Here is a 72,089-nt window from a genome sequence, read left to right on the forward strand (position 1 = left end):
TCTCCCCAATGTCTGATGTCAACATCAGATGTCAACCTTAGCAACAGCCGCAGCAGCCGCTGTGACAGTAAAAGGCAAACAGTGGAAGACATAGCCAAAATGTTGAAGTCCCTGCTTCCCTCCTCAGGGCTAACAAAGCACACAGAGACCTACATTCTGAACTTGGGATGCAGCTGTTAAAAGCACTTTAGTTTTCCAACCTGTGTGTCTGGAAAACTTTGTGATTGCAAGTGATTTGGACAAGTTTGGTTTTTGAAACAAAGCAAAAACTGGATTCTGAATGTTTGAAATTGTAACAACTGAGTAAGAATGGCAGAATTTCACACCTCTTATTTTAGATTTTCAGAAGAGGAAAAATAATGTGCCTAGTGTTTTAACTCAGCTTTGTTTTCAATAAAATAAAATATATGACAGTATAAAACTATATGGATGGAATTAAATTAGCCATACAATGTACCCCAGAAACCATAACAAATTGCACTGCATAGAAATCTAAGGGGCAGTTTAAAAAGTATCCACTTCACATAAAAGCTATTTATTAGTCTCATCACATTTCCTGGTACAATGGAACTATTAGTAATATATAGCAGTATTGGAAAACACTTTAAAATTATTGTATCCAAGGACTGGAGTGAGTTGCCTTACAGTAGGTTGTCATGCTGTTTCTTTTTCTTCTTTTTTTTTTCAACTGCCATCTGTGCTCCAGAATTTAGGTTTTCATTAAAGCAAAAATCAGCTGTAAGGATTTCAGTCTCATTCACATTAAAACCCCTTGGAACAACTGAGTACTTGATTGTATAGTTACAAAGAAAAACTGAAATTCCATCCTCTTCTTTTCCAGTGTTTGTGATCCTCATCATTTTAAAATCTGGGCAGTTCTAGAGCTGCATGGAGTCATCTGGAGACACAAACAAAAACCACATACCAAGTGTTGTAATGAAGCTCCTTCACCCTTCTGCAAGCTTGTAATTGCATCTCTGAGAGATCAGAAATATCCCATTAATGCACTATCAACTTGGAGATCTAATGACAGTAAAAGAACAGTCAACTCTATTAACCATTTCATTTTTGAAGAAAGTGTATGACATTGGGTGTGTGGAGATTGTCACAGGTTCCTCTATGCAGTAAACATGAGTAACTGGAGACATTAATTACCAGTAAGACAAAATCTGAAATTTCCTGTGATAACTTTAAAAATATGTTTATTTTAATCCATTGGGTTGCTTTTCTGGGTGGGATTTTAGCAACAGCACTGCATTTTTCCAATCCTCATGTTTGTATCACTTTGAATTGTAGAACAACTCAAGTGGAAAACAAAACCTACTAATAATTGATATCACTATTTCCATCAATACCACAACCAAAATGTTGAGGGAACTCAGTAGTGGTTCAGATGTTAGTTTCGTACTTCTTGTGAAAGAGGCCACCTGGTTGATGATAATATCAGCATATCTCCAGCTTCTCAATGGTGCTCAGGAAGCGATGCCATCATGAATTGTTATAACTGTAGACTGAAAAACTAAATAATATGTTAAGTAAATTGACTTCCCTCCTTCTCTCCATGTTGATATTGGGGGGGGGGATATACTCTTTTTCACACATTTTAATCAAAATTGTTTATCATTTGTTTGTTAATGTTTGTCATACCTTTCGAATACAAACCAAGGTTTTCTTACTGTTTCAAGCAGCTTTCTAAAATTGCATTGGCAAAACCAGGCTCAGTATAACTTCATGAAAATAAGAGCCTTTTCAATCTTCTGAAAGTTTGCATTCTGAAACTGTTTCCTTTTTCTGGATAGCACCATCCATTGGATCTCTCAATTCCCTTCTGAACTTCTGGGATTTGGGGTGGCAGGAGGGAAGGTCTCCATTGAGAGTACTAGTCAGATATGACCTGATTTAAGTTGTAAAAAGTGAGATTCGTGAAGCTTGAATTAACGTTTGCACAGCCCTTGAAAAGTACACACTGCAGTATGATTGCTGAGTGCAGCATAATTGTTAATTATTTTGATGTGGCTTCAGGCAACATAAAACCAGCAGTGTTCTCACACTCTTCATCTGCAGGAGACACCAGAAATCACAGGATTAAAAAAAAAATACTATATTGTATAGGCCAGTTAACAGGAAAAAAAAAAAATGTGTGGGAGAAATCCTGGCATTATGAAACATGACTCTGCTAAAACGCAGTATTGCATGGGAGATTTGTGTGATACTTTAAGGTTAAATGTTTATCAGTAAACTTCATATTACCTTGCAAATGGGAAACACCAGTCCTGCTGGCATTAGTTAAAGGATGCAAGGCAGGTTCTTGGTTAAAAAACTGTTCAGAAGATTGATTTTCTTTTACTAATGCAACACAGAACGAGGCAACCCTGGTAAAGGGAAAAAGAGAGCTTTGTGAGCAGAAGAGCTGATGGCTTCACCGAGTGGTGGTACAGTTCGTGCATTTTCCAAGTAAATTCTTTAGAAACCAGTGTAATTGGTGAGTAATGTTTTAGTGAATTGGTCTCTTTAGATTGTCAGTGGAACAGAGTGAGAAATTGCAGTGTGTGAGTGCCAGCTGCATGCTGCAGCTGCAGTTTTTCATGAGGCTGGGTCTAACTTCTTGGCGAAGTAAGTCTGGAGAGATGACAGAGGTTTAAAGCTCCTGATCCTCCTGGCTAACCTGCAACAGAGAAGGTGTCCTAGGATGAAATGCTGATTCTGTTAAGTCAGTGCCAAAGCTCTACCTGGGTTCTGCAAGAGCGGGGTTTCACCCTGTTTTTTGCCCTCAGAAAAGTAAACACCATGAGTGCACTTAGGCGTCTTAGTGAGAATTGTGCTTTGTTGTGGCAGTGGCTGGGGAACACTTAATCAACACAGATCTGTGCTTTTTAGCTGGAATCCACACCCATCTTGTGTCCGCTGCATGCGTCGTCTCTCAGTTTCCCTGCTATGCGGCTGTGAGAGAGCTCACATGCTGTGAGAAAGTCAGAGCTTGCTCTCCCATGGGTCTCCTGTGTGGATACTGATCCATGGAAATGGAAGGGTTTGCGGACCATTGTCTTCACTGTGCCATGGGAAGGAGCTGCAGGCTCTGTGCACTGTGGACATGGACAGATGTGGAGTTCTGTTGCCATAATTCTCTGGTCTCCAAAGTTTTTTTAGGTTTCAGCTCATGAGTATGTGCAAGGTGAAAAGAGGTGATATAAGTAATACTGAGAAAATATTTGGTTCCTCATCACTGCAGTGCAAAATTAAAGAAAGGCTATTTTCATATAACCTGTATAAGTGAAAAAGAATATCATTTCACAGTACAAAATCACTATGGAATTGCCAGGTCTTGTATTAAATAGGTTTATATCACACAGAGTAGTTTGCACCAGTAAAAAAAAAAAAAATAAAAATAACTGGGTATTTTGAAAGGAAAGGTACACATTACTTAGTTGTTGGTTTCATGTTGGAGACATTTTTTCTGATAATGGAGGTACTTTCATATGCAAAACTTCACCCACAACAGATGACTCAAATCTAAGAAAGTAACCCTGGGGAGAAGGCTGCTTGGTAAATGATGAGCTGGCAGGGAGGGACATACTGATTTTCTAGAGAAAGAAGTTTGAACATATCTCATGTGACTAATGGGATATGCTATCACTCACAGCCTCTCTACTGAGTATAGCATGTGTACAACATAAAAACATGTTATTTTGCAAAGCTTTTCTGTATCTGGGAGACATTTAGCAGCACATTTACAAAGCTGGTGGAAGTCACTTCAGATAAGTTACTTTTGTTATCTTGTAGCTTGTCCCACTTCAAAGATTAACACAAATCCAACATCAACGGTATGAGGATACATACTTTCAGCTGCTAATATGTAAGTTTACATTAGACCTGCTTGTCCTTACACCATTTGTGGAAGATTTGTGGGGATCTTTTTCCTAGCCACAGTAATTGTAACTACTTCCAACTGTTTTGTGTCATGGTAATACCTTTGCAGATTACTACATTTATTGGAAGAACCAAGAGGGAAAGTAGCTAGAACACTGAATTTCTGATGTGTGTAACGAAGTGTGATATTCAGGGGAGTTTTAGATCATCTTCTCTCATTTTTAATGTACAGTGGGACTTAGAATATTCAACTGTTACTGTAAGGATATTTACATTTTTAAAAACATAATGTAGCTGTATTTATTATGCAAAATGCTTAAATGTAGGCGGACTCACAAATTATTCAGATCAAATAGCTATACAGCTTTAAATAGTGCTGAAGTCAAATATGACCTATATGCCACTTAATAGTCAAAATAGATCAGAAGATATGGAACAAAAGCGACAGATTGACCAAACTCATGTTAAAGAAATTAGAATTTAAGTAATGATTTAACAAGAAAACAAAAATAAACTGAGCTTTAATTATGCTGATACAGAAAGACTGTGGAGAATTATTTGAGAGAAAGAAATTTAAGTGCTACAAGAACATTCTTTGACGTTCATTTGGGAAATATAAAAAGCAGAGAAAATCAAACTCATATCACAGATTTGGAACTTACATGTCAACTCTGGAAGATACTCTGCATTTCAAGAGACAAGGGTGTCTAATGTAGTGATTAGAAAAACCATTGAGTTCATTCTAGCTATAAGTGGATGGCATTATTTATAATTTCTATAACATTTTCTCAGATATTTTAGAAATTTGATGAAAAGAACTAAATCACCATGTAGAGAAATACGCCAGTCATATCAATGTAGTACTAATAATGGCTCTTTTAAATTAAAATAGAGAAAACCTGCTCATTTGTTTGAAACACAAAATGTGTTAAAATAATTTAAAATAGCAGAACAGTTTAAAAAAGTCTTACTTAAACCATAAAATGTAAGTACTTTTCTATATAACCAAGTATATAGCTGCTTTTAAGAGAACTAGACTTCAGTGGGTATGTCAGTTCGGTTATTGCTTAAAGCATGAAGTTTAAATTATTGTGGAAGAAACAGAAGTCCTACTTCTATGTTGGCTCTTTTTGGTTCTTTCCTACTGGATTCCCCTGGGATGTGATTGATACAATCCCAGTTATAGGGAAGCAACACTAGAAATAGCCCAGTTCTAAGACAGTTAACTTATAAGCCAAAAAAAAAAAAAAAAACAAAAAAACCCACCAGTTGACCAAACACAGGAAGTACAGCTCTGTCAGTTTGTTAGTCATTATGTCTCTGTCACAAATGAAAGTAGTATAAAGTCTGTTGTTTCTAGCTCCTGACTATATTGAAATATTGCTCCCATATGGTAATGTGGAAATGGTTATCTCTGCTATGTTGATGGTATTTTTATTTGACTTTGTTGATATTTCACATGTAGATTCATTATTTTACATTCCAGCTTCAGTCACAGAGAACTAACATCTAAGCATGCCCATGTAGCAGTTAGTTATCCAGTCCATATTACCCTTACTGATTTACAAGATTGTCACAGAAAATAGTGGCAAAATTTAAGTGACGTTTAATTATAGCACAGGTGCTACTTCTGTCCTTGCTAAGAGGCCTGTTACTTGTCATAGAGGGAAATTAAGTTGGCATGACCTGATTTAATCTTAACAAATGTATCCTAGCTGTTGGTTTTCTCCTTATGAGATCCTGGGTTTATAAATATCTTCTGTGATTATTTGCTAAACTGAGTTAAGCTGGTCAGCTGCTGGATATGTTATCAAAATAAGCTTGGGCTGGGCTGTTGTCCTCCTTGCACATCATTTGCTTGTTCCTTTTTCTTGTATTGAGATCTATTGATCTTGCGTTGATATCTATGCAGCCACATACCAAGTAACATTAAGGATTTGATCCAGCAGAACTAACCCAGCTGGGAGGAGAGGGGTAGACTGGGAGATGGGAAGAGCTTTCAGACAAATTGGTTCCTTGACCTGGCTTACCACACAGCTGCAAAAATGACGGTGCTAACACCAGAGATATGGCCAGATGTGTGGGACAAAATATGACTGCCCTGCCCACTGACTACATACATATATTCTGGGTTAAAATGATTATCAGCTCCTCTTTCTTCCTGTGCAAACCAGCATGGTTGTTGCCTATTTCAGGTCTTTTAGAACCTCTTGTATCCTTGAGGTTGTAAAAAATAATTGTTAATGGCTTTAAATTACTTTATCCAGTTCCCTCTGAGCTATAGGCCATAGTAAATTTCACCAGTTGTATACAATTTAGAAACCTCTAATTTATCAAAGTAAACTCTAACTTGTTCTCTCCCTTTCATAGCCTGAGTTCTTGCTTTACATCACTGCGTTTGTTCTCTGATCATTGGTAACCTCCAGAGGCTGAAGTTTCATGTTTGTTGTCTAAATAGTATTCCTGTCCCAGTTGCTCTGGTGTTTGTCATGGGACATCACCCTCCAAGTTGTGCTGGTGCAAGTGGTTGGGAGTCAGTTTTGTGGATTAAATCAGGGAATTGTTCCAAGTTGAAAGTCATGTTTTATTAATTGTTTTATTTTAACCCAAATCCCTGAGGGGACAGCATGCCAATGAAAACAAGCCAGGAATTGGGAATACCTTTAAGCCACTAACCACTTTCTATTGTGAAAACAAGCCCCTGCAAAGACTTCAGCAAAACAGCTTCAGACTTACATGATTGTAGCTGAGATTAAAATCTGGCCTTGATGCATCAACCATCTGTTTCCATCCCAAGAAAAGAGACTCAGCAGGAATATCTGTAATTCTGAGGACAGGATTCTGGTTTCATTCTTGTAGCTATATATCACAAATAACTCTGCTGATGGTGTTGGAGTTATTTTCTTGTTTATTCCAGTTTATATTGTTTGGGAACATACTATCCAGAAAATCACAGAATAAAAGGCATGCTTTGGGACAGACCTGGATTTCAGTCTCTCCAGGCTTACACCCGCATAATTCCAGTGGAGTGCTCTGGATTCATACCAGTCTAGCTCAGAATATACCCTTTTTTAAGTAATAAGAAATGCATATAATTTGTCTCAACAACTTCAGAGGAATGTACCTCACAACTGCTGTCTTGGTAGTTGTAATTAAATGTGACATTTTTTTCACTCCTAGAATTTTGCCCATATTTGAAGTGACCTGCACAGAGAGTGTATTTAATCTGTGAAGGAAAAAAACACACAGATACCTGTATTTTTATTTTCTGCAGATCCAATGAAAAACATATAAAGTAGAAATTAAAGTACATATAATGAGATTGACTCAGGGATCTCATCTTGCTGACCATTGTGTCTGCTAGCAGTTACAGCAAAACTTTTAAAAATATGGATAAGCATTTTTACCAGGTTGCTGAAATTTCTACTGTTCTTTTTAATCTGTTTCTGTTATCTGGTGCACAGTGGCACTCACTGATTGATGTCACCACCAACGTGATGAAGTATGCACTTTGGTTTCTTGGTAAGAACTGGGAACCAGTGTTTATAACACACGCTAGAAGAAAATGTTACATATCTGTTGACTTAATAGCTACAAGAATATAGCAAAAGACCAGAGAGATTAAATGCCCTATTATGTTATGTACATTTGTGGGCTCATGTTTACACAAAAAGTGACAGACAATTTGGAATGCCTTAAAAAACGTTTTGTCTTCTGGCCTGATTTGCATACCTCTTCAAACTTGCACATAGCAGAGGATCTATTTGTTCAGTATGTATTTGTTTTAATAGTGTCTATTTTTGTCATTCCGTTCCCCCTTCCCTGCTATCACAATCCTGACTTTGCCTCCATTTTCATCTTGTACCTTCCTCCTTTCTTCTGTGGCATAGATTTGCATATAAAGCCAATTAATAAATACAGCACAGAAAGAACTTCAGTTTTTTGGTGGTGTCTGCTCTGGAATGCGAATAGTTGGGATATTTACAAATGTTCTTCTCTTTACATCTTCTCCTCCTGCAGCATCAACAAGTCTTGCCACCTTCTACTTCTGCATGACCACACAGGAACCATCTGTCTCCTCCACAAGCTTAGCTTCCATCTCTGCTTCTGCAAGTTCAGCAAGTGTATCATTCTTCAGCTTCCAAATTTACAGGCCTGATTCTCCACTCTACCTGAAGAGGATTTCCTAAAAGGCACCATCAGCAGAGCTGGTTTCTTCTTTATGGACCAAGGCAGATTCTACACTAAATCCCTGCATATCACTCAAGGACTGATACTAACCAGATCTCATTTGGAAGGAGGAAACTTCACATGGAAGCACATGTAACGACATAGTGCTGAAAGAAGATACCACTGGTTAGTCTGTTAATCCACAGCCAATTTGGTTGGGGTTTTTTCTCAAACATGTCCTAGTACATTGTAAAGCACTACTGTTTTCAGGCTCTTTTTTTCAGAATTTGTTGTGAGTCATGACTGTAATTTCTGAAGGTCATCCACTGCAATCCAAAGAAAAACTAGCAAGTATTCACCAGCATGTGTGATGGGTACTATTTTGTATATGTGCTATAGTTCTTTCTGACAACTCCAGGGAATTTCTCAGTAGATGTATGTGGGCTAATGGGAAGATTTTGGTGTTGTCACCACATTATGAGTATATATATATATATATATATATATATATATATATATAAGTTTTCATATGACATGGTCCTTAAGCAGCTCATCCTGAGTACCATCATACAACACATGCAGGAAACCAGAAGAACAGGCCCAGTCAGCATGGGTTTATGAAAGGCAGGTCCTGCTTGACAAACCTGATCTCCTTCTATAACAGGGCAACCCACTTATTGGATGAAGGAAAGGCTGTGGATGCTGTTTACCTTGACTTTAGTAAAGCCTTTGACACTGTTTCCCACAGCATTCTCCTGGCAAAAATGGCTGCTCATGGCTTGGATGGGCACATGCTTTGCTGGGTAAAAAACTGTCTGGATGGCTGGGCCCAGAGAGTTGTAGTGAATGGAGTTAAATCCAGCTGGTGGCCGGTCATGAGTGGTGTCCCCCAGGGCTCAGTGTTGGGGCCACTCCTGTTTAACATCTTTATTGATGATCTAGACGAGGGGATCGAGTGCACCCTCAGTCAGTTTGCAGATGACACCAGGTTGGGTGGGAGTGTTGATCTGCTCGAGGGTAGGGAGGCTCTGCAGGGAGACCTGGACAGGATGGAGCCATGGGCTGAGGCCAACTGCAGGAGTTTCCATAAGGCCAAATGCCGGGGGCTGCCCTTGGGCCACAACCACCCCCAGCAGCGCTACAGGCTTGGGGAGGAGTGGCTGGAGAGCTGTCAGTCAGAGAGGTACCTGGGGATGTTGATTGACAGCCGGCTGAACAGGAGCCAACAGTGTGCCCAGGTGGCCAAGAAGGCCAATGGCATCCTGGCTTGTGTCAGCAATAGCGTGGCCAGCAGGGACAGGGAAGGGATCTCACCCCTGTACTCGGCACTGGTGAGGCTATACCTCGATTCCTGTGTTCAGTTTTGGGCCCCTCACTACAAAAAGGACATTGAATGACTCGAGCCTGTCCAGAAAAGGGCAACGAAGCTGCTGCAGGGTCTGGAGCACAGGTTGTACAGGGAGCAGCTGAGGGAACTGGGGGTGTTTAGTCTAGAGAAGAGGAGGTGGAGGAGAGACCTCATCGCCCTCTACAGCTCCCTGAAAGGAGGGTGCAGAGAGCTGGGGATGAGTCTCTTTAACCAAGTAACAAGCGATAGGGCAAGAGGGAATGGCCTCAAGCTGTGCCAGGGAAGGTTTAGACTGGATATTAGGAAGCATTTCTTTCCAGAAGGGGTTGTTAGGCGTTGGAATGGGGTGCCCAGGGAGGTGGTGGAGTCCCCATCCCTGGAGGTGTTTAAGAGTCAGGTCAACATAGTGCTGAGGGATATGGTGTAGTTGGGAAATGTTAATGTTGGGTTGATGGTTGGACTGGATGATCTTCAAGGTCTTTTCCAACCGAGACAATTCTGTGATTCTGTGATTAACCATGAGTCAACAGTGTGCTGATGAAAGCTAACTGCATTAGTAAAAGAGCAGGCAGCAGGTTGAGGAAAATGACTGTTCCCCACTATTGGGTACTTGTGAGCTCACTTCTGGAAGTCTATGTCCAGTTTGAGGCGCTGTTGTACAAGAGAAATATTGACATATTGAGAGGGTCTATACTTTGGTATGATAGGCATCTTACCAATGTATATGGGGGGTCTTACCAATGTATACAAATATCTGAAGGAAAGGTGCAAAGAGAACAGAGCCAGGCTCCTTCCAGTGGTACCCAGTGACAGGACAAGAAGCAATGGGCACCCACAGAAACACAGGAGGGTCCCTCTGAACATAAGGAATTGTGTTTTCTGCTGTGAGGGTGACTGAGCACTGACAGAGGGTGCTGAGAGAAGTTGTGCTGTCTCCATTCTTAGAGATATTCAAAAGCTGTCTGGACATAGTCTTGGGCATCCAGCTCTAGGTGGCCCTGTTTGAGAAGGATCATTGGACCAGATGACCTTCAGAGGTCCCTTCCAACCTCATCCATGCTGTGATTCTGTGACATTGTTGTGGTTTGAACTCGGTCAGTAGCTAATCACCACACAGCTAGTTGCTTACTTTTTTCCCCCTCCCTGGTAAAATAGGGGAGGGACGCAAAAAAGAAAAGGGAGAAGTAGGTCGAATAAAAAAAAACAGTTTAGTGATAGTAACAAAACAACAGTAACAACAGTAAGTCCAAATTGGTAATACACAATGGGGTTGCTCACCATCCAGTGACCAGTATGCAGCCCGCCCCCAGCAGTGATCCCAACCTCACGAGAAATCCCACTGGAAGCAGAAATGAGAGAGCATTTGCCTCCTTTATATACTGAGCATCATGTCACATGATATGGAATACTCCAATGACCAATCTGGGCCCAGGCCTCCAGCTGTGCTCCCTCACAGCCCAAGGAAAGTTAACTCTATCCTGGCTGAAACCAGGACAGACATGTAGGTCAAAACCAATGAAGAGTCAGAAGGATGATTAGGGAAACATATGTTGTAGAAGGCTATCAAGGTCATAGGGAAGGTGGGCAAACACTGGAACAGGGTCTCAGATCGATCATGGAATCTCCATCCTTGGTGATACTCAGAACATGACTGGTCAAAGCCCTGAGCAACCTGGTCTAAATTACAAGTCAGGCCTGATTTAAGAGTAGGGTCGACATAGCGCTTAGGGATATGGTGTAGTTGGGAACTGTCAGTGCTAGGTTAACAGTTGGATTAGATCTTCAAGGTCCTTTCCAACCTGGATGATTCTGTGATTTTGTGTAAGTGTTGATCCTTTAGGCAAATTTTAGGTTGGTCCTTAGGCAACCTAAATTATTCCATGATTTTATGTAAAATTTAACCAAGACTTCCCGCTCTTTGTAGGTCTCAATGAACGCAGTGGTATTTAAAGCAGGGCACAACATAAAACCTACACTCTTGGCAAAGATTAGTAGTATGAATATATTTTGATATCTTTATTATTATTACTATTTTGCACTTTGTTTGTGGAACGAGGACTAGAGCTGTTGAATGTGCTACATGGGTGTATGTGGTATGACTAATATCCATTTATATGTTCTTTCATGGAAGAGTGCCCTGAAGATGTGACTACAAGAAGCTTGGGTATAGGATATGATGTACAACAGGCTGTTTTGGTTGTGTTAATACCACAGACTTTAAAGATATGATATGAACACAAATTTCCAGAGAAAACTTGGACACTTCTGGAAAACAAAAAAATCTTCTGAGAGATCCATCCCCTCCTGCCATTTCAGCTGATCCTTTTCTACTCTGACTTATATCCACACTTCAGTAATGCATGTGGGGAGAGTAAGTTCCCCTGCACAGGAACAAGAAGCTGGTGAAGACAAATGTCTTTGCACTGCCTCTACTCATAAACCTTGGCACAAAATGCAAGGCAGGATTAATTGAATCAGTAAACCCATGGTAACTCTGGATACTAATTATCTATAAACCAATGAGGGGAAAAGTAAGTGCTGAGAAGGCAGTTAGTGAAAGTTCCTTAGGATAAGATCTGGAGATAAGTAGTTATGCTAAATTCACAAGGACTAATAATTCAAGGCACCCCGAGGTTGCTGAATTGATATAAGGCTATGAGCACACACTGGCATCAACAGTGGATTGTATAACTTGAACCTCATCCTGGGAGGCAGTGGCTGCTGTATGAAAAGACTACAGGATTATATGCATACCTCATGAAACAAAGGACTCCCTAACAGGACTTTCTGAACAACTACCTAGAACTCACCAGTGCTTCAGCATGATCCTCTGCTTCCAAGTATACAGTGGAACTGGTCTCCCAACTATTGCTCTGACTATGAGTGCATATGTGAGTAAGTGAATGTGTATTTGCTATCAATAATAATAACTTACTGATCAAATAAATATTTGTTGTGACCTGCACCTCTCCCACACAAACCCTTATCAGGGAAGAGAGAATTTATAACACTTCTTCTACAACCAATTAGAAATATAATGAGGGAGAAAAGGGTTCTATGCTGCTGGTTTCCTTGCTTTTTGTTTCCGGTTAAAAAATAGGTGGAAACAGATCAAGCAGCAAATTTCTAAAATAAAATCATTCAACAGATAACTTCAATGTCAATATGCACTCTATGCAATACTAATAATTTTTATTCCAGTAATTATCCATAGAAGTGTCCAGAGTAAATCAGATCCAAGGCATGTTGTCCTACCTGGAACAGTACCTAGTACTAGATACATCAAAGAAATTGCAAGAAGTGTGGCAGTATATTGCTAGGGAGTTGGTGGTGTAAAGGATTGTGCTTCCAAAAGCTCTAATTGCTGGTTGATATATGTCCCTGAAATAATTATCTGTTGTTTAATATTTAACATTGTAATTATAATTATATATAATTTTGCTTTGTGTGAAAAAGAGGTTCCTGTTGCCGCTTTGAAATTGCCACTAAATTTCAGTTTCGGTGAATGCTCTCTTGTTCTTGTACTGAGAGCATGTTACTTACTATTGTGATTCTTCTCTTGCGTCCCCACTTATTTACCTTCTAAGGCAAACACAGGAGACTCTTTCAGTATGTTTCTACTAATTTTTATCTCAGTTAATTCTTATTTTTGATAGGGGTAATTAAAACTGTGCACAGTGTCCCAATGACAAGTGATTTATTTAGTTAACTGAATTACAACACATAGACATACTTTATTACATTTCTGTTCTATTACCATTTATTTTTGCATAGCCCAGTAATAACTACTTACTTTTTCCACTACTGCTTCTTCATGAGTAATGGTCTTTTTTTAATCTATGTACAGTGTTTGTTGAGTCTTTTTCTGAGATACAGTCAGTTTAGAACCCAGGAAAGCAAGCAGTTCCAGTGATTTCCTTTAAAATGTGCTGAAGAGATCTTCCAGAATTTGGTTTCATCTGCCATCGTATTTTCTATTTACTCAACTTGCTTAAGGCCTCCAAAGTTTTTCACAGTTTCTCTGGTCTTGATCAATTTGAATAATTTTGGAATGTCAGCAAAACACTTCCCAGATAGCTGATAAACAACAGATGCCTGAGAATGGAACCTTGTGGCACACCATGGATAACCTCATGCCATAGCAACCATTTTTCTTTCTTTTTGCTTCTTATTACTTCATAATTTTTGATCTGTGTAACTACTTTGTCTCCTCCTCCTTCTCCTCTTTGCCTACTAAGCTTCTTTAGTTGCTCTTTATGAAGAGTTTGGACAAAGGCATTTTGAGACCTTCATAAATTATGTCAGCCTTCTCTTTTACCTACTATAATACTGACTCGCTCAAAGAACTTTAACAGATTAGCTCCTTTGCAGAGCTCATAGTGATAGATCCCATTATATTCTAAGTATTTTATAGTCACCAATACAAATCATTTACCAGCTACTGACAGCAAACCACCGGTCCACAATTCACCGGGTAACTGCATACACTTTTACCTAAATGTATGTGCAAAACTGATTGTCCTTCAGTCCTCAAGTATGGTAGCTAATCCTGCCCTCCCACTCAGAAAAGTGACATATTGTGTATATAAATGTACTGTCTTTCAGTACTGTATGTTTGTATAAGCACATGGTGCTATCACATCTGATGCAATGAACACAGCAGACCACTGAGACATGGGGTTACGCTGGTATGATTGCAAGTGTTGGCATTAATCTTTTACTCTCTCAATTTGAATGTTTCCTCCCTTTCTTTCCATATTATCTTCATAACAACTTTATGCTCTTGCAAACTACCAGTACAAATTATAACATGTCTTAAGTTATGCCAGGCAGGAATTTACACACACCAATTTGCAGCTGAGTCAAATACATTCAGCCACTTTCTTTTCCAGAATTCTTAATCCCAAACAAATCTATCTGTGATCAGCTTCCTACTCTTTGCTCTTTCTGAGAGCCACATTGCCAGTTTGTCTCTTCCAGCTTGCCAGTGTTTGCTTCTCTAGTGCAGATAACGTAATGTTCAGTCTCTCCTGACTACAGGGACTAATCTGTCTGTAAGAGAGCCTTATGTACAGTATACAAACCAGCCTGTATTGACTTCAGTGCTGTTAGATTAGTCTATAGCACCAGATGGCCTTCTGTCTTTTTGGCACTCTCACAAAATGGCCAGTCTTACTCTGCTGCTCCTGGGATGGTGAGTATTTGCACATGGAGGATGACGGCTGCACTCAGAATTCTTTCCTTTTCTGCAAGGTTGTTTTGGATTTAGAACAGAGTCTTGGATGCTCAGGTAGCATACACTGACCCAACCTGCCCCTTTCAGATCAAACAAGTATCCATCAATACTACAGTGAAAGAATCTAACTTAACTTTCCACTGCGTCTGGAAATGAGGCTGTAGAGTTTTCTCTTCTTGGCACATGCATAGATATACGGGAGCTCAGAATGAGCAAAGATGTCAGGAATGTGCAGTAAGCAAAACAATGAGTAAAACTAAAAATTTGTTTCAGACAACTGGAGACTGTTAGGCTTTGCATGTTTTGATCTGATGCTAAACTGCTAGCTGAGCCAAATCTGCTGTTGTAAAGTGACTCGAGAACAAGCAGATTCATCCTCCTGGAGGATCCTGTCAGAAAGGCAACTGCTGTGAGAGCTCCCATGCAACTCTAATTGTAACCTCTGTCTAGAAGCTTAGAAGCACAGCTCATTACATTGTCCCCTATGGCTGTCCAGCTGCAGCAGCATCTCTTTGATTTGCAGCTGTAAGCAGTTAGCACAGGTTACAGCAACTTCGAGCCTCTCTATTCCACAGAAGACACTGCAATGATATATGACAATTGTGGGCAGTAATGGTGATGAATTCCACCTACAACTCTCTAAGCACAACCACATGTTCTCTTGCAAATTTTGGACATTTCTACCTATCCACCAAACTAGGGAGAGATGATCTCTAGCAAGGGAGATAAATGGGCGAAAACCATGGAGATATGTCATGACAAGGAATTTGTAAAAATGTAGAAATCAGAGTGCAAACTTTAGTTTTCCCGGGAGGCAAGATCCTGAACTCTTGCACCTTGCCTCTTCAATGACCCTTACCTCAGCAGTCCTCCTTTTTCCAAAATGACCTCACACTCGTTGTCTGGTCACCTTCTGTCGAGCCAAAGTGAGAAAATAAGATGGCATTAGATCTATTAACACATTTGCTCAAGTGAAACAGAGAGATGAGGAGTCAAGGCCTTGTCATGTTCTGTGCTGAGCTGATGCAACAGGCTCTGCTGGGGCCCTGAGGTCTGGAGCAGGACCTGGCTAGGAACAGTTAAAACTTTGTTGTCCCTGTTTTTGTGTATTGCAGCTAATACAGATAATTTTGTGGCTTCCACAGTATATGACAAGACAAATTATTTGCAATGATCTTCTCCTGTGCAAGTGGCCAACACACGTCATTACAGAGACAGCAACTAGCATGTCAGAAGTGAAGACTTGGTACTTCATTAGTTCACTTTCCTTTATGTTTTTTTCCAGCTGTTCTTTTTTCAATATATAGTCAAATATTTAGTCAAAGAAATCTCTTTGCTGACTTCATGGAGAGATGATTAGCAAGGGATTCTTGGTCTGAGTGGAGAGTATATTAGTAGATGGCTTGTCCTTGGTCTAAGTGGACAGTGTGTTAGTGGATGACTCTTCTTGTGAGCTTTCCCTCTCCATTTTTGAAATCTTGAGGAGTTTATGCCAGAGAAGGATTTCCTGACCTAACTTGTGGATTTCCTTCTTTAAGCTTTTGAGGGAAAACACTTAAAAAGAAAATCACATTTTTAGTAACATGTTCTTTTCATATCATACAGGAGGCATTGGTTGATGCAATGGTTGATTCTCATTTCAATTATCTGAGATATCTCAAATGCTTTTGGAAGCAAAATACTTAATCCTGAGGACTGTCTAGGCAAATTCATCCATCATCATGCATGGGAATTTCAAAGTGGCCATAGGGTATTCAACACCCAAATACAGGGCAGTAGCTGTTTAAATTACTCTTAAGGCTTTCTTAAAAACTACAGTCTAAACGCAGCCAATGTCATCAGAACATTTTTTCCTTGAGTGAAGGAGCTTAGAAGAGACTGTGGTGTTCCACTGTTCTGAAAAGTTCACTGAGTTATCTTCCCTCTGCAGGGACAAAGGTGCTGAAATAACTTTATTTTAACATCAGTGTTTCTTAGTTCATTTGAACATTATTTCATGGTGATTTTCTGTAAATATTGCTGTTTGACTGTTCTTTTCTTTTTGAATGCATGACATGTTAAATTCAGTGCAACCTGGGAATTCTTCTCTTTCTAATGTGCAAAAGCAACAGTTTGAAGCTCATTATTACATAGTCTCAGCATTTGTAGTGTTCTTGAAGAACACACAACAAGTTTGTGGAGCACTCTTCTAATCACGTGATCTTCAAAAAATGGCCAAAACCTACTTGAGCTATGAAGGAGAACTGCTCATCTACAAATGGAACTCCAGGCTGCACAGAAAGATAATCCTAATTCTCTGGATTATATTTTTGAATGTGGTCTAAACAAGTCTCTTTCTTCAACTGTGTGTAGAAATAGAGTTTTAGCTTCAGCAATCTCAAAACAAAAAAACCTTACCAAAAAATACCCATGTTTTGCGAAGACTATTTCCAGTTAGCATACTTCAGTATATGCTTGGTGCAAGTGTGGAAGGCAACTTCCCTGGTTGTAAGCAAGCAATGACATTAGTATTTAGCAGAGATTTTTATAGCAAAAGATAAGGGTTGATACTGTGAAGCAGGGATACTACATGTAAATGATGTCCTGCATTGTTACAATGAAAATTTAGTCCCAGCAACTGGGGAGCTACACAAGAAATGAAATAAAAACTTAGAGAAGTTTCCACTAAAAATCTGTGGGATAAAGAAATAATTTATTCTTCTGTCAGTCAAATTCGTCCTAGTGACTGAGTGAAAGAAAAAGGGATTGCGTTACCATTGCTTTCAAATCCCCGTTGCTTAGCTAAAGCATGGCACTGAGTTAGGAGGACAATGTTTGTGTGTTGTAAGACTGTGGAAACTATGTGCAATGGAGGACTGGATGCTAACTGGGCGAGCGAATAGATTCTGAACAATAAAGCGGTGTATGACAGCAGATCACAACATTTAAGAGGTATTATATCACATGGGCTTCTCTAGACCAGAAAGGCAATGTAGGTTAGATAAAGTCAAACAGACAATGTTCTCTCCTTGTTGTAACCTCAGAGGGAAGTTGCTGGTAGAAGAGATATTTCTGAAATACAAGCTGAGTTATTGATTATTGCTAGATATTCACCTCTTTAGACAAAACCCCAGTTTGTTTTGCCTGGTAGTAAGCAAAAATTAAATAAAAAGCCATTTTACTCAAATCTAGCTGAATAAATATTTTTAAAACTAAATTAATAGCATTCCTATGCCAAGATTTTCCCCTTTTTTTTGAGCATTATGGCTAGCCAAGGATCACCATCAATAAGACAACTATCCCTATTTAGATCAACTGGCAAACATAAAACCCATCTGTGTGTTGCTTAACAGGTGCCATTTTAGATCCATGGGGAGCAAAGCAAGCTTTGTACAGATGGACAGTCATTCATTGGACCCTTGCTAGCAGTAGAATATTTATTCAGCCACTGCCTGCCTACAGGCTCAATATTTGAAAGAGCCAGTGAAAAATGTTACTGGTGGAATATTTTCATGAGAGGCAAACAGGAGGAGGAAGTAGAGGAAATTCCATTAAAAAATGTTGGCTTACATTCACTAACAGTCCCATTTTGATCAAGAACTGCAAGTTCTGGCGAGTGTTCTGGGGAGTCACTTCATGCTACCCAAAGGCTTTAGTTATTAATAGAAATACATTTAAACTGTATACTTTTCATGAATAGGAGTTCTTCTGCTGACAGCAGTTGCATAAATTGGAATGGAAACTGGCAACTCCCATCCACTATGCCAGATAGTGAAGGAACCTTTTCTCCGTTTAGGTTATCACTTCATTTTTTTTTAAATTTACAGATGACCTAGAAAACAGAGAGGAGGGTATATGAAAGTTTTCATTTATATAAACAGTGAAAATTATGTGAAAGATGCCAGCATTTCAAAGTGTACTTTCATAGGTCTAGTGAAAAACAGTCAGCCAGGCTGACTTGGTAGAGAAGAATGCCTTTTGCTGTGGAAAATACTGCAGAAATTCTGTGAGTTACTGTGAGTATACTCTGCATGTGTTGAAGTGATCCTCATGTCTGCAGACTCACAGAAATGACTGCGTGACTAGTGTAGTTTGCAATAGCAGTCTGCTAATTTTTCCATAGTCTATACAGAAGAATGGACATACAAACATTTTACACTCTTTAAGCTTAGTAAAGGTGTCTCCATGTAAGTGATAGTAAGTCTCCAGTATGACAGGGCAAGAAGCACATTCCTGGAGTGAGACAGCTGAAGTGCTGAACCTGAACCTGTGATTAGCACTATCTACAGTTAGCTGAATAGTAATTCAACCAGTAGAAAACAGTCATTGTGGTTTGGATGTTAAATATAGCACCCTCGATGTTAAACAGCCTGTAGACTCACAAAACTTAACATCATTTCTTGCAAGATATACTTGCAGACGCGCCAACTCTCAAGCACTGTGTTGAATTTCCTGACCATGGCCGCTACCTTTTCTTCCACCACCACTTCTAACTCATCTGAAAAGAGGAGTACAAGATGTAAGCAATATATGTTTGATGTTAAAAAGTAGTTTATGAGACCTTGGTCAAGTGCTAGGCCTTGCTGATTAGGGGACACATAACAAGATATTCATGTTATCTATTATTACTTTCAAAAGAGTCATAATTGCTTCAGGTTGTTCTTCAAAACTTACAATCTAAACTTTTAAGATGTGGCAAAAAGCTCACGATGACAGCAATTAAAGTTTAGCAAAAAGCCAGCTGTGGTGGATTTGCCGTTTCTATTACTACTATGATTAAAGTAAAAATATTACCAAAGAAAAAAAAAAAAATTAAGCTCTGAGGTGAAAGAAAAGGACCAGCCTTCACCAATTTTATATTATTTCTCTAGAATCATAGAATGGTTTGGGTTGAAAGGGACCTTTAAACATCATCTAGTCCAACCCCTTGCCATGGACAGGGACATCTTTCATTAGATTGAGTTGCTCAAAGCCCTGTTCAACCTAACCTTGGAACACTTTCAGTGATGAGCCATCCACAACTTCTCTGGGCAACCTGTTCTAGTATCTCACCACATTCATCATAAAATATTTCTGCCTTATGTCCAATATAAATCTACCTTCTCTAAGTTTAACTTAGACTGTCGCCCCTTGTCCTGCCACTACAGGCCTTGGTAAAAATTCTCTCTCCATCTTGCTTATAAGTCCCCTTTATATCTTGAAAGACTGCAATAAGGTCTTCCCAGAGCTGTCTCTTCTCCAGGTGGAACAACCGCAGCTCTCTTAGCCTTTCTTCACAGAAGAGGTGTTCCAGCCCTCTGATCGTTTCCATGGCTGTCTTCTGGACCTGATATGACAGGTCCATGTCTTTCTTGTAATGTGGACCCCAGAGCTGAACACAGCACTGCCGGTGGGGTCTCATGAGAGCAGAATGAAGGGGTAGAATCACCTCCCTCAACCTGCTGGTCACATTTCTTTTGATGCAGCCCGGGATACAAGTGGCCTTCTGGGCTGCAAGCACACATATCTCAGACTATTTTTTTTGTGCAAAGTAGCATCCTGCGAATTTGGAGAAGAAAGATTTTGCACCTACATCAAGCTATAAACAGTTTCTAGAGATAGTGCTTGCAGGTAAAGAAAGAGTCAAAAAATCCCCAAACAACCCCAAACCCCACTTTCTGGTTGTTTCCAAATTTGAAAAATAGGAACATCAAACCACAGTAGAAAAAAATAGTAGTCCTTATTTAACATTTAGCTTAAAAATGTGTTCAGGAAGGGCATAGGATTCATTCTCTGGAGAAAGCATTCATGCTTAAGTTTTGAAAGTGCCGAAGAAGACATAGTTCTCATTATACTCTGAAGAGTTGCCTATAGTAAAGTCACTGTCCAGACCAGTCACTGGTGTGCGGGCAGTAGTGCAGACTCTTAGCACACAGATGGGCAAACTGATCAGAATTATAACTATTCATATAGGTGAGGCTGTTGAGAAAAGAATCCAAATAAGGTTTTCTTATAGTACAGCAAGTCAGAGCAAGAGGTGGGAAATTAGGGGCAACCAGAGGCATTCATGTTACATTTTAGAAAAAGAACTTTTGAGATCATCTGTAAAGGACTTGGATGTGGCTGTCATGTTTCTGAAATTACCGGGCTTTTCTAAACCATATCCATTCACTGGTCAGAGATAGAGAGGGGGGAGTTGAAATCAACACTAAATCAACATCATAGCTACAACAGTTCAGTTTTGATGACATTAGTCATTACTTTTACTTACGGGCTTCTCTATGGCATTCTGATCTGCCAAGGATCATGCTTACAATGCAAATAAAACATAAAGATGAATATGCACAAAAATATATTTTCAGGTAGTTCTGTCGTCTTTATTACAAGGAAGATTGTTGCTTCAGATCAGGATTAGGAAAAACACAAACTCAAGAGGCTTCTGGTTGACCCCAGCAGGTCATTGCACAATGCCCTTTGACATCAGCACTGGATAGTTTGGCCTCATGACAGCTCTTCTCTCATCTTGCTTTTAGTGGCTGCCTCTCCTGCTCAGACTCCTGCTCTTGCACCCCAGTGAACATCACCCACACAGTGCTGTCTTCCTATTTCTTTGCTGTTGACAGTCTGCCCTATCCCACCGTGCATGTGTTGGGGGAGACCTTCCTCCTGCTCCCCCTCCCGGCAGGTGTGAGAGAACCCTGACTTGCTAAATGCCCCTCCTAACCACCCACTTCTTTTTTTTTTTTCCAGGGCCTACTCTGCTTTCTTTTCCTTTGGAGACCATACGAGGCTTTCTCAATCTGCTCCATTGTATTTTATATCTAAGTTCACGTCTTATTTTGTATTATGAATTCATTTGTTTTCTTCGGGTTTGCTAAGTGCAGCTAGTCTGTGCATGGCTCATTAAGTTACTTCTGAACAGCGACAGCCAAACCTCAGCCAGAAGCCCCTGTTGAAGTGGTATTTTTCTTGCTGGTTCTCTCTGCTCAAGGAAAGTAATCATGTTTGTATAATTCATTTTTTAAGTTCATCCAGTAAAAAAAGGAGATTCTTCAACCTGGTGGTTGGTTGTGGTTTTTTTTTTTTATCCACCAAGTGTGAAAATTAGATTTATCAGTTATTAACTTGTTTATTATTTTAAGGTATCTAGCTTTGTGTCACTGTTGATTTCACTATTTGCAAACTGGCTTTGTCATTTTATTGATAGCATTTGAGTGAAGAACTCTCTGATAATATATGCAAACTCACAGCTCTCAACAAGCTTTACAGCTCCGTTAATGAGGGGATTAACAAGAGCACTGCAATGTATTTAACCTGCGGCACTAGCTCTGTTTCAATAAGACTTCAACAGCCTATTAAATGGAGTGGGGGCTCAATTAACCCAGACAAAGGCCACTCTACAGAACATGGCAGGGAGGACCACAGTTAGCATCTGCCTAAGCAGCTTGTTCTGAGCTGGAAATAAAGAGGGTGACATGTTCTCGCCCCAAGCTATGATATAACTGAAATGGTGATTCTAGTTCATCTGGGCTGACTGAATAGGTGACGGCATTGAAACCCACCACTATCTCGCCATATGACAGTTTGTAAAATCAGAGTGCACTCAACGGTCACCCCAGAGCCGCCTGCCTGATAGGACGGAGGTATTGTTCGGAGGTTGGCTGGTGGGAGCTTTCACTAGCACAAGGCTGCAGTGCCGGCATGGTGTTACGTTTGGGCAGTCGGGGAACATAATGTCAGTAGATCTTTCAGGGAATGTTTTAACAATCTCCTGCTGGAGAGAGATTCAGCACAGAGTTGTTACTAGTCTTTGTGTATAATCTGATATTTCATTGGACGTTAATATAAGAACACATAAGCAAGGTGGGAGAGTAACATGATTTTTTTTAAAAACGTGTATTATAAAATAGCAATGTATCTACATTTCTCACTAAATTATTGGTTAAATTTCAAGAGGTTTTTTTTAAAAAGTGCCACTTATGGTTAAACTTGTGCTGAAAATATTTTGCTGTGTAAAGGCTAATTCTTCCCATGTTTGGGGGATGAGAAGAAAGGGGTTTTGCTATTCCTGGGGAAGAACTATCTGCAGAAATTAGCTAGTTTGTGAATACTGGCTTTTATTTTATTTGGTAAATCCGGGTTTAGATTTCTCAGTTGTTACAAACCACAGATCTTTATCAAGAAATGGTCACTGATGAAACAATGACATTAAGGTAGTATTATGGTGCCCTTGTGTAAGAACCTAGAGGCCATGTTGCAATTAGTTGCAAGAGAATTGAAAATAATAGAAACCATCATTTTTTTTTCTGTTGGAAAAAGTAGAATATAACAAAAATTTCTAGCTAACAACCAATCAAAAATGCAACAAGCTTGTCATTATCTACTGCAGACTATGCTAATGATACAGAGAAATGTTTCTGCGAATCACTAGAAAGACAAAAACCAGGTGGGGGACACCCATTTGTTCCTGGATTAAATGTAAATTCTTTCAGAAAACACATGGGTTTGGGGTTTTTTTTAAACATGTAATGCTCCTATAGCACAACTCTGCTCAGAAGGGTGAGGCAGTTTTCTTTCATTTCTTCCTTTTGTTGAAGAATGCTGTTTTCATTAGAAAAACACACATCCATGAACATACACTGAGCACTAAAACAGATTATGGCACATGCCATAATCTGGTCTCAACAGCCAATAAAAACACTTGCATTATTAGTAAAATTAATTGAGGAGCCACACCTACCAAAATAATCTGAAAGAATTGTATGGACTCTGTAACGAGCATAAGTGAATGGTAAGTCCATGACTTACCTGAGGATAAATGTGTATAAATGTAATTCACCCATTTCTAGGCTGAACAATCCAAAATGCATGTTCCTTATAGATATCAAGCCTGTGAATTTACTTACCTTGTATATAGTGATAAGCATGCACTCTGCTTTCTCCCATTACCATTTATTCTAGTGCTCTGTATATTTGGTTTTATGTGAGATTCAAGGTCAAAGAGACATAGGAATCCTTCCCTTTTCTAAAAGTCACAGGTTTTTTACTCCAGTGAAGTTTTAGGTCTCAAGTCTTCCAAGCTAGAAAACATCTGCATTTCTAATACAGAAATCAAACAAAAGACAATTTTTTGTATCTCCTCCAGAGATAATTAAGAGACACAAAAGAGCAGAGACCAGATTACTTTTGCCTTGAGGTCAACTTTAAATACTTCTGATTATCAGAGTAAGGACTTGGATCTGTATGTTATTATGGTTTGAGAATAAAATAGGTGAATTACCATAGCAATGTATTGATTTCCAGCAGAGAAAACTGAAGGGCAGTTATTAAATGAACACTGGTTTTTGGTTGGGATGTATTTGCTTTACCTTTTTAAGTCTAACCTGAGGTTATAGGGAGTTATCACCTCTAATGACATCTCATTAGATATAACTCACTGGTAGAATGCATGCATTATTAAAAGTTCTAGATGCAATGTTGTGTTTTTCTTAAAACAGGGAGGAAGTTGGAACAAATTATGTTTTCAAAAAATTAGGAACTACATCATGCCTTCAGCAAGCATGTTAGGTAGTTTCTGTAGTCCTGTACATACCTTCTTAAAGTTTACTTTGATTCCCTCAGTCTTTGGCACAGAGAGGTAGGTCCTTGTTGTGCTGGGAATAGTACAAGCATATATAAATCAGGATATAGGATGAACATATGGGACCATATAGGATGGATGACGGTGTTAGTGATGGTCTAACCCAACATCACAATTTTTTATCTCCATTTCCTATCCAATGTATTGTCCCCCACAGTGACAATAGCAGATGCTATTTGGGAACAGCATGGAGCCCTAGCTACTCTTGGTGATCCTTTCCTCTTGTATTTCCTCACCATCCACATGGATAAGGGATGTTAGAGTGCATCCCTGCCTATTTGTTTTAGTGTCTGCTTATGGACCTGTTGTCCCTTAATTTATCCAGTCCTCTTTGAACCTGTTGATACCTTCTGCCTCTGAAACCTCCTGTGGCAATAGATTCCAGAACTTCAATCCTGTTGTTTAAAAACAAGAGAAGTACTTTAAAAATCCATTTAAGGTGGGTCTCCTATTGTTGCAGGTGCCCAGTTCAAATACTTTGGGACTTGCTGGATAACCGTTCATCTTGTCCATTGCAATTATGAGCTTCTAAACCTGTCCTTCAGTCCTCATCCACCTGCTGTCCAACTTGAGGAGTCCCAGCCCATTCAGTCTCTCACAAAGGAGTAGCTCCCTCTATTTAATTATTTTATTTGTTATTCTTCATACTTTCTCTAGCTTTGCCCTGTCGTTTTTAGGTGTGGGACTGCAGATAGTACTTAAAGAAGTTCCACAGCTACAACAGTCTTGCCTGTCACATACATCTTTTCCTACTCATTCTTCCCTCTTTTAAATCATGGTCATTTAATTGTAGTTAAAAAATGCTTAGCGCACGTTGCTACTGCTCCTTTTCCAAATCATTTTTCATCATTAGGAAAAACATATGTGGTATATAAGCAGCACATAGATCTTTGCTCCCTGTCAGTGCCATACTTGATATGCTGGCTTCCAGCCAGGCCAGATAACTGGAACTCAGCATCTTTAACACTTTTAAGCAGTTATTTTCTCTACTTTTATTGGCAACTGAGTCCCTGTGAGTTGACCCGCACAAGAATGAAGACGTCTGTTAATTTTTTAGCTTAATACATGGCTTTCAGGAGAGGACAAAAATCAGTGTGGTATTTGAGGTTGATGTGTGAACAGAAAATGGATAAGTTTGCGTATGACAAATGGTAATATTTCAGAATATCAATAATATACAAATTTAATAAAGTATAGATCATAGGAATGGCCATTAGAAAATCCATCAGATTCACTGCTAAAGTAAACTATAAACAGTGTTTGGCTTAAATTCTGATCAAGTGTCAGAGAACAGGGACACATTGGAGTGTGGGCATTCAAACGGGGGGAAAAAAGAAAGAGGATGAAAGCAAAATGAGGAATGGTAGTTGAAAGGACATACACAAAAAGAGAGTCCATGAAGATATATCTCACAGCCAATTTAATCCCACAATTAAGATCTATGTTTTGTGGAATCAAAACAACATTCTCCTATTTCTGGCCCTTCTGGTGAAAATTGTTTCCTGCAAAGGATCACCAAACCTAGTGAGAGGTTAGACTGTGCAACTTTCTGCTGTCACAGTAAACCAGGAATTCAGGAAGAAACTGGGAAGCGTCTGAGCAAAGAAAATGAACATCTTTCTGGGATACTTGGACAGCTGCCAGCTCACACATTAAGCTGTTTTCCAAACCAATTGTTTTGTTGTTTCAAGTGCAAACAGTCTTCATGCTCTGCCTGGACTTCTTTTTTTTTTCACAAAATGAAATTGCCAGCCTAAACATGTTTGGGTTTTTTTTCCTATAACGTCCTGATACATCAGCATTTACCATGGTATGTAACTTTGTATGTTATATAAATAGGAGAAACAGATGATAGGTAAGCATTACAGAGATACTTAAAGATAATTAGGAAATACTGTTTGATCATGATTTTTGCTTCTTTTTGTTTGTTTGTTTATTAAGCTCTGTAGTTTACAATGAACATAACAGCTATTAATGATTGGCTAATACTTATAACACTGCAATCTGTTTCAAAGCCAAATACTGCTAAACGCTGTTAAATCTTCGATATTAATGTCTGCCCAGAATTAAAGCTATTAGCCAATACGAAATCTGAAATTATACCATTAATCATTCATATCCTGAAAAATATTTGTAACAGATGCCAAACTTCGTATTAGGTATGTGCCAGTAAAGCCTGACTTATGGATGGTTTTCAAATGCTGTAAATTATTATTATCGAAAGGACATGCATATGAGAAAATGTGTGAATGAGCTTGAAACTTTCAGCCAAATAAAAAATACAGAAATTGCTTTACTAGATCAGGCCTACAAACAGGTCTACAACATCCAGTATGTGACAGTGAATAACACTCAGGTATATCTTACCCTTTAGTCATTACGTTCTGGTGGACCAGGTTTAGCATCCCTTTAAGATTTTTATAATTAGTTACAATATATCTGGATTGTTTTGATACCTGGGTAATAAAGTCCAATCCCCTGTGGCATCTTCTTGTGTTCTTGCTTCCTTGGCTTTCTGTGACAGTTCTACAGACCAGCCGTATCTTGTGTGGAAAAAAATGCCCTCAAATTTTTTGATTTATTATCTTCCTATGTAAATTAATGTTCATCTTTTCCTTATGGACTTGAACTTCCCTGTGCTGTGGATTTTTAAAGTACACTTCCAGTTTTGTTTTTATCTTTTCCTGGTTTCTCCAGTTACAAGGACCTGAATGTCAAATAGATCATTCCCTGTACTTCTGAATATTGTCCCTCTGTAGGTGAGAAGGATGAATGGATTAGGCAAGTGTGTCATGGTTGTTTCTGTGATTCTGATCAGAGACTTTGCTTAGAATTTTATCAATTAGCCTTGTACTTACAGAGAGTTTATGTCAATAGGAGCTAGAATGGTGATCACTGATCTTTGTTTTTGTATTTTATTTGAGTTAAAAGAACTGAGATGGAAGAGGACCAAAGAGTATGTTCTTCCTCTCAGCTTCATTTAGCTATTTATGATCTTTTGTCCTCAATGAACCTCTATCCATTTTTTGTTCAGAAAGTTTTGAGTGTCTGCAAACACGCAAGTTCTGTATGTTTATGAAGAGAGACATGAGGTCTGTTGTACTTATGATCACATAAGTGATTTTAATTCTTTTAGCCACTTATCTATTGAATGTGAGAATAGATGCTAGCCTGTGTACATTCAAATTAATACCTTAATTAGGCTTTGGAGCATTGAGCATAGTAACAATAAAAATTAATAGCTCGCAGCTAACAATTTTCTCAGGTAATCTGATGGAGCAATGGTAATAATGTTATCATCAAATGTAATAATGTAATCATAATGTTTTCTGCACATGTATGGACAGGTACATCGGAGGTCTCTGTGCTTCATAAATCCATAGGTGGTAGTGTTCATTCTGTGTTATTGTGCAGAGCAGCACAATAGGTCCAAGTCTCTCATGAGGATCTAGCACTGCCTTGTCATGGCCCACTTACAGATAAGCATTACTTGCTGGAACCAACCCTGACTCCATTAGGCTGAATCTATGTCTTGCACTGTTTTTAGGCTGATCCACTCAACTGCAATTTGACATTAGGGGAAATAAGAGGTGAGACAAGTAACAGCAGGAGGAAAACCAAGAAGGAGACATCTGTGATGAAACTGCTAGGGTCAGACTATTTGTGGAGGGCAACTTGCTCAGTTTTGGTAAGTTTTACTTTATTTTGGCTTAAGTGGTTTGCACTGTTACTATATATACTGCTGTGCTCTCTGGCTTTCTATGTTGATGCATCACTGGTGAGAAATAGAATTTTGTTTTTTCAAAAGGCTGTCCTACAGGTCAGATCTGTGCACAGGCTTTTAGAAGCAAATGCTTAGCACTTGGATTCAAACTGAGAAAATATAGCTGCTACCCCTTTAATTTTAGATAAATTCGCTTTACTCCTGTATCAAGATTTTATAGTAACTCTTATAAAGGTAGTTTGCATAAATATGCTACCTCCAATTACTTTTTTCTTGGGAAGATGGATTTGTCCATCCATGCTGGCCCCAGAGTCCCTGCTCAACCCATCTGGAGCTGCTAACTGCCAGTGTAATTCTGAGTAAAATGTCAGAAAGTTAGTTTGCAAGTTTTTGAATTTGAGTAGTCTTAGATTTTTCTTTTGTTTCTTTTTTGGATTATATAGATATATCTGTTTAACATCTTTGTTGGGGACATGGACAGTGGGATTGAGGGCACCCTCAGCAAGTCTCTTGACAACACCAAGCTGTGTGGGGTGGTCGACACACTAGAGGGAAGGGATGTGCCATCCAGAGGGACCTGGACAGGCTGGAGAGGTGGGCCTATGTGAACCTCATGGAGTTCAACAAGGCTAAGTGCAAGGTCCTGCACATGGGTTGGGGCAATCCCAAGCACAAATACAGGCTGGGTGATGAGTGGATTGAGAGCAGCCCTGGGGAGAAGGACTTGGGGGTATTAATGGATGGAAAAGTGACTATGAGCCAGCAATGTGCTCTCACAGCCCAGAAAGCCAACTGTGTCCTGGGCTGCATCAAGAAAAGTGTGGCCAGCAGGTCGAGGGAGGGGATTCTCCCCCTCTACTCTACTCTTGTGAGACCCCACTTGGAGTGCTGTGTCCAGCTCTGGGGCCCCCAGCATAAGAAGGACATGGACCTGCTTGAGCAGGTCCAGAGGAGGCCACGAAGATGATCAGGGGGCTGAAGCACCTCCCCTATGAGGACAGGCTGAGAGTTGGGGTTGTTGAGCCTGTAGAAGAAAAGGCTCCAGGGAGACCTTATAGTGGCCTTACAGTACTTAAAGGGGGCTACAGGAAAGATGGGGAGGGACAAAGCAAGGCATGTAGTGACTGGACAAGGGGTAACGGTTTCAAACTGAAAGAGGGTAGATTTAGATTAGATATAAGGAAGAAATTCTTTACTGTGAGGGTTGTGAGACACTGGCACAGGTTTGCCCAGAGAAGCTGTGGCTGCCCCCTCCCTGGCAGTGTTCAAGGCCAGGTTGGACGGGGCTTTGAGCAACCTGGGCTAGTGGAAGGTGTCCCTGCCCATGGCAGAGGGCTGGAACTGGATGATCTTTAAGGTCCCTTCTAACTCAAACCATTCTGTGGTTCTATGATTGATCTTCACCCCTTTTTTCCAAGGAACAACTGCCCCTATAAACATCTCAGCAAGGTAGGAGTATCACTGATGCTGGTGGAAAGACCAGTAGCGGGTTTGGTTAAAGATCTGTGTGGAGAGGTTTGTATTAGGCTTCAGCTCATGTTAATATAGGGTAGTTTTTTGTAAGACATTAAATTCATTCCTGTGGACAATACTTCTGAACCTGATGCAATAAAGAAGGCTTGTACTAGAGTCAACCTCCACTTCATGGCCAACAGATCTCTGAAGACGAGATGCTGCTTTGCTCTGTCTGCCTTCTGCTAACCTCAGTCTTTTCAGTCAGTTGTAAACAAAGGAAGAAAGGACTTTTCTAGATACTCTTTTAATCAAAAGTGTTAACTGTAACTCTGTTTCTACTAAAAGAAAAATATAGAATTCAGTTGACTCAACAGGGAAAGACAGCAATGGTAAAGTAAACAGAGTTACTTTTTTTTCTTTTGTTTTTGTGAGAACAGCAGTGACTGGACCATTGTGATCCTGAAAACACAGGAATACTGACCATAGCAGTAGTTTTCATACCCTTTTAGCCTTATAGGGTGGGGAAATGCAGATGTTATTTCTTTGTCATCAAGGGAAAAGAGACTGACACTTCATAATGCTCAGACAAGACTGCCAGACTCCACTGGAAATAATGAAGCTTGACAGTTCCTGGGTTAATACTGCAAGTACCAATCCTGTAAATTTCAATTAGCCCTGACAGCAGTAGGGTTTAACGTGATGTTTATGTGAAGTGGTATGTTGGTAGCTTTCCTTCACACTTAGGAGGAAAAGGATCTCTTTCTCTCTCTCTCTCTCTCTCTCTCTCTCTCTCCTCTCTCTCACACACTCACAGAGTAGGTTCCAGCCCTCATCCTCTTTATTTCTTGAGATGTCATGAAGATACTTTAAGCGTCTTAGACTGTCTCTGTGAACAAACTAAGGACTCCAGCTATTCAGAATGTATTTATCAGTCTTGGGTGCCTAAAACTTGCCAAAAAACCCTCAGATTTTAGCATCTAAAACTTTCCCAGATGCTCCACTACCTGAGCTCGTGGAGTTCTGGTTATGGCAAGACATCAACCTGTGGCCCACCTTCCTGTGTAAACCTGGTTCTGATATAGTCCTACTGCTGCCTTCCCCTGCTGGGAGATGCAGCTTTTACCAGGAGTAGTTCTGCCAGCAGGACTAAATGCTTGGTCCCTCCAGTCCCTTCCCCTGTGATATGAACCAGTCCAAGATGTGTGCCTGTGTGATACGATGTGATCACAGCATAGCTGTGCACTCACTTGGGTTAGATCACCATTGATGCCCACCCTAACTTCTACCAGCAAAACACCTTTTTTTTTGCTACATTTTATATCAGTTCCCAGAAATAGGCATTTACAGGCAAGAAGTTTTTTAACTGTGTCTGTGCTAGCACTCTTGCTGACATTAGCGATGCTGCACTAAAATCACACCTCTAACCAGCTCTGTGCTACACACTGCTTTACCAGCAAAAGTTTCTAGTGCAGTCCTGCTGTCATGTCGTCCTCCATGTCAATTTGGTGCTAAATAGAGGTGTTATGTGTGAAAATTTTGGCCTACCTGCCGTGCTTAAGAGAAGTCAACAATAAGCCTCAGTTGGACTAACCTTACTCTAGCAAAGTACAAACATCTTACCAACAAAAACAAATCGTATCTACGCTTGAGATGAGCACAGATGTTTTTGTTTTTTTTTAACCAACAGTCAAATGTGACATTTTTATATATAACTGTGGGACGAATGACATGTAGATGGACTTAGAAAGTACTGAGCAGTGTACTTCTGTCAGTGGCTTCACTGTTAGCTGTCAGGACAGACATTTTGTGTATGATATTGCAGAAAGCCTAGCCTTGCCAGGACTGATTTCCCTCTGCTCCAACTGAGACTAGTGGGAGATGAAGGTGTTGAGTACATTGAACAACAACAACAACAACAAAACAAAGAACAAACAACAAACAAGAACAAAAAAAAAAAAAAGTAGCTGTAGGGCTGAGTTGTCTCTTAACAATTTAAGGCAGTAAAAATATATATTAAAGACAGCAAGAGCCTGAAAAAGAGCACCTAATTTGTAAGTTACATAATACCACTGAAGCTGACTTATTGGCACCCTTTCCTCCTTGCGCCAGCTCTGGTGGTCTTCTGGTCCCATGCTGCAGTGGCTGAACTCACTGAACCAACAGAATGCAGCAAAAGTATCAATAGTTTAGTGATGAATTTGTGAATCAAATTAGCTCCAGAGCTGCTGCCACAGAGTGAGTGTGTAAGGCTGGAAGAGGTGATATAGCATTGGGACGTGTCAGTAGTGGAGGAGCAAGTGGGAAGCAGATCTCACCTTTCGGGCAATGGCAAGTTATTAGAGCATCTCAGATATGAGTTTCACCTGTTTTTTCACCAATCTTGTATGTAACTCTGCAATTTTGCTCAAATCTTGCTTCAACATGTGATTTTATCAGTCACAAAATCAGGGAAGTATGCATAAAATGTTATGATAATACAGTAAACCTAAGCTATATTATGGGTGTTCTTACTTTTCCATAGGTCCTGGGCTCCAAATGGAGCTGTCAGTGGAAAGATATTTGAGTTGTTCAACAAGTTGAATTTATATTTAACTGAAAAGTTTGCCATTTCTTGCCATTTTAGAATGACTTCTGCATGGATGTAAGATAATCAGAATGAGATAATGAAATTTAAGGAACAAATTCTGAAAAGTCACAAATAAGAAGTGAGAATTGTAAACATTTTGGGTTTGTAATTAAGTGATCTGATGTTAAAACAGAAACCAAATTTAAGGATGACATAGAGTATTTTCTCATTTCAATCAAGTTGGAAAGGTGGGAAGATTAATCAAAATCACTATTTACTTGTGGAAACTATGAAAGAAATGCATACTTCTAATGGGGAAAAAAAAAATCAAATAGCATAAATATGGATGTACATATCCACTATGGCATTTTATGTATGCTTTAACTTATCCTATAGTCTGTCTGTCTTGTATCCTTCCATTCTTCCTCTTCCCACCTCCCTTGTTACTTGGTAGGTGATTTACCTGACACTTTGCAAGTGCCTCTCCTGTGCTATACATATTCAATTTATCAGAGCTTCTCAGAACAGGTGTTCTCAGGAGAGGAAGTCTTTTTCTCCCTAGCCACACTTTCTCTATACAAACAGCAAACTGCAGTAATTGTCTGAAGAATTTAGACAGACAGCAAAGGCAAAGGTCCTCTTTTTTGCCTCGTCTAGAAAAAGTGCTGATTTGCTGCCATTACTTACTGCAGAACACTAGTTCCTCTTCAGAAGTAAGAAAAGTAAAGTTCCTCACTGGCAAGAAGAAAAGAGGGTATTTTTTCTTGCTGTTTCACTGGGGACTCCTCCTGCCCTGGCAGTCTCTAAGTTGAATTTTGTTTAAGATTCAAATTTTCAGAAATACACAGTTCTGTTACAGCTTTGCCCTGCTGAATTAATGAAGATTTTATAATTATCTTCAGTGGGACAAAACTGAAGCAACAATGGGTACACTGCAAAATCTAATTCTGTATCTTTTGTACTTCCACTGTTGTTTTCCTGTATCTCTCCTCCCACCCCCATTTCTGCAGACTGCTCCCAGGAAGAGACAACCATCAGACAGTGAAGTCATGCTACAGTGTGAGGGGAGTGTTCATCAAAGATAGAAATTTCTCACTCCTTGCTTTCACCAGTTCAAGTAGATTTTGGTTTTCCGGCCTCTCTTTCACCAACACTGTATTGCTTTGCAGTGCCAGTGTTTTTGCAGTACTCTTCCATGTTGATCCTTTAGCCTCTGTGTGTGGCATAACACATGGTAAAATAACTTTGGCAGGTTCCTGACTCAGAGGAGCTTAATCTTCCACCACTTGACTCCAAAGAGTACTCTGTTACTTCCTCAGGAGATTTTGGCATGTTTCTACTCTGGTGTCATCTGATTCAAACCTTTGGTACTTGTAGATGTTTGCATAGTATGGGAGTTTATTGTTTTCATTCCCTTTTTATTCTTCAGTAATTCATTTTCATCTTTTTTTTCACATTGAAGGCAAAGGAATAAAGATAAATGAAAAGCTAGCATTATGGAAATCGATCACAAGTTTTACATTGCAACATTGATTTGTTTTTAATGCAAGAATACTTTTGTACAAAACAGAGCTCACAGAAGGAAGACAAGCCTGGAGTTTCTTATATTGGATCATTTTAAAAGAAATCTCTGGTAGCTCACAAACCCCATATCCCCTCTTTCCAAAGCATTTCAGGTACTTCATAGTACCCCTGTAGTTAGCCCCGTGAGCTGTTCTTTTGTTTGGTGTGACTCACAGTTAGAGGGTCCCCTCAATTTAGGCTCAGAAAAAGCAGACATTTAACAGTGCTGCTTTGAGAATGAACTATACTGCAAAATAAGCATGTGCTTAGCTTGGCACAGAGTGAGTTTGATTCTGCAAAACAAAGAACACTGCTTCTGATCCAAGAAGCCCTGTACTTAAGCATGTGTATTAATAACATATTTGTTATATAAGTGTAGGCTGAGAGCTTCATTCTGGGTGAGTGTCTGGACTGAAAGTGGAACATGCCAGGATTTGTGTAGCTCATCGCTCTTCTCAGAGCTACAGTGCATGAGCAGCTTTGAGAAACCTGTCTCAGTTTTCACATCTGGGCACACAAAACTTTAGGCATTGAAAACCAGAGATCACTTGTGAGAAGGTGAACCTTGACTATGCTGTGTTTTTCCATATGCTATCAGAGTCAACTGGAAAAACACATTTTACATACTGAAAAAAATCAAACATTTACAAAATCACAGAAACTACTAAAGGGATTTGCTTATCATAACCAGACAAGCATTAAAATTAAAATTGTCAGTGATGGCCTTTGCTAAAAAAAAAAAAAAAAAAAAAAAAAAAAAGCATAACTTGAAGGCAGTGAAGGGGTGAAGAAAAGAGAGGATATGGAGAAAGCTTGAGACCTTTTGAGAAGTGAGCTCTGGTGGATTTATTTAAGGTGATTGAAGATACTATTGACCGAAACACATATTGTGCTCTTTGGCTGGATTTTGTATCTCCATTTGTAGGTGCCAGAAAGGAGCTTGTACATCAGGTCTCCTGGGCCTCATTTCAGCGTATGACTGTCAGCCCACCTCTTCTGGTAAGGGAGCAAATGGGAAAGAATAGAGGAAGATTGAGAGAGAGGTGAGAGGTAAGAAGGAAAGTAATTTAAATCAGTACTGTCTTACATCTGTCAGAAAATAAATAGAACAATTCTGTGCTGTGAAGATGAAGAAAAATGTGTGCCTAGTAATTTTCTTTCAGCATTCAGGGTCAATATTCTTCAAAGTGCAAATGAGCTGTTTAACAGAGAGAACTAAATGAATCCTGTAACACAGCATTATTCCTTCGCTTCAGCACAATTTGGTTTTAACAGTAGCTGAACCAGTCCCACACAGATCTCCTAGGATTGTTGTCAACCTCTACTGGTAAGGAAACAACTTGGGCGTGGTTTCTATTGCATTTATTAACTGCCAACCTTATAGCAAGGAGAAACTACTATGACTGGGAAGCAGGGCAGTTACTGCAGTGACTCTCAGCACCAGTTCTGGCCTTTACAGCTGTGGAAGCACAGCAAGAGCATCATCAGGACTTGTAAACTGTCACAGGGACAGTTCTGCAAGAGAAGCACCTGAAACTGAGTCGAGTGGCATAAGCTTTATCTCATCCTGAAACAGATGGTTCACTATCTGTCACTGAGTTTTGGTGGAAGTTTTACTGGAGTTGAGAAAGTGGGAACTCGCTTCTTGATCCCAGTCCTGGTTTGGGGAACGTATCTAGCTTCACACCATTGCAAAAATCCCAATATGCTTTAATTAACTCTGATGATATTTGTCAGATGGGAATCTTGCAGAATTAAGGACAGTATCATTTTTATGGACAGTATTAAGGACTTGTCTATCTTTGCCCTGAGTTCTGTTTTTACTGCAACACAAGCCACGATGAAGTGTCAGGGTTCTGAAGCTTTTACCTTTATTTCATGGTGGAGGGAAGAACAGAGAAGGGGACAAAGAGGGCACCTGCAGCAGGAGACACTGTGTGGGAGAGTACTCACATTAAGTGAGGTTTCCCTAGTTATGTATTTGCTCAGGGTGGAATTATCTTCCATTACACATTTTTCTCATTTGTTTGAGCTTACAAAATGTGTTCATAATTTTAGTGCGCTTTTTTTTTTTTTTTTTTTTTTGACAAGACACGTTTTGCAACAACCTTCTGTATTGTTATTTCAAACAGTGTTGATTTGGTTGGAACTGGTCACCTCCTGCCACGTATTCATTATGGTACTTTTCAGGATGATGCTGAAGCCATAGACAACTGCCACGATAGAGTAGCTAGACCTCCCCTGCTCTTCCCTCACAATTTCTCTTGGTCCTTGCCCCTTCCCTTCTTCCAGCTGTAGCAGTCATTGGGCTCTTCCATGAGCCAATTTAATTCGCTGAAACAATAGAAAACTGTCCTGGTTTTTTTTCCCTTTTTTTTTTCCATTTAGTGAATTAGGCTGGCTCACATCAGACTGAATCTGATCTTCAGAATAGCTGTCACAAAGTCATACCTGTCTTGTAAAACCAAGCCCTAAAAGTGCGTTTCCTATAGATATAATTGAAATTATGTAGCTTATTTTAAATGGTGGAGGTTTTTTTTCCAAGCATCTAAGAGTTAACATTAATTTCAGGAAGTTAATGATATGGTGTCAACCATGCTACCCATGCCACAGGAGGCTCCAAATAAACATCCATTCTGTCCTCCTCAGATCTCCTTCCAATAGAGGGACTTAGTGCTAAGATGAAAGGAAGGTAAAGGGACTTCCGTTGATGTTCCTAATTTCCAAATGGCAACATTAAGCATCTTGTAGAGAGGTCAGTGCCCACTTTTGGCAATAGTCAATTGCCAGTTGGCCAGACAAGTGATCACTGCATACATGCAGAGTAGCATCTGTGGCTTTTCAACATGTCCCAGACACAGGATTCGCAGCACATGTGGAGTAGAGTGATCTGAGCATGGAGAGCAAGAGGGTGTCAGAGTCCACGCATGCATGCAGCAAGGCTGATTCATGGAAAGCCAAGTGAATCCAGAAAAGTGTTAGTCTGAATGAGCTAATCAGCAGAGCTTGCCTAGTAGGTCTCCTCTGGATGTGGTCAGATTCCCATCACTTTGTTCATGATAGATGTTGGCAGGTATGAATGAGGTCATTCAGTCAATGCAGGCTCCAGTTTGACTATCAGTACCTGTTATCAACATCCAGGATTAGGGTTACTCTTGGGTATAGACAATGTCTTAGTTATCTCTTACCCCAAGGGATGGTTGGGATGAAGTTAGTAGCAAGTGGGGGGAATTAGACAGAACATGTTTTTCTGGCACTGGGAGAGCTAGATGATTAGGCTTGTTGGTAATAACGATCTTTAAAAAATAATGTTCTTTAAAAAATCTTTTTATTAAAAGTGAATGAAAGTTCCCAGGGGAGGAACACATCTAGCTATTTATTTGTTGAGGAACAATAAGATGCAGTAGGGTGCCTATTTTATTATACAACTGTTGACCACAACAAAAATTTAGGAATTATTCCTCTACCAGTAGTCTGTAGAGACAGATTGAAGGAGGAAGAGCTGAAAAAGGGGTGGGAAAGTGAGTGACTGGGAATTTCACATTGCTGTGAAAGCCAAGCTTCATTTTATCCTGTACAAAAGAAGAACAGAGGAATAGGAGCACCAAGATTAATTTAGGTAATCGTCCAGAATGGATGAGGAGAGTTAAAAAGCTCATCACTACTTTGAATCACTGTCTCAAAACCCAGTAGGTAAAACCTTGCAAGCCTTGAAAACGGGCAAACCTTGATCCTTTCTCAGTCTGAGATTTTTTTTTAAACATCTTTATATAAAGTTGTGCAATTTTTTCTGAATTTCAGAAGCAGGTAACTCAATGAAAATTATTTGTTTATGCAAGTTAAATAAAAATGCCTGTTGTTTGGCAGTAAGTTTATCCCATCCACAAATGCCTGTGAGTTTATGTCCTGATCTGTTTCTACACTGCAAACATTTTGATGGAAAAGTTCCTCCTGACACTATTCAGTCCTTGTTCCAGTCTGTGCTGCATGAAAGAGACATTTTCCAGCACCTGTGTTGTCAATGGTGCCTTCAGCAAAGCCCTGCAGATGAACCATTAGAAATACATGCTGACCTTAACAAAGAAGGAGCCGACATACTTCACTCATAAAACTCAGAGAGCAATCAGATGGCATCCCACTGACATTCATCACAGCTTCTGGCAACAGCCTTTAATTCATCTGGTATTTAACCAGGGTGAAATGCCCCGTAGCTATATCATGTTTGTTGGTGTTAGATGAACCCAGCTCATCGCCCGCTCACTAAAGTTCAGGATTTAACACCCATCCATGATTTGCAGGCAGTTTATCTCCTGCAATACTTGTCTCCTCTTTGTCCTTTGTTACGTTTTCTGTTCTCCGAAGCTTGTTCTCCAAACTCTCCTCTGCTCACCTCCAACATGTAATCTAATACCTTTGCCTGGATTTGAGAGCTATGTTACATTCTGGCACAAGTCAGGAATGCAGCCCATCAGTGACATAATTGAGCCCTCTGATTACACGGAAATTTTCCAGCTTTCATCATTAAAAGTTAAGAATATTCAAGATGTGAAAAATGGGTGTGTTTTCAAGGTTGAATATTTAAGTGACTGTGGCTGTAGCATCCTTTTAAAATGATGGATTGGAATGGGAGCTAATTAAGAACAATAGCTCAAATAATGAATAGTTTTATGTTGCAAACTCACTGACTGCTGAGTGTTTAAAGAAATTAATTGGGCTTGTTTCAATGTGATTCTGAGAAGTCAAAGAAAGCTAATGCAGTCACTGGGGGATAGAATAAATCTAGTGGGTATTAAACATGGCCTGTTGCAATCCTATAGGATTACCTTCCCCAGTTCTGAGATTTATGTCATGTCCTGCTGCACATAGGATGTGTTCTAACCGAATGCTCTAATGCTGTGAAGCTGGAAAAGTAAAACTTTCTGCATTATATCCTGGGTCCATTGAAGTCTAAAAGCTCCTACTGATTTTTATGAGGCTGGTTTCATACCTTGTATAATTCTAGGTACAAACCACACCAGTGACTGGGATAAATTTGGAATAATAATTAAAAAAATAAAGCACATAGCTCACTTTTATCCATTTCACTTATACAGCTTCATCTGCTTTGGATATAATTTAGTTTTCAATATCTCTAAAAGACTTCAGCAAGTATTTTTTTTTTCTTACAATTAACTATCTGCATTAAAAATTGTCTCTAAAGACTCCTTCTTCCTCCAAAGGCCAGCTTCACCACCTTCATTACGTTAACTGGGAGCCCTAGATTAATGACATTCTTGACCTAGGAAGCAAGATTAGGGACACAGTAACTGTATAGAAAACAAAAGGAAGAAGTTATAGATTTTCCATGAATGGTGTTAGAGGCAGAACAGAATCCACATTGCTCAGAGATGGATCAGTTATTCTGGGATATCTAAAAAGTTACAAATAGTAAAGTACATTTGTATGGTTCCCAACATTCAAAAAGCATGAATGAAGGTCCCAAAATCATTAAAGTAATAGTAAATCTTGAGTACTTTTTATGGCAATAACAAGACTCATTTCTGTTTCAGACTTTTTCTTCACAGTGTTGAAGGGTGAAATTTTTCTGTGGGTTTGGGTTTTTTTATAGATAAAAGAATATCAAGGTTCCTGGATGATCACTTGACACTGGAAATTCAATATATAGACAGAACACCAGGTAGAGTGAGATTTGTGTTAAAACCACAACAGGTAGCACAAATGAACATCATTAAATAGTAGAATTAATTTCGGCCAAGGGAACACAAAGTGGAAAGTAAAGAAAAGAGAAGAATCAAATATATCTTTGACTTGACAATGATGCTCAATTTAAAATTATTGAACAATTTGTACTTTGTAGAACTGACTTTCTGAAGATCATGCTCAACTTATTAATCCTAATAATTTCTATCATAAATTTAGCTCTTTTACCATTTATAAATTGACAGTAAATTTGATTTTCCCAGTTTTGTTTATTTTTAATAAGTATTTGCTGTGCTGTCCAACTAAGCACATTTGTCTTGGTTTGACCCCAGAGGGCAACTGAGCACCATACAGCCACTCATTCACTCCTTCCCCGTCAGGAATGGAAAGGAGAAATACAATAAAAGGCTTGGGAATTAAGACAATTACAGGGAGGAGTGACTCACCCATTATGGCCAAAGGCAAAAGACAGACTCGTTAGGGGAAGAAAAAGAACTTCCATTTAAATCAAACACTAATAACAACGCTACTTACCAAACAGAGTGGGACAGTAAGAAGCATTACCACATCTTAAAAACACCTTACCCCAACCCCCTCTTCTTCTTGAGCTCAGTTTTGCTCCCAATTTCTCTGCCTCCTTCCCTTCAACAGTGCAGGGGGGCAAGGAATGGGGTTAAGGTTAGTCCTGCCCCTCCTTCCTCCTCAGGGGGAGTACTCATTGCATTCTTCCCCTGCTCCAGCGTGGGGTCCTTCTCACAGGAGACAGTCCTCCACAAACTTTCTCTGACATGAGCCCTTCCTATGAGCTGCAACTCTTCCCAATATGCTCCAGCGTGAGTCCCTCCCACGTGTTGCAGTCCTCCCAGCACCGAACTACAACAGTGGGGGCTTCCCACAGAGTCCCGACCTTCTTTGGGCACAGTCACCTGCTCCAGCATCGTGTCCTTCATGGGCTGCAAGTGGGCATCTGCTCCACTGGTGACCTCCATGGGCTGTAAGGGCACAGCCTGCCCTCTCACCATGGGCTGCGGGGGAGTCTCTGCCACAGCACACCTCCCCCACCTCCTCCTTTCTTCCACTGACCTCCATGTTCACATAGATGTTCTCCCCGCAACTCCTCCTTACAGCTCCCACTCCTCTTGTCAAGTTCCCCTTCTTAAGTATGTTATCACAGAGGCATGGCCACCATCACTAACTGGCTCAGCCTTGGTGCAAAGGTGGGTCCAATGTGGAGCCAGAGAAGCTTCAAGAAGCTTCTGACAGGAGACCACCACTGTCGTCCCCCCCCACGCTACCAAAAACCTCCACCACACACACAAACTCAACACAACACTCCTTCTGATGATGGAGTCTTCAATCAATGTCCACCTTAACATTTCAGGTATATCTTGCGGCAAATTTAGTACAGAAGTGTTTGGAGGACTCAGAGAGTCTTGATTGTTAAAGGAAGTGTTCACAATTGCAAGTTGTCATGAAAGGTGCTCAACTTCCAGGACATCTTAGAGCACTTCCCTCTTGAAAGTGGAGGGCTCTGTGTTTAAAACCTAAAGGAACGATTTAGGTTCTTCTTGCTCATGGAGCAAAATGTCCACAGAGCAAATAGAGTTGTGACTGCAGAATGAGGCAGTGTATACATCATGCTAGCTTCAATCTCACTTGCACAGGAAAGCTCAAAGAGGATGTGTCTGCTTCAGTGCAGATTGTCAGCTTCATTGCTCCTGGCTACTCTGCTGTTTAGTGTGGCTGTGTCTGCTTGTGATGCAGTTACTTCCAGCATAGATACATAACCATGTTTTAACAGCCTTAGTGCAAAAGATGTATTTCTGTGTTCATCAGCACTGAGCCATCACCTGACAGTGCTAAATCAGGCTCTCTCACTCTTGGTTTAACTGGAGTGCAAGATGTGGACGTTATGCTATTCACGGACATGCAGGACTTAGTTAACACTGAGTGCCCTGTGCCCCTATGTATGGCTTTGTGGCCCCTTGCTTGGACTGTGTTGAGGCTAGGGGAACTCCAGTGGTTAGCTGATCTTTGTATACAGCAGAATAACTGAGGCCAGGACAACCAGTTTATAAACTGCTACCCCAGGTGAGACACTTACCCAAGTAGACTGTCCTTATCAGTAAAACTCCTGTGGTGTAAATGGCCCCTCATATAGTGCTAAAGGCCCAGATTGATACCCCCAAGGTGAGTCAGTTGTCATGTGTGAATGTGTTGTTACCTTTACCTTCCTATCCTTTGGCTGAAGATTACGGCCCAGAGCAGGAATAGCACAACAGGGCTTGCTCCTCCGCCGATTCGCCGCCGGGTGTGGTAACCTAAAGAAAAACTAAGGGTGGATTTCGTAAGTATAACAGCATCTGTTCTTAAGTGGCAGTGCAAAACACTGGCACCCATGTGAGAGGGCTCTGACCTCTAACAGGAGAGGCACGTGGTCAATGGGGTGCCATAACTGCTGTAGGTGATCTACTGGAGATGGAGAAGAAAGCTTCTGGACCTCTGCCCTTTAGATGGAGCACTCTCTCTCTCCCCCAGTGCTTTGCAAACACTGATCATTCAACACATCTATACTGTGGAAAAATGCTGTTGTTGTAGGCAAACTCTCTGCATCTATGGATTGGTGTGTTCAAACAGTCTCCTGTGTGACACCCACACAAACAAATTCAAGCTGATTTGAGTCATTAGATCTATTTAACATTGTGAACATAGAACAGATAAAGCAGCTTCTTCGCTAGTATCAACCCTCTACTGGCTGTGTGCTGACACTTCCCACACTCCAGGATTGATGTTTTATTACTGTGATTTCTTCTCAGTCTTGCTGTTCTTGAAACCTGACTTTTAAACCTGACCGGTGCAGCATAAAACAGTATTGAAAGGATCATGGGTTTGAAATACATACATATTTATTCTCTGATAGGTAAACTCAGGATGAGAGACAGACCTTCTTAAATATCTTTAAGTGCACATGTAAAAAGTATTTCTAGAACATATATCTAGGTTCTATGGTGTTTCCTATGCATTTGATAGCACGTATGAATGTTCTGAAGGTGTCACATAAATGAGGGGTGTGTGAATGCAAAGGAAGATGCAGTTTTCATGGAGATTTACTATAGGTAAAGTGATGAGTGAAATAAGACAAAACCCCTAAATGTCAGAGCACCTGTCTGGAGTTTTTGAAGCTGTATTTGACATTTAAACCAGAATTGGTGATGGAGTTTCGTTTCTAAGAACCAGGACACAGCATGTTAAAAGGAGTTTGTGTAGGTGGTTCATGTTAAGATCAACTTCACAACGGTCCTGCTTTATCTTTGTGTGAAGAGGTCAATTGTGTGGTTTGACAATACCAAAAGTTCTGGGAGATCTATTAGTTTGAAGGACATTACAAGGCATAACAACAAAAAAGTTAATCATTGCCTTTGTCTTTCTTATTGTGATTGTAGTCATAAAAAATATTCCATGTTAAGATGGATTGACACATAGTATTTGCCAGTCATTTCTTCTCTTTCACCATTTTTCAGCTTGACTGTTGTAGCTGCTTTGAGTTTTCTTGGGTTTGCTTTTTAAAGCTCTCATTATTTTACATCAAATTATTTTATTTTTTCTGTAGTCAGATGGGCAGTTCTGTCATCTCTTAGTTTCCTATTTCTTTAGGTAAGCAATTTGATGAATATTTTTTAATCTATAGAAAACAAAATTATTTTGTAATTATATCTGAATAGTATAGCTACATTCACACAGAACAATAGTGTCAACAATTAACTCCACTAGCAATTACTCTAAATAATACAGCATAACTAACAAGAAGTATGAATCACGTCTCCTGCCTGCACTCACAGTATTTACATCAGTGTACACCTTCTAATGACAACAAAAAATTTAATCTATATCAGTGAATTCCCTCTTCATTTTCTATTCTAAATTCTTACTGGGATTTTTACCTTCATGCAGCTTCCCTATCTTTTTGCTGATTCCAGGTTCATATGCTATTTGCCTCGTCTTCAGTAACTTGGATTATAAAACTGGGGAGAACAACACTGTCAGTTTTGTCTAATGTTTACAATGACAGGTAAGCCCCTGTGTCCTGTAACTAATTGTTGTCATTAGAAATGTGGACAAAGGTCTCCATTTCTTTATGCAAAGTGCCAATTGTCATGGGCATTTCTACACCACAGTCTTCATAGAGAAACCCTCCATGCATGGATAGATATGCATGGAAGGGTGTGGGTGGGTGGGTGTAACCTTCCCTAAATTCTCATGACATAAAGTGGCACAAATGTCTTGAGCTTACATAAAGCTACACTCCAACTCTGGCTCAGGGAAATTCAAAGCTAAGCTTTTTAGTCTCTTCTCCAGGAGAACCACACTCCCACATACCCCAGAGGCCTTCAGAATATGGAACTGCAGGAGTCTCAGGGAAATGGGGGGAAAAATTAAAACCAACATGATAAAATTTCCAAAAAGCAAGATGAGCAAAACCCAGTTATTCTATTATGAATATGAACTCTCCCACAGATGCCGGTCTGTGCATCCAGTCATTGTTAGGGTCTGGAAAACCTGACAGTCCCCACTCCGTTCAAGCACACCCACAGATCCAGTTAAATTCAGTGGTGGTCAGAGAGGTTTCCCCTCTGTCTGTCTGCTCAGGTGCAAATCATTCAACCATGCCAGACCCCGTTTCAATATGCAGCCACACAGTCCAGCTCGGCAGCACTCATCCCACCTTGGCTGGCCCTGGGAAGTCAGCTCTGGGAGTCGCTGAGCAGGCAGCGCTGTCGCTGCTGCCACATCAGTTCTGATCTAGTCAGATTCAGCCTGCTGCTACAGAGTCACTTGAGAGGATCCTTGTGGGGATACCAAAGCAAAAGCACTTTTTGCTTCTAGGATGAATATTTCTATTTTGGACACAAGGATCTCTCCTTTCCTCTTGTGGGATTTGGAGCAAAGACCACTGCCAGTTGTACTGCCTGCTGGATGGAGCCGCTGGAGGGTATCACCTTCCCAAACCCCCTTTTGTGCAGTTCTACTTACAGTCTGGTATCATACAGATGTGTTCCCACAAAACAACAAAATACTGGGTGTAATTATGGGAAAGTAACATTTTACTTCATGCAAAGAAGGTTAGCCAGGTCATTCCATTATTGAGGAAGCATTCTTTTTAACCCAGGTGTGGCACATGAATAAAGTTTGCCCAAATGCCAGACCCAGACATGTGATGTCTCCTGCATTCTTGAAAGATATCCTGTATTTCTTCCCACTGTGCTGGAATGCTGAGCCACAGCAGCACCATCACAAAGCTATCAAGGCAAAAATGACCCACAGAGCTGAAGCCAACACACCTCAGCTGCTTCCCAACGTCAGATCTTAGATATCTGTAGATTAAATTGTCACTGGCCTAAATTTCCAAATTTTTGATGCAGACTTCATCTGTTGGCGTGCATTGGGTGTTGTGCACTTTACAATGGCAGAGAAGTTTGTGGGGACATGCCTGTTCAAAAATTAGTCATTTGTAAGGTTAAACTTTCAAACTCACTCCTTTCAGTTGTGATCTTGTTAAAATACCAAGACAAGAGAATAGAGTTGGTCATTCTGTTATGGTTTTGTTTGGTGGTAAATAAGTTGGCATTTTTGACTTGACTGTTCAAAGTTTGCTTTTCCCGGATGGATATGACTCCAAGGATGGATATTTCCTTTGAATTAGATTTTGCAATTGTCATTGGCTGAGTCCTTCATTACCGAAATCAAGAATGGCTTAGACTCTTATCTAAGAAGTGCAAGGCGGGGAGCTAGGTAAATGTTTCTTCTTTTGGCCTATCTCCATTGCAGGACAGGGCGGGGTTTGTTTGACTAATCAGCTTGTGATCTGAGGGTTTGTTTTGCAAAGGAGCATGTGGAGCTGGTTTCCTTGGGTTCCCAAGCCTGAGGCAATAGTGCTGGGAAACATGTAATTGGGCCCCATTCTTAATATTCATAAAGAGGCCACAGGCTTTTCTTTTTCTTTTTATAAACAAAGCCAGTCATGCAGAAAAGCAGAAGTATGTCAGAAATAGGTGTTTTATTTATAACACAGTGCATTATAAAACAACCAAACAAAACCAAATATAGTCCAGTTCAACCTTTGCTTTATGTCACCATGTTGTACTTGCTCTTCCTCTTCTCAAGATGACAGTCCTGGGATCTTGATGCCAACCTGTGGAAGAGTATTTCCCAGACAGAGCATCTGGCTCCATGTATGAGTCCTGAGGCGGTTGGTTGTGTTGGTGGCCATGGAGCTGCCTCTGGCTCTGACATGTGGTTGCATTAGTCGCTTGATGGGGTTCTGTGGCAGCGCTGCCCTTCTGAATACTGCCTCATTTTGACTTTTCAATCTGAGTCAGTTTGCCCTTCATAATTATTTTTGTAGCGACCATTCTCTTTAGGAGGTATTGCCCTGCCCTCCCAGCCTCTTTTGTTCCTGCAGCTGGGTGTGGTAGGAGCAAGACTGTAATCAGCAGCATCATCCTGCTGAGGGGCACAGCCTTTGCCAGTGTTGTGTTCCTAAACTGATCTAATAGACAGAATTACTTGGTTTTTTCCTTCACTTTGTAACGGAAACCACAATTTTACCACTCCTCTTATCTGAGGAACTTTGAGAAACTATGTACAGGGTAATTATATGAATCTTTAAGGGATGTGTGGGGTTTTGTGGAAGTAAGGCAAGAAAGATTTAAGGATTTGACCCCTGAAGAGGCTTTAATTGCTAGCAAGGCCAGAGAAAGAAAACACTTGGTGGGTGCTGTGTGTCCTGAGTTCGGCTGATCCAGTGTGGGAGTGGTACACAGCAGTGTGCAGGACTAAACCCCTCTGGTCCCAGGGCTGGATACTGCAGATAGATCCACACTTCCACAGAACTAAACACAGGCCTTTCCTTCAGTAAGTGACATACAACAGTTTCACTTGGTAATTAGATTAATGTGATGATTTATCTCTCCCTTATTGGTGGTCCCTATACTGCCCCAAGAACACAAAATTTAATCCCCATCCAGCCTGAGCCATTTCCATGGATCAAAGCCATTAAAGCTGCAAGTGCACAAGGAGGGTATGTAACTCAATTACAGGAGAGAAGGCTATACCCAGCTGCAACTGATGTGGAAATTGGGTATGGCTACTGCAAATCACTGTGGAATTATACAAGCTGGCGTTAAACAAGCAGCAGGGCAAATTAGCCCTGCACTGGGCTGCATGCTGCTGTGCTTACACAGCTACTGCTGCCTGAGTTAACATGCTTAAATGCAGCACAGCCATGTCTACATAACCCTGCATTTTGCTTCTAGTTATATCCAGTGGGAGACCAAAGATTAGGACCTGTTTAAAATAACTTGTCTGCATTTCTGCAAGCTCAGTGTCTTCTCTCATCTCAAAGCCTGAGAGCCTGTTCTGAAGCAGGGGAAAATCCTATTTGCTATTAACCAGCCCTGACTTGAATCCCCAAGGACACTCTTCTGCAGATTGCTCCCCTGGAGCTAGAGCCAAACAGTGCTGCGTTCGTGCTGCAAGATAGGGCACACTTTGGTTGCAAATCCTTTATTTGTTAGAGGGTATGCACTGCTGCCTCATCAGTAGTGGCATGGGACCCAGAAAAAGGCAAGAATTTCTTGGCCTGAATTCAGTTCCATTCAGTGAGGCTGGTACATGCAGAAAGAGCACAAGAGGTGAGAGGTAGATAGAGAAAGTCTGGTTAGGGATGCAGGAGAGCAAAAGGGTTTACAGGCAAAAGCACCTTTACAAAACTGAATGAAATACCAAAATAAAGCATTGTAGTAGGTACTTTTAACACCAAGTAGGTAGATGATCAGGACACCCATTTTCCCTAAGAGGAAGCTCATCCTTTAGCATAGTGCTTAGCCTTGATGTCTCTTTTTGGCAATGAGACAGAGGTGTACTGAATATTTTTTGAAAATTACACCCCAAACACAGGAAGTTGGATCTTCCAATAAGACATACACCACCACAGCCTGTTTGGTAGAAGTCACAACTAACCTTAGAAGTCTGTTAATAGCAAAGCTTCTTGCTCTGCTTGTAATTAGCACCATGTGGCTTTCTCCTTTGCTCCTTTCTCAAAAATCGGTTACTTAAATAGTTGTAAAAGGCAAAATATAAAAGAAGAACTAACGACCTTTCTGTATGATAATAATAATTGCTGTCAAATGGCTCGAAGCTTAGATGCACAAAGACTTTATCAAGCAGTTCCTTTGGGATGGGCTTGAAAAATGTATTCTGCAAATGCACACAGATTCTTTGTCAAATGCTTCATTTTCATACCATTTTTGACTGAGCAGAGAAAGACCATCTTTAAGGGGCTGGCTTGCCCATCTGGGGTCAGTACAAAAGAATAGAACAGATTTTTTTATAATTATTTATAAGATGTCTGCTTTCATAACACTGTTTCTTGAGTGTCAGACGACCTCCGGGGCCTGTGGCCACCCCCCTCCATGTGTTGGTCATCAGTAATGATTCATTTCTTGAAGACATGGAGCAACTCTTAAATACATGTAGGTTCCTCTCCCTCCCCACATTATCCATCTTCTTTTTGTATGCTCCAAATTGCTAAGGATGTGGAATTTAAGACTTAAGGATATCAGGAGCACAGCATATCTTCAGGTCTCTAGGACTTAGATGCTGTTTTCTATGGAAACATTGTTTGCAATATGTTTATATTGTTTATTTTGATCCTACAGCCACACCCTGCCAAAAAGCTCCTCAGAAGTGCAATGTGGGCATTGATACTACCTCAGACAGTGTGTCATGACTGCTCCCTTCTGCTATAATTCTTATTCATAGTTTGATAACTCTAGTGGCTCCAATCATTGTGCTAGGTGCTGCACAAACCTTTAGAGTTTATCTAGAAAAGATTTTACATTCCTAGTTTAAATGGCTTGGCTGATTGACTGATAATGTAACAATATGCTAGGCTGGACCCACCAGTGATCCTCATTCCAGCATTCAAGTGTTACTGGCTCTCTTTACATTTACTGTAAGTGCTCCAGAAATGATTGTGTTCTGGGAGAAAAAAGTGCAGTGTCTAGCTCTTTCAAATATATTGAGAACAACCAACCTCAGCTAAAAATGTAATCTAAATTGCCAGTCTAGCTGTATCTTCCAAGAATTGATAAGGTTTATAGTCTAAGATTATAGTTAAGGGTCCTCTTGCAAAGCTACGTAATATAGTATAAGGCATCACCACCTTATCTCTTCATTAAAACCCTGCGCAGAATTTGAATAAGCAACTGCACTAACACTCCTCTTCTGTTTCACAGGTGCCAGCTGAGTCAGGTTCATTTGAAGAGCCCACATCCACAGTAACTTCTCAAACTGCTACAGGTGTACTTGCAAAAGAATATCTCACTGTGGTTGAGATAGACAAGATGGGATCAGAAACAGCCACAGAAAAACTGGTGGTTTTGTCCTTGGTTTTTGGCTGCGGTTGCTAAAATTTGTAGTGAGCATGTTCCAAGAGTCTAAAGTAGTTCCCCTGTGAGGAGAGGAAAAGCTGCTTCAATAAACATGCCCTGGTGAATGGCACCTGCCTGCAGTAAGTGAAGTGAGGAGGGTGGGATTCTTGGCCTTTTATCCACTAGCATGAGGTGGTAACAAGTTAAACACTAGATGAACGGGTCAGATTGGTGTGTATATGTGCCTCTAGTGCTAGAACTGTAACTACACTAAACTACAGTCTGCCCTATACTGCTTGGAGTGGATAAATACATTGCCTATACTTAGCTTTGGTTATAGTATTTTCTAGCTGCTCTACAGGAAAACAGGGCCAGGCAATAATTCCACCCAGGCTCTGACATGTAATAAGGACTTGTTGAAAATTTCCCATCATACTCCCTTCTTTTTCACTGATGGTGTTTTGGCTGGTTGGCATTGTCTGAAGATCTCTTCAGCCCTGTCTTTTTCACAGGGCAGAATGACTTGTTCCCAGTGTTTGGCAAGGTCAGCATACTCTGGCAGCTAACTGTTGGAGCTTGCTTCTTATGGTGAACCTGTCTGAGGAAAGAGGTCAATGTTAGAAGGGAATGGGTAGGCAGAGCATGTAAATGTTGTAAAAGAAGACTGAGATTGACAGGACAATGCATCCTTTTCTGAGATCTGGAGATGATGTCGCATTTGGTCAAGTTGGAGCCGCTTTGTATATCACAAGGCCTACTGGTTTGAAAGGTCAGCAAACCTGGAATAGGGCTGTCTGATTCAGTGTCATGCCTCAACCTGGTTTTACACAAAGTTATATATGCCATCCTCTCGCTTTTCCAGCTGCACTGTGATCTGGCTCCCTTCTGCAGAGCACTTAAGGGGTGGGCACACGGTCTTCTGTTTGGGAGTATCTTCAAGGCACAGCAGCAGATATTTAAAAGAAACACACCACTAGAGGGCATATACACATTCTCACAATTATAATATAAATCTGTTCACAACTGCAAAAAAGTCAGCGAAGCATTTACAGCTAAAGTTAGAAGTCCTAGAGCCTGCTGCATGTGAATTATTTTTTACTGAACACATTCCTCTGCTTTGTGTCCTCAGAAGAAGAACACACTGAGATGCATTTATCAGCAAAGCTTAAGATGGTGTATCAAGCCCTGAAGGTGACCAAGGTATAAGGCTTGAGAAAAGTAATATTGTATGAAAAAAAATTGATTTTTGCTTATTTTCACTGTGGAACAAATGGGTTGAGAAAGAGAAAGTGGCCTTTGAGAGAGGGGAATTAGGCTTGCCCAGGTCCCCCATGAATATGCCTGTAATGCATCTGTATAGAGATGCTGAGGGAAGTCAGGAAAGTATTATGACTCTAATACAGTGGCCTTTTTTGCTATGCTTTAATTCTTCCTGAGAACTAAAGAATTACATCATTTGGTTATTTTAATTTAGGTGTGCTGCCTTCACAGGTTTGTTGATTTTGCCTTTGCTTTTCCAAGTACTGCATATAGCTGTGGCTTCACTGTGGTACACTCCTAAAACCCTGGGGAGCTCATCTGGTAGCTGCAGAGCAGTCTCTGAGCCACACTGCAGCTGGAGGACCTGGGCACAACTGGCTGGAAGTTAGTTGGGCACAGCCCACAAATATGTCAGTGCTGCTACAGATTCATGCACATCAGCTTGTTTTCCCTTGTGTGTGGTTTCTCTCCTCCTCTCTGAGAGGGGGCCCTGCGCAGGGCACCTCAGTTCTCCTCTTCAGTGCTGCCATTTCCAGAGAAGAGGGAAAGGATTTGATTGAAAGTGTAAAATCAAAACTCCAATGGTCTCCACTTGGCAAATAATGATTACAGCCTAATGATCCAACCTTTTCCACCCAGACATCCCCAGGCTTGCTTTCTGCAGGTAAGGAGTGACACAGTCCTGCACCAGTGCAGGCTAAGCCTTCTCCCTCCCTCCTCCATTTCTGAGCAGACATCCTCAGACATGCCATACTGTGCCAAATCCTTTACAGTGGTTTTGTGATGTGAGCTAGTATCTGCTGGAGATGCCGAGCTGAGACGTGAACTCGTTTCACAGAGGGCTCGACCTGAATTCCCTGAAGTGAGAGTCTAGTCCTTTTACTCACTGAGCTCCCTCTTTTTGTACTTAATCAAATCCTAAATCCTCTGAAGTGAAAAAATGCACATTTTGTTTTCAATGACTTGCTGAAGCTGAATGCTTCTCACAACCAGCAAGGCCTATGAAACTAGTATTTATTAAGGATGAGTGATTTCTCACACTTATTCTGTTTCTATCCAAGACTGCCAACTTGGTCCACCTGGGTTTCAGAACTGAGATATCACATTTCCCACGTCTCATGCCTTCTCTATACTTGCCCTGCATTATTTATTACAACACTGAGTGCTCCTGGGGTTCACTGTCAGGCGGGGTCAGGCTCCTTTGGGCTCACCTCTGCCACAGCTGTGTTGGAAGGCTGCTGCACCAGCCAGTTTGTTGAGCAGGCTGGTCCTGCAGCTGGTGCTGCAAATGGAAACTTAAAATCCACTCAGTGGAGAAACTCAGAGCAAACTGGGGGTCAAAGCAGCAGTGAAGACTTGGAGCTTCTGACTCCTCAGGAAGATAAGAGGGAGTTTAATTGGCACCTCCCTTAGAGATGTTTTGGCTATCAATTCTTTCAGGGCAGGTGAGTGTGCAATATCCCTGCTGGCAGTAACACCCTTAATGACTGAGTTGATCAAATCAGTATCATCCATTTGGGCCTTCCTTGGCAGGTTGGGAACGACACTCCTAAAAGGGTTTCAGCAACTTTTCGCTCAAGGGGCTTCCCAAACTGGTTCAGAGGGGAAAAAAAAATGCTATTTAGTACTTAAGATTTGTTGCCATTCCTAAACTGGTACTTAGATGTCCCTCTGAATCATTCCAGATCAAACATGTATGTGTTAACTAAGGCTCGAATTTGGAAATCTGTTGTATCCTCATCTTTCATCCCAGCAAAACAAGAGTTGTAGTGGTGAGGCCTGCGTGGACACCTTGTTTTCCCTGCACCTGCGATGTCTGTGTAGCTTGGGAAGAACAGTGGCTGATTGCATAGAAGAAAAAGGTAAACAGATATTAACAACTTGAGAAAATAAGCTCTAGAAAAGGTTACAGAGCTATTAATTTTTTATTTCAGAATAGTTCTAAGAGATAGGCAGCATAGCCCCAGTCTCCCTGCAGTGGTGAGGAGTGTGAGCTGCTTCATGAAGGCTGCTGTTGGGATGAGATCTTAAACCACTGCTAGCAACAAAAGAAAATGGGGACATGTGGTTCATCCTTGGCCTGCAGAAGAAAGGCAGGCACTTCCCAGATCTTGCAAGGCAAGTTTCATCCTTTAAAATTCTGGGTCACTTCTTTAATTAAAAAGTTATGCTTTTAAAAAATGTTTCTAGCCAAATGCACTGCAGCACTGTGAGCTGGAGTATTTTTTTGTCTGAAGTCTGTATCTATCAAAATGTGCTGCATGAAAACAGCTGCATCTCATGTTTGAGTCTTCATAACTGAACTGAAGGTTTAGACTGTCTTTTTCCATCAAATGTGTGATTTAACAGCGCAACAGCAGATGAATCTAGAACAGTCTCTGAACTACAGATTTCTATACTAGCCATCTGCAAAGTAGGAAGAAAAAGAAATGACAGGCTGCTGGCAGAAAAATACAATGATACTACAATAAGCATACACCACAGTTCATTTGACGGACGGCAGGGCCTACTTCCATAGAAAAGGGCTGGGATTCATGTGGATTAGTTCCCCGTGAAATGTATGTAGAAATCCAAATATTCTCTTCTCAGACATGCTGGTTGCCATTCTGTTTTCTTCTGGTCACTTACATATAATATTAGAAGTGACAAACTGTGAAACCAAAGTTGCAGGAAAGGCATTGTATGTTTGCAAGAATTTTAAGCCCGCCTGGGTCCATCCTGCAGTCCTTCCTCCTGCAAAGCTTCCCGTAGCCCTGTGTGTGTCTGTGTGCATGCTCACGCACGTGGGCTCCTGGTTGCTGCAAACGGCTCTGTCCCTTTTCTTTGGTATCTGTCAGAATGGAAGTCTGTACAATGTTCAGCTCTGCGCTTGACTGAAAGCTTGAGAAGTTAAAAGCTTTTAGAAGAGTCTCAAAAAAACAACAACATACATAACTGAAAACACATGAGAGATGAGAAAAAGAGAAATACTGCAGTGTGCGGTAACATTTGGAAGCTTTCTCTCTTTTTAGCAGTATCAGAGAGGCTCAGCAAGAAAGGGACCCCCGTAATCCGCAGGGCTGTCAGAAACACAGCAACAGCTGAACAGTGCATGAGAGCTGAGTCTTCAGGGAAAACCTCCATGAAAAATAAAAGAAAGGGAAAGAAAAAGAAAAAAAAATCCAACTATTTTTTTAAAAGCTCTGTACAGATGCGATGACAGTTTGATGAGTCCTTCTGCTTTCTTTGCTTTCATGCAAATTGATAGCCTGCTCCTGGGAAAGGTCTATAGTGCTTGTGAGCATCTCATTGTCTGCCTGAAGTTACAAGCTGTCTGAAAAAGCTAAGAAAAGCAGCACTGTGGAGAAGGGAAACGGTGTTTGGCAATGTCAGGAATTGTGTGTTGCTGCTGGCACACACACTCAGAAGTAAGGATGGCGGGCAAGTTCACACTGTTAAGCAAAGTTGCAGTGGAACCAGTGTAGTGGCAGTGCCAAGCACTCAAAAGACTGCAAAAGCCTGAGGTTAGCCTCCTAGAGTCATGAGACTACTACAATACTGCGTGGCTTTTTCAGGCAACAACGTGCTGTTGTGATTTGCTTTCTGGTTTTTTAACTGCTGTGGGTTGTGTTCTCACGGTTTGCCCTGCAACCACAGGAATACTTTTTGTATTTTTTTACGTGAAAGCTGTTCCTTCAGCTTCTTCTCGAAGAAAATTGAGAGTGTGGCCTTTAAGAAAATTATCAAATGTGACAAGTGTTGCAGTAAAGTCGCAAAGACTGAAACCATTTTTATTATGACAATTTGGCTTCTTGTGGATGAAAAGACTGTTGCACTTTTGTTCTGCTTGCTCTCTAAGGCCTTGCGTATACAAACCCTTCTTTCCTCTGTCATGTCAGACCCCAGAGAGGCTAGACTACCAGGCACGGTGTAGCTAGTGTTGCCTGCGTTGCCTTGCTGCCTGTCAATATGGGAATGGATTCACTGCAGTCTTAATGTGAGCAGCCTTAACATATGAATCTAAGCTGTTGTAGGGGGTGAGCAGGCACAGTGCAAAACCACTCACAGACACTGTGTGCATTGTGAGGGCTTCTGAGGACTTGTCCCCTGAAATTTATGAGTGTGGTAAACTGAAGTGCTCTGTGATCCTCTCATAGTCTGTTGTGAAAGGATTTATCTTTCCTTCCTATCTCATCACAGAGAGCTGCAGGAGATGTCAGAGGGCTACTGGCCACACTGAATGGTTTTGTGTTCACAATCTTTGCAAAGTGGGTTAAAAGCCCCCTTACTGAAGGTTTCACGTGGGGGGTTGCACCCTAAGGCAGGCCAGGAAAGCCGGACTGAACCACCTCAGGTGTTACATGGTAATAGCTTTCTTGGAGGAACATGTCAAATTAGAGAGCATGAGTTAATCCTGCAGCTGTGTGCCTGGGAAAAAATGCTGGTGACCATATTTTACACTTTAATGCAGCTTCTCTCTTGGGGGATTACTGTATAAGTGGCAGAATGGTGGGAAATCTATAGAGAAAAACTTTGGTTGATTGGACTTGAACCTGACTGTACACCAAAGTACCCTCATCTGTGTATTTTGGTCCAGAGCATGTTGGGTCTGAACCTCTGTTGTCCTGAAACAAATATAGTTATTTACACCTATGACAAGTAAATGAAGGAGGATGTAAGACAGGACTGCTCTCATGTGGTACCATTTCACACCCACAGGTGTAACAGGTGCAAGTGGCTGTACAAGATGCAGGGCAAAGGAAAACCAGGCTGGTTTTTATTAGGTCCAAGGCATGACCTTTGATTCTGAGCTTGTCTACCCTTGAAAACATTAATTGCTAGAACTGTACTGTAAAGCCCTCAGTGGAAATTCAGCTTATATTAGGCAGAAGAGTTCCTTCACAAAACAGCCTTTTTGTAAGAGTTCAGTCTTACACATAGAACAGCAAGAATGAGTTTGGTCCAAAGACCTGAGTGATGACCCATCCTGATCAATTAAAACTGTTTGAGGCCAAGAATTATTCTGCTACTTGGTTTTGCCTATAAGCACACTACGGGTTGGGAGTACGGGGTACGACTGACAGTTTTCTCATCTAGAAGATAAAGTGTAGATAATGTTTGCAAGAGAGTTCCTTTGTGATTCTAGCTGCCTACGTTAAATTAATTAAGCTATGATGGCAAAAGGTTGGAAGTTCTGCCCTTTTATTTTCTAGCTTTTTACCATCATGGGTTTTTCAATTCTGAGCCAGCACAGCTACACCAGCAAAGCCTTTCAGTGGAACCCAAACACATTTGCTTAGCCTGTGTAGACAAGACATCAAAGAAAAGCTTGCATCTTTCAATCAGCAGTACTGCAGTCAGAAAGTTCACAAGGTAAGGAGCACTTCTCACCAAGAATATATGCCGCAAACTGTATTTAGAAATAACATTTTTAATTAAAACCAGCATTTTTGATCCTGTTGGCAGTAGCTATGGGGCATAAGTGAGGATATCTTTTCTGACAGGAGATGTTTGGGATCTCGATGCAAGAGACTGCAAACCAGTCTCAAGCCTGCTTGAATAATCAAATTAAGAACTTCCCTTCTCAGGCATACATTTCCGAAGTGGCACGTGCAGGTCTGTCACAGAGCACTCATTGTTGCCGATAACAGAGCTGACATCAGGGGCTTTCCTATGTTATGGAAATTTGCAAAGATGCAAATACAGTCCCTTTGTGTAGATCCTGACAGTGGTTTAACAAGATGCTATTTTTGGTGGCACAGCCAGCTTTAAAAGTTCTAATTCCTTCTGGTTTCCAGAGCCTGTTCCTGCCTTTGTACTTCAGTTATCCCTCTGCTGTGCTGCCACACTCCTTTAGGATCTGGATGAAAAACAAACCAAACACTTTTATTTTTAGTTCAAATGATTTTACTGATCTACTTTGCAGTGCAGCCCCCTGAACAGTGATAAAGCATGTGTGGTAGATGATGAACTGTGGCATGGAGGTAGCAACATGTTATTAGCAGTGGGGTTGAATGCTGGTGGGAACATCTTCCACCAGCTTCCTACTGGAGGCAGGATCTTGTGAGACTGCCCAGGATGGGGGAAAGCCTGTCATTGCAAACTCTGCCATGATCTCCTTAACTCTGGGGCATGCAACCCTGACCCTGAAAACTACTGCATAGGAGTTCTGTGCTTGGCTGTCCCCAACTCCAAGTCCATCTTACCCAATCAGAGAAACTGGACCTTGGATCCATTATTCGTATCACCTATGCTGAAGTTAGTCACAAAGCCTCACAAACAGAGGACCCGCATGGTTCTGAAACTGAGACTCACGTTGGATGAGCCCAAGGCTGGGACTCCCACATGGAGGGCTACTATCTCATTGGCATCATGAAGACATGGCGAGATGACTCCTATGACTGGAATGTTGGAATAGAAGGATACAGACTGTTTAGGAAGGACAGAAGAGAGATGAGGAGAGGCCGTGACTCTCTATATATGTCAATGACCAGCTGGAGTGCATAAAGCTCTGCCTGGGAATGGATGAGAAGTCAACTGAGAGCTTATGGGTCAAGATTAAAGGGAGGACAGGGACATGTGACGTTATAGTGGGGGTGTGCTACAGACCATCAGACCAGGTAGACTGTGCAGATGATGCGCACTGTAGACAGATAGGAGCAGCCTCACATTCACAAGCCCTGGTCCTCATGGGGGACTTCAACCATCCTGATATCTATTGGAGGGACAACACTGCAGCGCATAAGCAATCCACAAGGTTCCTGGAATGTGTTGATTCTGGAATGCATTCCTTCTCCAAGTGATAGAGGAGCTAATGGGGAGAGGTGTCATGCTGGACCTTGTTCTCACCAACAAGGAGGGGCTCATGGGGAGTGTGAAGCTCAAGGGCAGCCTTGGCTGCAGTGACCAGGGAATGGTGAAGTTCAAGATCCTTAGGGCAGCGAGGAGGGTGCAGAGAAAGCTCAATACCCTGGACTTCAGGAGAGCAGACTTTGGCCTCTCCAGGGGTCTGCTTGGTAAAGTAGCATGAGATAAAGCCCTGGAGGGAAGAGGGGCCCAAGATCCTTGATATTCAAGGATCACCTCCTCCAAGCTCAGGAGCGATGCATCCCGACAAAGAGTAAAAATGCCAGAAGGCCTGCATGGGTGAACAAGGAGCTCCTGAACAAGCTGAAACATAAAAAGGAAGCCTACGGAGGGTGGAAGCAAGGACAGGTAGCCTGGGAGGAATACAGAGAAACTGTCCAAGAAACCAGGGATCTGGTTAGGAAGGCCAAAGCTGTGATAGAATTATTTGTTATGATTTTATGATTGTTATGATTAAATTTGTTCAGGGACACCAAGGGCAAAAAGACAAACTTATATAGGTACATCAGTGATGAAAAGACGAGAGAAAATGTGGGCCCTCTCCAGAAGGAAATGGGAAACCTGGTTACCCAGACATGGAGAAGTACTCAATGACTTTTTTGCCTCAGTCTTCACTGGCAAGGACTCCAGCCACACCGCCCAAGACACAGAAGGCAAAAACAGGGACTGAAAGAAGGAAGAGCTATCCACTATAGGAGAAGATCAGGTTTGAGACCATCTAAGGAACCTGAAGGTGCACAAGTCCATAGGACCTGATGAGATGCATCTGCGGGTACTGAGGGAGCTGGCAGATGAAGTGACTCAGCCACTATCCATCATATTTGAGAAGTTGTGGCAGTCTGGTGAAATTCCTGCTGACTGGAAAAGGGGAAACATAACCCCCATTTTTTAAAAGGGGAAAAAAGGAAGATCTGGGAAACTACAGGCCAGTCAGTCTCACCTCTGTGCCCAAGAAGATCATGGAGTGGAACATCTTGGAAACTATGGTAAAGCACATGGAAAATAAGGAGGTGATTGGTGAGAGCCAACATGGCTTCACTAAGGGCAAATCATGTGTAACACATTTGGTCGCCTTCTGTGATGAGGTTACAGAGTTGGTAGATAAGCAAAGAGCAACTGACGTCATCTACCTGGATTTGTGCAAAGCATTTGACAGTGTCCCACATGACATCCTTGTCTCTAAACTGAAGAGACATGGATTTGATGGATGGAGCACTTGGTGAATAAGGAATTGGCTGGATGGTCACACTCAAAGAGTTGTGGTCAATGACTCACTGTCCAAGTGGAGAGCAGTGACAAGTGTCGTTCCTCAGGGGTCGTGTTGGGACCGGCGCTGTTCAACATCTTTGTTGGGGACATGGACAGTGGGATTGAGGGCACCCTCGGCGAGTCTGTCAATGACACCAAGCTGTGCGGGGTGGTCGACATGCTGGAGGGAAGGGATGTGCCATCCAGAGGGACCTGGACAGACCTGAGAGGTGGGTCTATATGAACCTCATGAAGCTCAACAAGGCCAACTACAAGGTCCTGCACCTGGGTTAGGGCAATCCCAAGCACAAATACAGGCTGGGCGACGAGTGGACTGAGAGCAGCTCTGTGGAGAAGGACTTGGGGGTAGTAGTGGATGGAAAAGTGACTATGAGCCAGCAATGTGTGCTTGCAGCCCAGAAAGCCAACTGTGTCCTGGGCTGCATCAAGAGAAGTGTAAGAGAAGCTTATTTTACGTCACAGTTTGTCCCCTCATGTGGTGCCACATAGCACAGTAAAAACTAGAAAGCAGGCAAAGCACAGTAAATAAAGGCAGGAAAGCAGGATCTTGCACATTGAACTTACTTCCTCACTGATCTTAGTGCATCTCATCTTGACAGAACTAAAGCAAAACACAATGCTGAGCAGCTCTGAACAAGCTGCCAGTGTTTTGCTTGTACAGAGATTTTAGTCTCTAATGGGACCTGCAGCATTAGTAGGGGGTGATGGAAATACCCCCCATTTTAAAGAAAGGCATTTTTGGTTCTTTTTTCATCTTTCACTCCAGCACAGCCACCAGTGGAACAACTGGCTCCACTGCTCTCATTCAGTATCACCATCTTTACTGAGAATTCATGTCACTTCTGTCACTGTAAATTAGAGATGGGTTTATTCCATTCAGCTTCCTATGCCCAATTCAGAAAAGCTATGATAGTCACAGAGGAACCTGAAGCTCTCTTTGCTCCTTTGGAGTGTGTCACCATAAATCATCCCAGCTAAAAGGCCATATGCCACTTTGTGCTACATGCTCTCAGTTAATAAAATGCGTTAGATCTTAATGCCTCAGGGCAATAAGATGAGTCTAATGGATCGTGCTATTTCAAGACACCAGGTAAATGGATAGTGCTGCATAAATGATGATTGCTTTAACTTAGTTCACACTAAGAAGCCACTGAAGAAACAGATAAAATATTTTTGATTGCTATTCAATGCTTTCAGCAACTGGCTCAAAAATAATCAACAAAGGAGGATATTCAGTTAAAAATCACAACATTTTGCAAATGCATAAGCAGACATATTCCCCTCCTCCAAAACACAGACACATATTTATAAATCTAGGAGATGTGTTTCCCTTGGGTTTTTTTAACCTTTCACATTCACCTCTTCAAGCAGTCCTTGCAAAAGGTAGAAAAATTATTTAATTGAAAAAAAGAAAGAGAACCAAAATCTCCATTTAATCACAAGACTTGAAAAATTGGTACTTAACTTCTAAAATCTGGCATTAACAGTATAGCTATGATAAAGTTGCAAGGTTTGGCAAAGCTGATAGCAGGAATAATTTTTATGTTTTAATTTTGAAAGGCAATCAGGGCAGAGTTCATTTCTGTTGGATGCTATAGAAACATAGAAGAGGGCTGCTTCTGCTTTAAAAGATTCAAGAAAAGCAGTCCAGGGTACAGGAGTGTTCACAGATAAGATTTCTCTTTCACTTATACACTAGCACATAAGGCAATGTGAAAATTAATGTAGGTTCTCTGACAGGATTAAACTATCTTTCTTACAGCAGTAGGCTCATTTTATCCCTGAACTATTAACCAAAATAAGTGAGAGAGAACAATTAAACCATTCATCTCAATTTAGGATCCTAATGCACACCCATGGTCAGCAGTGCTCTTAAGTTCTTCATTTTCATCAGCATTCATTTTTAAATGGTTTTATGCTGTCTCTGATTGCCAAGTGCTAAAATATGAATCTTCACACTTCTGAGTCACTGATGTAACTAAACTGTGACTTTGGCATCAGAGAGTTTCCTGGGAGTAATGCAAGCTGGGGCCATGAAAACATCTGAGTCATGATTTCCAGGGCAATTCAAGCCCACCTTTGTCAAAACTGAACAAACTCCCACATTCTCCCTCTTTACCTCACCAGCAACCCCCAGCAGCTCCCTTCAGTGGTAGCTGGGTCGTTGACACCTCGATTTTGGGCTTTTTGTCAGCCTGAAAATTACTCACTGCTCCTGCCTCTTCTGACAGCATTAGTACTGGCTTCTGTAAGGCCATTAGAATACATGTTCCCCTTAGATAAGCATACTCCTCTTGACAGAATATTCTCAACTCGTCTATGTACAGGTGAGTGGGAATAGGAGCAGGTACAGTTTTGCTTCAGGTCTTAGGCCTGCTGGCTGCAAACATGTTGTGTCTCACACACCCCCAGCTAGATGTGTGATGGAAAGGGCCATAGCTACATCCTCAGCTATGTCTTTTTAGAAGTAAGGTCTGTAAATAAGAAAAGATGGAAGTTATAAATCAGTAGACCAAAAATATTGTCTCTGGTGTCTGAGTAATGAGCTAACCACTCATTTTCTCTCAGTAATAGGGAGAAAAACGAGGGGTTATTTTGTCACATTGAAACAAACAGGCAAAAAACGTCCTTCATCTTTCTTCCACACTCTTAAAATCTGGCTAAAAAGAAAAAAAAAATATCTGTAAAGCTGAAGGAAACAACTTTGTTTTCCTTTGTTTTGATTTTCTCAAGTCTCAGCTTCTGGAGTCTTCTAGGATTGTCTGGGCTAAATAGATGGCTATTAGTTGATTTTTTTGATAGGTTTTTCTTCGCCTTAAGAGGTCTGGAAAACCCCAGGAAGGGAGGAGGTAGGAAATGAAGGTTCAAGGAGGTGAATGTTGGCCTTTTAAGGGCCTATCAAACCTCACAGTTGGGATGCAACATATCCTTTACTGTGCACACTTCTTCAGTAAACCCTTCTTCTGCAACAACTGCTGTTAGCAGCAACTGGGATTGGAGCCCTGGTGTCCTGCCTGGCAACAGAGCAAACTGTGGTGCAGAACAGCCAGGGAAGCAGGGCACCTCTGCCCCAGGAGGCATGAGCAAGGGCAAACAACAGCACCCCATTCCGTCTCTCTTTCCAGTCAATCACAAGTTCCTCAAGGGGGTGCTCACCCAGATGCCTTCACCAGCTCTCACTGGAGGTTTTCCTTTGGGAAAGCAAACTTGAAGCATTCACTCTCTGACCAACATTCTTCTGTTCAGCCTGTTTCTTGGCAGGGCTATGGCTGCAGCTCAGCAAACTGATGTTCCTATCAGGTATGAAAATCAGGGAGGAAAATGCTTTTGAAATACATTCTCTCCTCAACGAAAGATATAGAATTTGTCATTAGTAATTGTAAAACTATTCACTGCCTATATTACATCAGTTATTCTTCTTTCTTCTATTTTTTCCACATTTGTCACATTAAATATATCTGCTTACAAAAAGATAATGAGCCTAATCAACCCCACTTTCTGTCCAGCAAGTCAGGCATAGTACAATTGTGCAGTTCTGGTTATTAGTATTAGTATTTTCACCAGAGCCTGAAAATTAATTGTGCTGTTTTCAGGCATTAACCAATACTCTAACTCTGCTGGAAGCCTTTCTGAGGGATTTAGCCTCAGTACTATTGTTTTCATCGGAGTGTTGCAGAATGGGTGACTAGAGAGAGAAATCTAAAATTAGGGTCAGATGAGAGAGGAGATTCTTCATACTGAAAAATAGATCACAGAGACGTCTGTATCCGTCAAAGGATCATGTACAGCCTTGATGACTTCAGTTAGACCATGTATGAGTACAGGGATCTGGTTTCATAATATTAAACATAATGACCAGAGTGTTCACCAAAGCTTCCTCCAGGAGCAATTTCTAAAGGATGCAGGTAAGGCTGTGTGTGAATCAGCTGGTCTCTTGCTTGGCAAGAGGTCTTTTACTGAGGCCTTCAGTTGTCTGAATAAATCAGTATGAGCTCCTTTTCTTCCTTTCTAAGGACAACACTTAAACCCTTTTTTGGTACTCAACTGCCTGCTTTAAGTCAGTCAATTCAATTTAAAAAACCCAAGCCAACCAACCAAAACAAAAAAACCCACAAAACAACCGAAAAAACAAAACCTCCCAAACAACAGTATACATAAAGGGAATAATTATTTTGGAAGATACCCTTAACATTTTTCATGGTCAGACATCTACACACTGGTTGGGCAAAAGACACCAGTAAATATTTTTTATTAACGCTAACCAAAATTTATGCCCTAACATCAAAGCATTTATTTCTCTGTGAGGGCTAGCTATACACCAGAATTGCCCTTTGTGTTTTGATTGATGGCAAATTATGTAACAAACAGGTTAATTAAATTGATTGCACAATTAAATTGACTGCACAACTAAAAGAAGGCCAAATAACGGTTCTATTTAGGATGCAAATTAAGTTATTCAGTATCTTCTGTGGACTTCAGGTGGGGGCCCCAAATTTGCTAGACAACTAAAAGTTTTTGGGTGGAGATGTTGGCCTTCGGCTACAATCAAAAGTGGTGGAGAACACCTGGAGAAGAGCAGTTTTACCTTAAATGGGGTTGGGCATTTTCCTTTCAGAGTAGGATGTGATCTCACGGAAAAAAAGGGGGAATCTATTCCTCTGAAACTTTCCTTATGTTTAGCACTGTGGAACTGCATGAGAAGGTAAGTTCAGTGCTACTGGTGGAAAAAACAACTTACGGTGTCTTGGCAGATGCTTGTATGCAGCAGTCCCTTCGTGTGTGACTATACCATTGCTTCCTGCTCAGCCTCCTGCTCCTTTTAGAATTACTTGCATTTAAATGGTCCTAACTTGGCTTTGAAGTTAATATTTCTTTGAGAGGAATGAAGTGATGTACTTATGTCCTCCATTGTTTGTTTGGTGGCAGTTGTTTGCAAGACTGGCTTAGTGAGGAAATGGAATTCGGGGAGTTTTACATCGGCAGTAATAACCCGCAGCACTTCTACAGCCTCCTCTGTCTTCAAAGTCCTGTGCAAATACGACCTGATTAATGACACTGATGAGCGCCTGATAGGCCATCGTTTTGAAAAGAAAGCGTTTTGTTCTGTACAAAAAAAAAAAAAAAAAAGGTAACGGGGAGCTATTACTATCTATTTACTCCCCCAGTGTCTAAATACACTGAAGTTTCAAATAACTTATAGGCAAAGGTGCATAAATTGGTGGTATTGAGGGGTTTTCCCTCCAATGCCAGACTATTTTTCTTATTGTCTTTATATTTCCTAGCATTTGAAAATTAAGAGACTGTAAAGAAAAAAAAAAACAGCCCAGGAATTCAACTTCTTAGCCACCTGGCTGTTAAGGTAATCACTAGTAAAATGCACTGTTGTTTTGAGAGGACAGCCAGACAGGCTGGAACAATAGCAGTGTGTATAAACTTTCCCCATTCACCTCAAAGAGCTTCGGTTCTAACACCTCATTAAGATGGTTTAAATGCTAAAGCTGCCGTTTTGTTGTTGATTATCATATCAGAAACCTTCACCTAACATATTTAATTAGTACAGCTACAAGCCCTGGCATGCCTACATGGAGGAGTAGGTTTCAAATTTAAGCTATCTAAATTCTGGAATCACAAGTCAAGTGCTCTTTAGGGCTGATGGTTCACAGCTGGCTTTGTCAATGCTTGCAATGTTTCTCTCTTCTACTCTTTTTTTTTTTTTTTTTTTTTTTTTCCATAGACCTAATTTTGGTTTATCCCATGTTGAGTTTGTGCCCACATAACACTTGACATTAGGATCACAGCTGTACCCCTGCGAGAAGTAGTAGTTAACATTACCATGCAATTAGGTGTGATGTATAATTTTTGAAGAGTGAATTTCTTCCTCGCCTTCCTTCCAAAGACTCATTGCTGTAGGTACTGTTAACTTCTTCCGCCGCATCTTGTTTGTGTGATTTCAGGTCAGTTAAAATGAGGCTTTATTGGCACGACAAGCTACGCAAGTGTCACCGAAGTGTTAGGGAGAAAAGAATCATGCTACTCTGAGCACGAACCAATAGCGAGCAGCACAAGGTTGGGGAGCTGAGCCCTAGTTGGTCCCCAGCTCTGTGGATTTGCTGGGGACCAACCTGAGGCAGCTCCTCGTGAGTGATGAACTGTGCCCAGCAGTACCAGGATCTAAGGGGGAGAGGGGAAAAGATGTGTTGAGCAAGGAAAATGCCAGGCCTGTAACACCTGCACTGTAGCTTGTGAATTCCCTGAATTGCAGTCAGATACCATCAATGTCAGTGTGTTACAAATGCCTAGGTAGACAGTTCAGGAGAGTGAAATTCATTAGCTGCCTTTAAATAACCAGATGGACAGATAAGATCTCTGCCCCACTTACTCTGCCTATCCCAAAAGCCCTCTTTTTCTGGTTAGCCTGTCCATCTGAATTTCTGTGGAACAGCACATCTAAGCTAGCATCTGGATGCTGTCTGAGAGAAACCATATATGATAATACTAGATTTTTACCACAATAGCTTGCCCTTTTCACTGCTTGCATCCTCCAGTTGTTTAGTTTGCATTGAAATACATGTAGTGCATTACCTCTACCTGCAAATGGCACTTACTTGAATTCCAACACACCCCCTCAGGCTCAAAGAGTCCCTGCACTGAGCATTGCTGGAGAAAGGATGGCTGTTTTGTGATGCTTATACACTGCCTTAGGTAACCACCACTATCACTATTGGAGGGGGGACACTGGGCTCAGTGGACTTAGGTCTGAGCTGGTAAGACAATTCTTACATTTCGTGTCAGGGTGACTAGCACAGGTGAAGTCATGTCTTGCTGCTGCTGAGGTTGCTCACGTTCGGCTAATGCCAATCCGACCATGACAGCTCCTGCCTAGGCTGTGTTTGAAACAATGAGGTTTAGCATAGCTTCTTGGGGTTGTGCTCCAGCACAAGCTTTTCCCCACCTACAGGTATCATGGCCACCTGTTGTTAGCACTGCTAGTTTATCTAGTGTAAACAGAAAGTAATTCTATTCATTCTAATTGTCAGCTTGTCTGTTGACTCTGCTAACAGAGAAAACGGTGTCAGTTACCAAGAATATTTTTAGGGGAGAGAAGTGGAAGGGGGAGGAATGGGGCAAATATATGAGGTTCTGTACAGGGACCACTAATCCCTCTGACACTGTACACAAACCAAGTTTCAAATACAAATGATCTTGTATATAGCTGGTTTTTCACAGTGGAAGATTGATTATTGACTGGGTTATGCCATCTTCCTCTTCCCATAGGGACAATGTCAACCAAACCCAAAAGAAAACCTGCTAATAGGCTAGCTGTTGTCATGGTCTTATAGTCATACTTGCCATTTTTCCAGCTCACAGTGACTGACTATGGGCTGGAGTTTAAGCAGTCAAGCAGACATGCATCCACAAACATGGCTGTGAAAGCTTGTAGCATGTGCCACTGACATGACTCTCCTTTGAACTGAGTAATGTCGTAGCTGCTCTGCTGAAATGAGCTCTGCTGTGGTGAACTCTTGTATGTTCCTGATTGAAAATGTTCCTCCAAGCTCACCCCCACTTACAGTGCAGTTTTCTCTGCACTGTAAGATATATTTTTACCTATTGAACTTAAGAAGTAAACCAGCGTACTGCAAACATAAAGCAAATGGAAAAAAGGCCCAGACCAGCCAAGGAACTTGATTTCTTTATCCAGCTGCTGTCATATAGGTTGGAGTTCACCTATGCCAGCAGTTGTTGAGGAATAAGCCAGGAGGATTTTTCTTACTACTGTATATGTTTTCACTTAACCCCCACAGACCTTGAAAGAAAGTAAGTTGAAAAGAACAAGCACTTTGAAATAAGAGTTTTATACATGAGGGTTTTTTAGGACTGATCCAAAATATGATAAAACCATACTTAGACTAGTTCCTAGTCATTGACACTTAAGGTACAAATTTCCAGTCCTTGATCATGTTGGTGAGCATCTGTGTGAGTAATCCCTTGTTTGACTAGAAGGGGTCCTTGGGTGACTCAGTAGTCATCAATATGACTAAGAGTTACAGTCAGGTCCCTAAACATTGTGTGCACAACCTTCATTGAATTAAATTTAGTCCTGCAACAAGAACAGTTTCCACTGCATGTGTAATCTTTAAGGAATTGATTCCCTGTTGGGGAATTGCCATTCCCTATGCACTAATATATGAGTTTCTTAGACTAATCTGAGAAGAAAACCTACTTGTTCAGACTATCGCATGAGTTTATGACCTCATAACAAAGCAGGAAGAGCAGGAAAGTATGAAGGAGAGAAAGGGGATTTAAGTACATATTTTATGGTATAGAATGTAATTAAGAAGTAGGTAATCATGTAGATATGGTTTATTGAGGGCAGGAGTACATCTGAGGAGTAGTGAGGAGGAGAAACATCTTTACACCTCACCATTTTTTAAATAATGACTTCTTGTAAAAGAGAGGAAAGGACTAAATTTGCAAAGAAACAAAAGAGAAACTAGACTCAGCAACAAGCTGGGGAGGAGAGCTTTGTGGTTATAACCCTCAACAAGGACCAGCTCAAAAGATTTGGGTTCACTTTCTTGATCTCCCAGAGGTTTCTTGTCTTTAGGCAAGTCACTTACATCTTTGTACTGCAGTTCTCTGTGCAAAAGATTAGAACCATTTGTTTGGACTGAAGTCTCTTCTGGTCTGGGCTTGCCTCTTCACCTATGTATACCTGTTACATGTAGCACAGCTATTTTACAAATAATATATCCTAATATTCTTAGAGAGAATTGATAAATTTGTATGTGGTTTTGTAGAATTCTGACTATAGATCTGCTTTCAATCATTCAATAACAGCCTGATGGTGTCATTTCTCACAAGCCCTCAGTACAAAGTCTCTCATGAAAAGGGAGAACTTCCACAGAGAGAGATCCATCCTGAAACAGATAGGGAAACAAGAGGCAGTGTAATTACAAACCAATCAGCAAATATAACCAGTTTTAGCAAGGGATGGCTCATTTATACTTCTGCACTTCCTGAAGCATTTTTTTTTCTAGATACTAATACAAGCCTTATCCTTGTCTCTAAACTGGAGAGACATGGATTTGATGGATGGACTACTCAGTGGATAAGGAACTGGCTGGATGGTCGCACTCAGAGTTGTGGTCAACAGCTCAATGTCCAAGTAGAGAGAAGTGATGAGTGTCATTCTTCAGGGGTCGGTGGTGGGACGGGCACTGTTTAACATCTTTGTTGGGGACATGGACAGTGGGATTGAGGGCACCCTCAGCAAGTCTCTCGACAACCCCAAGCTGTGTGGGGTGGTCGACACACTAGAGGGAAGGGATGTGCCATCCAGAGGGACCTGGACAGGCTGGAGAGGTGGGCCCATGTGAACCTCATGGAGTTCAACAAGGCCAAGTGCAAGGTCCTGCACAAGGGTCAGGGCAATCCCAAGCACAAATACAGGCTGGGCAATGAGTGGATTGAAAGCAGCCCTGTGGAGGACGTAGAGGTATTAGTGGATGGAAAAGTAACCATGAGCCAGCAATGTGCACTTACAGCCCAGAAAGCCAACCGTGTCCTGGGCTGCATCAAGAGGAGTGTGGCAGCAGGTCAAGGGAGGGGATTCTCCCCCTCTACTCTGCTCTCATGAGATCCTACCAGCAGTGCTGTGTCTAACTCTGGGGCCTCCAACATAAGAAGGACATGGACTGCTTGAGCAGGTCCAGAGGAGGCCACAAAGATGATCAGGGGATGGAGCACCTCCCTTATGAGAACAGGCTGAGAGTTGGGGTTGTTGAGCCTGGAGAAGAGAAGGCTCTGGGGAGACCTTATAGTGGCCTTCCAGTACTTAAAGGGGGCTACAGGAAAGATGGGGAGGGACTCTGTATCAGGGTGTGTAGTGATAGGATGAGGGGTAATGGTTTTAAGCTGAAGGAGGGTAGATTTAGATTAGAGATAAAGAAGAAATTCTTTACTGTGAGGGTGGTGAGGCACTGGCACAGGTTTTCCAGAGAAGCTGTGGCTGCCCCCTCCCTGGCAGTGTTCAAGGCCAGGCTGGACGGGGCTTTGGGCAGCCTGGGCTAGTGGAAGGTGTCCCTGCCCATGGCAGGCGGTTGGAACTGGATGATCTTTAAGGTCCCTTTTAACCCAAACCATTCTGTGGTTCTATGATTCTATAATTGTAATAGCTGTGACTTGGTCTTGCAACACCTGTGAAGGTGTAGAAAGGGAAAGCAACATCCTCCCTTAATGAACAGGTGGAACTGAACCACAAGCTACATTCAAATTCAAATTACCTGGGAACTTGTCATAAAACCAGGAACAGAGCCTAGCTCTCCCAGTCTGTGCATTACTTTGTTCACTAAAAGTAGACTCCACCTCTTCTAACTTTAGACAAAAGACTAAAAAACCTAGTTGCTGTAGGGACCCCCTGTGAATGATGCAATGAGTCATTTCCCCTAACATCTAAATCATCAGCACTGGAGGAGCATGTATTTTTCCACTGAATATACAAAGAATCTCAGCGATATGCTCTAAGTTCTATAAGTATTTCACTATACTATTTCATTTTTTATTGCATAATCCTTCTTTCCTCAGAAACATTCTTTGCTACAGAATAGTGGTGTTAAATGCCACAATCTTGTCTTAGACATGGATGGTATTATTTCATTTTTGACAGTTCAAATCACTGTTAGATTATTTGTCAAATCCCAGCCAAGAGACATTATGAACTCAAGGTTCTTGACAAGTGAGGAAAAGACTTTGAGATACTTGATTCTCTGCCACCCCACTGCCAAGAATCCTGATATTCTGTTACAGGTTGGAAATTATAAACACGTGTTTGATTGTGTGAAGCTGCTTTAAAATTCATTAATCTTTAACAAAAATAGTGTGGCAAGAAAAACATAACAGTGAGAGAGAGAGGTTTTAACCTGACATTACCAGTATGAGAGGAAAAAAAATGAAGCTGTGTGCTATGCACTGTCTTGGGCCTCCACTGTGTTCTGTAGAGCTCTCTTGGTTTCAGGGTAGTCTAGTGTTGATAATTCCCATTTCTTGTTTGTTTTTCTTACAACTGTTTTAGCTAAACTACAGTCCATCTGCTATCAAATAATTTAATTTCATTTTCACTTTGTGGCATTTTGAACTAGGCATTAAAAATGGCTCTGAATCTCTGTGGGTTCATGTGGATTGGTTTCAGTAGTGTGTAGCCCCTCCATTAATTATTTTTTTTTTAATGGTATTACAGTATTATATCTTGGTGTAGCCCTCGATGTAGTTTTCATCTTCCACCAGACTGCTTTCATTGCTGTGTGATATCCCTATGCAAAATAAAAAGAAATTAGTTCACTATGTTTTCTGGAAAGATGAATTTGTTATACAAAAAATTGTAAGGAAAAGCAGAAAGCAAATAAATAAAGGGGAGGGGGGGGAAGAAGAGTGAAAAGAAGAGTGAAAGCTGGTCAGTACTAAGTATACTTACATGCATAGTATATTTCCAATGACAGTAACTTCATGTGTTAGCTGAGACAAGAGTTAGTAAAATAGCACAATTCAAACAGAATCCATTTTGTGTTTAATACACAGAATTTTCTCTTTTATTAAACAGAGATTTTTCTGACAAATGCTGATGACTGGAACAGTGGCCAATAAGACAGCAAATTCATCTCTGTATTGATACTACAAAACAAGAGGCAGCCTAAAACATCTTTGTTTCAGTCACTTTTCACTACTCTTAATCCCTTTAGGCAACAGCACTTCATGCAGCCTACGTGTTTGTTTCAGCACAGGCTGAAGAGAAATAGCCCTTTGAATGCATTTTTGACAGTGCATCTTTAAGTGCATCCTTAGCAGAAGTAATTTACTGGTAATACTAATTGAAAACCCTTTTCCAGATTCTAGATAGTGTTTATAAACAATATGTTTTCCATTTATATATGAACAATCTCCTGGTTGTCCCAAGTCTAGCTTCATAGCAAAGCTAACTGTGGGCAGCTGCGATCTTAAGCTGGGCACTGGGGTCAACATTGCTCATGTATGAGCAATCACACAAAAAAACCCCAGACAAATAATTCTCTCTTCCCTGGTATTGCAAGGGACCTGTTTGGTCCTGTGGGGTTTGTGCCATGCTGCTTGGCCCTGCAGGAGCCTGGTCTGCTCTCGGACACTTTACTAACAAACTGCTGTAAAATTTGCCTGGTGCTGATGTGTGGGAGAAGTCATGGGAAGGTGCTGGAGGACTATTAGCATTCTAGTGGGTTAATGGGCAGCTTTACTGCAAAGTGAGCAGGTTTCTAACTCGAGTGGGGAAAATAAAAGCAAGATTTAAGGTTTTGAGTATCATTACTAGCTGGAAACACCAAAAACATAGCCAAGCTCAGGTCAGAGGTTTCTGTGCATTGATGGGGCTGCACAAGGGACAACAATGGAGGACTACACTTACTTAGTTCTGCAGCCAAAATACATGAATAACACCCAGCAAAACCCCTGAACTGTGTCCTTAATGACCTAAAGCATCTTCTGCCCCTCAGGATAGTACAACAAAAAGGGCAAATACAAACGGTTGTACTAAAGACATGAGAAACATAAAACGGAAACCAAAATTACTCTGCAAACATTGCCACATGAATCATCTTGTGAAAACAGAGTGTCATGTCAGTGCTTTGCTTAATTCAAAAGACCCAGAGGAAAACCTTTGGAGTCCCCAAGGACTCTGAATGTGGTAATCCAACTCTTCCTGGTCATCTTTTGGTAAAGCTGATTTATCTTGGTTCATGTTATGTCTAAACATGCTTCTGATATGGTTTCTCTGACAACTGTGAATGGGATTTTTGGGGTGGGTTTGTGGGTTTTTTTTTTGAGAACTGTGTTAATCAAAGCCTATAAATGAGTCTATCTGACTTTGATTCCAAAGGACAGTAAATCCAGTCACAGGGCTCTGAGAATGAGATCCACGCGTTATGCTCACTCTGCAAGGTTGAATTTATCTAAAAAAGTAGTGAAGGCAACTTCATCCTGGCAGGCTCAGATCAGGTATTGTCTGTCATGTGCTGGCCGGTGTGGAATCACAGCCAGCTCTTCCATTGATATGCCATGTACTCCATAGAATCACAGAATGGTTTGGGTTGGAAGGGACTTTAGACACCATCTGGTTCCAACTGCCCTGCTGTGTGCAGGAACACCTTCCACTAGATGAGGTTGCTTAAAGCCCTGTCCAACCTGGCCTGGCCTTCAAAGGACAACCCAGTGAGTGTCCTTTGAATTTACCATGGAGTAAGGGTATGGACATACATAGCTGGTGTGGACTAGCTGATGAGCTTTAAGTCCACACTACAGTATGGGCTCACTATGTCATATGTCCATGTCATGTATATCACATGTTATTTATGTGTCTATATGTCAAATGTTTGTATTCACTGGGAATTGTTCTGTTTTAAATCAAGATATTAATTTTAACAGATTAATTTTAAAAGATATGGAAGGCTGTACAGACCTTGCTTTAAGGAAGGGCTTTTATAGGTTGGTGGAAGTTGACAAGAAGCAACTTCAGCTCCAAATACAGTGTGAGCATACTTCACACTAGAATACTGTACATCATTCTGCTGCCTACATGGGGAGAATATAAAGGATTCTGGAGAAGGAACCTTCCAGTGAAACACTTAATATTTTATCAAAAGAAAAATCAAGAACTGCTTTGTTATAGCATGTATATATAGAAGTCTTTAACACTCAAACAAATGAAAAGATTCAGTGACTGTAAAAGAAAGCCAAGTACGTTCACTCTAGAAACAGGATACACTGGTTGGTTGGTTGAATTGTGAAGAGGATAAATGATTGGTGGAAACCATCACCAGCAGCTGTGGTCTTTCAGTTTCCTGGTGTCTTCATACCAAAGCCAAATGTCTCTTTAGAAGATGTGTTTAGTCAAATGCATGTTCCTGGTGTCAATTTAGGTGTAACACTGTGAGACTCTGAGCAAGGTTATACACAAAGTCAGTTTGTGTGATGTGATAGCCTTAAAATCTGTAAATAATCTATAACATATACTTGTCAGCTGGATGAATAG

The sequence above is a fragment of the Athene cunicularia genome (genome assembly GCF_003259725.1).
Source record: "Athene cunicularia isolate RWA chromosome 2 unlocalized genomic scaffold, athCun1 chr2_part1, whole genome shotgun sequence".
Lineage (NCBI taxonomy): Eukaryota > Metazoa > Chordata > Aves > Strigiformes > Strigidae > Athene > Athene cunicularia.